General features: G+C 35.1%; 1 protein-coding gene across 1 annotated transcript; it reads left to right on the plus strand.

The window, feature by feature from the left end:
- Positions 1 to 11,278: 11,278 nt before the first annotated feature.
- On the plus strand, positions 11,279 to 36,285 carry LOC128231059 (dentin sialophosphoprotein-like). The gene is made up of 7 exons (XM_052943482.1): positions 11,279 to 11,607; positions 19,495 to 19,581; positions 20,232 to 20,279; positions 25,966 to 26,073; positions 26,761 to 26,931; positions 28,542 to 28,634; positions 29,315 to 36,285. The coding sequence occupies exons 1-7, from the start codon at positions 11,527 to 11,529 to the stop codon at positions 33,362 to 33,364; spliced, it is 4,638 nt and encodes a 1,545-aa protein (XP_052799442.1). The 5' UTR covers positions 11,279 to 11,526; the 3' UTR covers positions 33,365 to 36,285.
- The last annotated feature ends 35,495 nt before the right edge of the window (positions 36,286 to 71,780 follow it).

Below are 71,780 nucleotides of genomic sequence, written 5' to 3' on the forward strand. Positions count from 1 at the left end.
ATGTTCTCGGTCTTTCCTTTCAAACGTGTAATTCTTAACTTGCAGCATATTGTCATTGATATCTGCGTGTAAAAAAGTTTCACATAAACCTAATATATTTGGCGAATACGATTGACAAAGGTGGTATTTAATTTCCTCAAGTTTCGGAAGCAAATGACATACGTTTAAGTGTGCACACCGAACACCCTTCTTATCAAACATGAACACAGTGTCACCTTGAGAAGAGGCTGCTGGAGTATATGTGTTTCCATTTGTTTCCATATTTGTATTAATACACTGCGAATTATGACTACCGCCCAACACACTCGTGCAATTTAGTTGACAGCATTTTTGGCTTATTATGGTGCTTACGTTGTTATCGGTATCGGTAATAATTTTATCAGATTTAATATCGGTTCCTAGCGAGTTGACGTGACCGTATAACGCAACATTATTTTCGATACAATTTGTGCTAGATCTATTCTCATTTTGCCAGACGTCGTATGTTAACTCAGAATGTATACTTTCGATGTTTTTACACGTTTCAATTTGGTCAACACACATAACTTGCCTAAAAAAACTGCATGAACATATTACCTCATTACATTCCTGGCATATATTAGCTAAATGATGATATCTATTGCAAGAACGAGTTAAATCAATAGAGTGTCTGCCATGCTTATCCTATTGGGAATATCTTCCATTTTTTACCATTCTGAAATGAAAGTTATTCCTAGATTGTCTGGGAAACGTGCCCCACGTCTGCGTTGGAGGTGTGTTAAAGTGTCTCTGTGTTCTGTGTGTCTTCTGGTTACCGTCTCTATCACGAATAATATGAACTCGACTGTTTACAGTCGCAACTAGTGTTCTCGATCCCTGCTCAGTGAGATGAATTCCGTCGCGGGTAAAGTATGGTATCACTGTATCTCCGTTTCCGTAGACGAACGCCTGGTAGCAGTCGATGAGATCGGCTCCTGTTTCCCGGCTTACTTGTCGCACCCTGCTGTTAAACTCCGAAACGTCGGCGTCTCTGCGTGGACAGACGGTACAGAGGTGGACTTTACAACGCTGCTCCTGTAGTTTCTGTGTGACGTTCAAAATTTCGCGGTAAGACGCGTCGGGCTGTTTTCCGTCACTGACGTCATTTCCGCCAACGTGTATGATGACGTCGTTATAGTGACGTGTGTCAATTTCATTCAGCCTCTGAGCCACGTCCTTAATTTTCGCGCCGCTGATCTTGACGAGTTCTACGTTTGTAGATAAACCAGGGGGCTGTATCCCTTTCACAATTGAGCTACCTATTAATAGAGTCTTTGTCCTTTCCGGTATTTTAGTAATTGAACTCTGAGCTGGTCGCTCTGTTGGAACTGTGTTAGGTGAAGTTGGTTTTCCGGCAGTAGAGAGATTTTTGACCGGCATAGTTTTAATCAAGTCTGTTATTTGTTGCAGTCTTTTAGTTAGGCTGTCGAAGTTTTTGACTACATTTTGTCTAATGTCATTTGCTGTGGTATTTACATCATCAATTTGTAACACGTTGTGCTTGTTTTCACAAATAATCTGCTTTTTCACACTTTGGATCTCATCCCGGATCTGGCCAAAATTTATATCCGTCATTTGTATATGGCTTTCAAGGCTATGGTGCAGATTTTTGACGGACTCGGCAATTGATTGGAGTAGGCCGATGTACTTGTCATAATTGGCGTCACAGTGATCGGGGCCATTTTCATTAGAGCTGCCTTCATCATTTTGCGAATCTAAACTGGAGTGATCGGACAGTAATATAACATTACTGGCTGCAGTTGCCGATGGGAGTGAATCACGCACTTGTATAGACAGGTCTTCTGTAGGGGTTTCGGGGACACTGATCGCTTTATACTGATGAAGGAGGGATTTCAATTGTGAGTTAACATCTTCTATAGACGAGTTGCTAACTTCTAAGCAGCTTTCTATTCCTTGAATCAGGTTTGGGAAGTCGGCATCTATGAACTGAGCCACCTGCTTACCGTTCACAAGGCAACTTGACTTCGTGTGGTACATATTTAAGGTATAGATATGAGACTTACCACTGCTAACTTTAAACTTCGTTTCCACAATGTTTCCTTTTTTATCTGTCACTGGAATCTTTTGAAACTGGAACGTGTCGTTTTCAGATGCGTAAAAATGTTCCGCCGACACTTTTAAAAGTTCGTACGCACCAGTATTCAGCATGATCTTTATTCCACCGCCCGTATTTATTATTTCCACATCATTCACTTCGGTCGCCTCCATTTTCTTCCTGATCGCCTTCTTCTTATTTAAATCATAACTCCTTGTTTCCGTTTTTGAAACATGACGGTTAGAGTCTACGTTGTGCGAAAGTTTATTTTTCGCTGTAACTTCCGCAATTTCCATCGTAGATTTATAAAAAGCACACGCATGCAATTGTTATAAAATTTCCTTCAAAATGGTATGCTTTTTCTATAAAATCGAACTTCTTTGACTTAATAATTAATTAATTTCATAAAATTTGTTCAGACGTCGAGAAAAACTTGTTTACACGGAAGTGACGTCATCAAATGTGCCTATTTTATTGTTTTTATATCACATCAAAATAGGAACATTCATGAAATTTATAATCACCACAAACGGGCTGCTAACTACAGAGATGTTTTATTCGCCGTCAGTCCAGATTATAATTTATAAGTAAAACTATCAGATTTTTGAAGTAATGTATGTATGATTCTGTATTGATCTGCATATTTAAAAGTAATCGAACTTATAATGGCAGACTTTCTCTTAAATTATCCCATAGACTATCTTTCAACTCCTCATTAAATATGATTGCTAAATATTTAGTTATTTAGGTGTGCGTTATAATGCAAAATTTATCTATACAACTTAAATAAAAACTAAACACTATACATATTGACTTCACGAATAGAAAATGCTTATATAACTATAAGTTTGTAAACCGCACTCTACTTTCAAACATAAACTAAAATGACCGTGTACTTTATCATCCTAAAATGTCCGTGTACTTTATCAATTTGGTTTTAGTTCATTTTTACCTTTGAAATAACTAGAAGTTAAACAATACACGCTGAAAACTATAAAATATATACAATTTGCTTAATATAAGATTTGTGTATGAATTATTTACGGCTAACATGAAGTAAAGCGATAGATTTGTCAAAAGCCGTGTACTTTGCCTTAGATTTCAACTCTGAGAAATCAGTTGGTCATGATTTTCAGGCAAACTTTAGGATATTAGAGAAAGTTCTTTATTACCGTGGATAGAACTCTTAAATGCGGGGTTTATGGTCTTAATTTCACAAAAATTCTCCAAATATTAAGAAAGTTATCTTTAAAAACCTTACCTGAATCGAGACTTGTTGACATTTGTTGCCGTGCACTTTACCAAATAAGTCACGTGGGTTCTCCACCGTGTGGTAGTACTTCTTCTGATGTCCACACTGTTTTGAATAAATGGAAGCAAGATTTTAATAGTCTTTTAAACAAGAAATATGATGATATTTGTTTTCAAAATGTTTTTACTCAACATGAAAATGGTATTGGTGACCAATTAAATTGTTATATTACTGCTGAAGAAGTAAAAAGAGCCATTTTTAGGGCAAAGTTGGGTAAAGCAAGTGGTTTGATAATATTCCAATAGATATTTTTAGAAATAATTGCTCGGTTTCCTTCTTGCATATTTTGTTTAATGTTTGTTTTAGCACAGGAATTATTCCGACAGATTGGGGGAAAGTTGTTATTGCCCCAATACCTAAATCTAATACAGCAGACCCTCGGGATCCTTTATCTTATAGGGGCATAGCTCTTTCATGTGGAATGTATAAAGTTTATTGTTCAATTTTAAATTGTAGATTGTCAAATTGGGCAGAAAGTAATAATATATTATCCGATGAACAAAATGGCTTCCGGAAACATAGAAATACTATTGATCATGCAGCTACTCTGTGCAATATTATAGATACAAGGAAAAAGCTTAAACAGTCAACCTTTTTGTGCTTTTATCGACTACAAGAAAGCGTATGACTTTATAAATCGTGGTCTCCTTTGGAAAAAACTTTTTGATACTGGCATAAAAGGTAACATGTTTAATGCTGTACGATCCCTGTACCATTCTGTGTCAGTATGCATTAGAGTCAATGGATTATATACAGATGGGTTTGATAGTACTTGCGGCTTGCGACAAGGTTGTTCCTTGTCACCTTTGTTATTTAATTTGTTCCTTAATGATTTATTAGCAAATATTAAGGCTATAATTATGCAAGGGTGTTAACATAGAAAATGAATTGGTTTCTATCATGCTGTATGCAGATGATATTGTTCTTATAGCTGAAAATGAAAATGATTTACAATATATGTTGGAAGTATTATCCAACTGGTGTGCTGCTAACACTATGACAGTAAACCCTCAGAAAAGTAATATAGTCCATTTTAGACCACCATATGTTGACAAAATATCTTATACTTTCACTTGTGGTGACCATACTTTACAAGTCGTCAGCCAATACACCTACTTGGGTCTTCTTTTGGATGAGCATTTAAATTTTGAAAAAACTGCAAAGTCTGTGGCACAAAGTGCTGGAAGAGCACTAGGGCTCCTAATAGCAAAATCGAAAAGCCTTGGTGACATGCCATATAATGTTTTCTCAAAACTATATGAAAGCTCGGTGTGGCCCATTGTTGCTTATGGTGCCTCTATATGGGGTACTAAGTCCTACTCCAGTATAAATGCGGTTCAAAATAGGGCTTTGCGCTTTTATCTAGGTTTGGGAAAATATACTCCAACTGCGGCCCTATATGGTGAGCTTGGTTGGCGACCATCTTTTGTGTAATAGTGGAGATCTGTAGCTAGACAATGGCATAGATTTAGTAATATGAAAAGAACTAGATTGAACTATTAAATATATGAATACTGTAATAAAAAAGCAAGTCCTAGATGCAAAAACTGGCAATATATTTTTGTACAACAGTTGGAAAAAACAGATTTGTCAAATCTACTGTTTACACATTCTCAGCTCGAAAAGAGTTTGTGATTTTGTTGAAAATAATAGTATGGATTTATATATTATTACGTGGAAAAACTGTATAACCAGTGCAACTGGTCCTAGTGGACGTGGCAGAAATAAGTTGAGAACATATCAACTATTAAAATCTCAATTTGAAACTGAGTCCTATGTATCAATTCCAATGCCTATAAAATATAGAACAGCACTTGCTAAGTTTAGGTGCGGGGTAGCACCTCTTCGTCTGGAGACTGGCAGATATGAAAATCTGGCAGTGATCGATAGAATCTGTCCTATATGAAACAAGATGTTGAGTCAGAATTACGTGTGTTAACTAAATGTTCTGCTTACCAACCACTTAGAAATGCACTATATGATAAAGCTAAGGATATCAATGTTGAGTTTGTTAACATGGATGAGGTACAAAAGTGTATATTTTTACTCTCCAATACAGATATTGTTAAATTAAACGCCAAAACTTGTTTTAATATACTTGAATGCCGATTCAATGCTTTGTACAAGTAGTTAAGTGATAATCCTTTTAGATGTATCATAGTCTCTTAGCTTAAATGAGTCATGTAAATAAGATTAATTTTCTTTTTTAGAATAGACTTCATTGTTTATTATCCTTTATCAACAATGTCAAGATATGTTGTTGTATTTTTAGTCTCCTGTAATTCAATTTTATGAATGGATGTGCACTGAACTCTTAAATATTGGTATTTTATGTTTTGTCATGTTGTGTACATATGAGACATGAATAAACTATAAAACTTTGAACCGCGGGCTTAAAAGGAGAGGAAACTGAAATAACCGCGACCATAAAATGGCAGGACAGCTTATGACCTTAACAAATCTTTGTCCTGTATTGTATACATTAGGATACTGGTCAAAATATTCAACGTGAAGAATTGTCATTGAGGCTGCCTTTTTTGCTTAAACCATTTTTCCATTATACCAGTCTCTTTTGGCCTCGAAAAACTAAAATAAAGGTCTGAGTGTGCCTGACAAAATAAACATGTTTTTTGGCTCTACGTCTGTAACAAAATTCATCTAAGTTCAACAACAATAACAGAAATTCATTCTGAACTCCTTGGCCATTTTTATCGAAAACAACCTCGGATGTATATGGACGGTTTACATACTCAGAAATCGGTATGTTAAGTCCGCTGCAAGTAGATCGCGTAGTAATTTAATTTAGGCGATAGACTTAATGACTTAACTTTTGGGAATCTTAATTGTGTTTGCTATAATACACTTCACTGGTAATCAATTTAAACTTAATTCAACAAATACAAGCTAAAACACTACATTTAATTAATGATATATGATTTTAAAAAAACTACTTTTACTGATGAGCCGGCATACTTCAGAGGTTGTTTTCGATAAATATGGCCGAGGAGCTCCGAATGAACAGTAATTGAGTCAAGGATATAGTGATAAGCGTTTGAAGGTAACGTTTTCAACAAGGACAAGGGGGTAAACGTTCCAATCACCAGGGTAACCCATAATCGACGCAGTCCAAGTGTATGGACTTACGTGTTTATTGCATTTGAAAACATACTGAGATTTAGAACACGATTCAGCCATGGAAATGCTTGAAACTTTTAGAATATATGTAAATATTATGACAGGTTGATAAAATGGGAGATCACTTGGATTATTAAAACAGAAATTATCCATGTTTATAAAAAAGGACTTATTACCCTTTTGAGGTTATTCTTCACGTCATTGTGATTGAGAATTGCAAAAGGTATCGCAATTGTATATTTTTTCACGGTTGTTTAAAGCTGCACTCTCCCAGATATGCCTTTTTACAACTTTTTTTTATTTTTTGTCTTGGAAAAAGCAATTTTTTGCGTAAATGTCTGCTGACTAATGATACAAGATTGCTGACAAAAAATCAGATCTTAGATTTTCATATTTCCGTTCGAAAACTTATGTTTTATGGCTTAAACCGTTACTAACGGTTTAAGAAAAATGCATAAAACATCAATTTTTGAAACTAAATATAATAATCTGCGATCTAAGTTTTTGTCAGCAGTCTTATATAGTTGGTTTCCATGGATTTTCGCAAAAATTGGCTCGTTCCAAGACAAAAAATAAAAAAAGCTGTCAAAACGTTCAATCTGTGAGGGTGCAGCTTTAAGAAACAAATATACAAAACATAAATGAAAATAAATATCAAAACTGTTTTAAAATTCTATGATTCATTAAATTCAGTATACTGGTTTTACAAGTATAAACCAATAAATAAATCAGTTTAAAAATTGTTTATGGTTTCATTCATCATTTGGCCGGCAATCTGCTTAGGGCTTGAAACGGAAAATGATGAGTTTGTTCTTATTTCAGTAATGATACGTATGATAAGAAAAAAAAAACCTTTCTTTTAATTGTTCAGAAAAAAACATCGATGTTTTGGTTTGAAATGGGGCTCAGACCCATCCCCATTTCGTCTCCAAACATTTCAAGATAACCATCTGAGCCAAGATAATGAAATCTCTGCATGTATGTGATAAACGGCAATCTTCCGAGAATACTATGAACGTATACAAAGATATAAACAAGAAGTAAACTATAAGAGAGGGTATAACAACATATAAACAAGCTGTATATTTTAAGAGGGTGTATACAAAGATTCAAACAAATTGTATATTATAAGAGAGCGTATACAAAGATATAAACCAATTTTATATAATAAGAGAGCGTATACAAAGATATAAACAAACTGTATACTATAGGAGAGCGTTTACAAAGATATAAACAAACTGTATACTATAAGAGAGCGTATACAAAGATATAAACAAACTGTGTATTATAAAAGAGTGTATACAGGGATATAAACAAACTGTATACTATAAGACTATAAGAGAGCGTATACAAAGATATAAACAAGCTGTATACTATAAGTGAGCGTTTACAAAGAAACAAACAAGCTGTATAGTATATAAGAGCGTATACAAAGATACAAACAAGCTGTATACTATAAGAGAGCGTACACAAAGATACAAACAAGCTGTATACTTTATTAGAGCGTATACAAAGATATAAACAAGCTGTATACTATATGAGAACGTATACAAAGATACAAGCAAGCTGTATACTATAAGAGAGCGTATACAAAGATAGAAACAAGCTGTATACTATAAGAGAGCGTATACAAAGATATAAACAACCTGTATACTGTAAGTGAGCGTATACAAAGACACAAACAAGCTGTATACTTTTTGAGAGCGTATACAAAGATATAACCAAGCTGTATACTATATGAGCGCGTATATAAAGATACAAACAAACTGTATAATATAAAAGAGCGTATACAAAGATATAAACAAGCTGTATACTATATGAGCGCGTATATAAAGATACAAACAAACTGTATAATATAAAAGAGCGTATACAAAGATATAACCAAGCTGTATACTATATGAGCGCGTATATAAAGATACAAACAAACTGTATAATATAAAAGAGCGTATACAAAGATATAAACAAGCATAGGGAATTAAAATGCATTATGTAGGAAGTAAAAGAATAAAGATATAAGTACTACAATAACAATACCATGGGAACGATAGATACATATTGCGTTGTGGGCCAATCAAAGAACATTGTTTATACTGTGTTATCATTGGTATCAAGAAAACCTTATATTAAAAGAGCGCAATAGGTTAATGCATTTTAATGCATTATTGCCTATTTCTTCATTGACTGCAATAATCAAAACCAAACAGAGCTTTTGCTTTAATATGTAAAGATAAAAAATAGAAAACTTTATAAAAAAAAAATCAATTTATAGGTACGCGGCCACCAATTCCTCAACTTAATTGCGGCCAGATATCGTTTATATGTTTTGACTGAATACAAATCGTGTTTTTTGTGGTTTTGATCATTAAAGTCAGATGAATTATAACCTCAAAATTAGTAAACTTATTCAAACAATAGTGGGAAATGGTTCATGCCCTCTAGGCATTTTCGCCTTAGACTTATTTCATCCTTTCATTATGGCCGATTGGAAGATATGAAATTGGTATAAAATGCAAGTTTAAAGCTTTATCATTTCTTCAACGTGTTTATATTTTCGTACAATTCCACTCAACACTTTCCTAGCCAAGTTATTAAAAAACAAAGTTTTAATTTAAGAGAATTATATATTTTCAGCGAATTCTCTCCGCAACCTATAAATCCATTTTCAGCATCAAAATCACATTTAATTATATTAAACAAGCGAAGAAGAAAATAATACCAATTTGCTTTGATTTTATCCCAAATCCAATTTCTTTACCAATAGTTTCCCCCTCAACTAAATTGCCAACGTAAGTGACATTCAGAACTAAAAAATAACTTAAAAATGGATATTTTTGTTTCTATAAACCGTAGAAAACTGCAGGGCGAACGTCAGTGCGCGAAACTGTTGGATGTTGTATTTTTTGTCTTTAGTCGAAAAAGAGGTGTAACTCAACAAGAGGAAGGGCATAACTCAACATTTTTAAAGCCATGGTTTTGAGGTTCGTTTCATTAAAGCACTTTGTCGTAACTTCAATAATGTTGATTTTGTATAAACGTCACAAATTGCAACAAGTGGAATTCTGTTATTTCTAAGATAGTAAGACCTTCATTAAAAAAGGCCCCTTCGTCTACATGTCAACATTCCATTGGCAACATGTGTGCTATGTTTCATTTGAAACTCCTGGACGGTTTTTGAGCTATGGCCAAAGTAAACAATTCTGTACACCAACGACAACGTCAAAGTCGACAGCGAAACAAGGGCTATAACAATATACTTTTTTCATCTTCTTGAAACTCAAATATGAGGATAAAATCATCTGGTAGCAAAAAAAACAGTTGATTTAGCTTTATTTGCTGACCATGCTCGTAACATAGAAAAGATTCGTATCCAGTTGTTTCTTTGTTGCGTAGCAATTAACTAAAAATGGACCGTCTGTGGTCATGGGTAATTTGTAAATGTTGACTGGAGTTAATATGTTTGTTGACAAATTAAAAAACGGTTATTATTACAAATATTACAAATGCAGCTAAAACAAAAAAGAAATAATGCAGGAATAAATAAATTTATAAAGCTGTTCATGCTGTCATGAGAAGGTTTGAATCCTTATTATTACCTTTTATTTGTTCTAAAGGGTTGAATCGACTACAGATTGAAATCAAGACACGATTCATTCAGAACACCTTGGCCATTTTCCATCGAAAACAACCTTGGATGTATATATGGACTGTTGACATAGTCAGAAATATCTACGTTTAACGATGCTGCAAGTACAATGTAGATCGCGTAGTAATTTCAATTTAGCAGTTAAACTTAATTACTTAACTCTTGGAAATCTTAATTATTTATGCAATAATACACTTTACTGGCAATCAATTTAAACTTAGTAATACCAAATTAACTTTTAAACAATACCATTAATTAATACTATTATTGATATATTTATAAACTACTTCTACTGTTGTACCGGATTTCATCCGAGGTTGGTTTCGATGGAAAATGGCTGAGATGTTGTAAATGTCTATAAGCTAGAGCCACAAACAGTTGTTCAAAGCAGCAGCCTTTTCATTGAAACTTCAAACTCCCATTTAAATACTGCGATTAACCAGCCTATTAAGGCCTTACAAAAAATGTATGTTATCGGTTTGCCGATCAACCCTAATTGTAAGCACCCAACCCTATTTTTCTGCTGACATTTTTTCTGACCGTTTTTTTTTGGTTCTCCTTCTATTACCAACATAAAGGAATGACTTAAAAGTAAGTCAACGAGTACAAAAAGTGTAATTTTGACATTTTCTTTCATTTCGATGATGATCATTAAAACGCTGTTCTTAAAATTCTCTTTAGTTATCTTGCAAAGCATTTTTCTTTCTTTTTTTGTAATCGACTCATTAAATTTTACTTTGTTTTAACTAAATGTCATATGTTAGCTTCATTGTTCATAGCGGAGCATCTACAGACAACAAAATGGTAGAGGGGTGAATATTAAGTTTGACTTTGACCTCGAGTTGAAGTGTGTACACGCTATTTATATTATTTTTTAATATTTTTAAATCGTGGACCAAATTATCTTACTTTTTGATTATGGTCGACGATGAAAATTGTATTTCCTTTTAATTATAAGACGGGCAATTAGGTTGGGCGAAGCGAATTTCAGGCGCAAACACCTACCCCAAGGCATCGGTCTTTGTAATCCCAAATTTTGAATAGAACTGTTGGCTGCTACACAAGTACTTTCTTTTTTCATTGGGTTAAAGAAACCAGTCAATCCAATTAATAACTTCCGGTACTTCGCCATTTCACTCAGAGTTTTCAGGAAGTATCGTAAAATCTTCAATTATTGAAAGCTCCCGTATCTGTCAATGTTTATATTAATGTATTTTAGTGAATACATGATAGTAGCTGCTGGTTCACATTTATAATCCTTCAATACTCTGAATGTTTGGTTAAAAGAAATCGGCTGGGGTTTTCCTGCCTGTTCGAAAAAAAAACAGGAAAACTAATTTAATTGAACTACCATCGTTAAAAATGAGTGGATCAGGGCGAAAGCGAACGACGGACCGACATTACTCGGCAGAAGACCAGGCATTAGATCAAATTTCCAAAGAGGTAATATATCATCTTGTGTCTTGAGACGGGTGCATGCGATTTATATCAAGGCTTTCACATCCCTTTCGCTTATTAGAGTATGATGTTTCTTGAAACTCAAAACCTTTATCTCTGAGTTCTGGTCTTGTTGGTAATTTTAGTACATACTGTAACACTGTTACTTATTTTAATTGGAAAATAAATATGCCAAGTCCTTAAACTTAAATAGCATTCATGGAGTAAAATTAGGGGCTGGTTGTTACGCCAAATACACATCTTGTATGATAAAGGCAAAACTGTATTTGAATAACGTAAAAGATATTTAAATAAGTTGTTATTAACTGTCGATTGAGAAATATTTGGAAATGTTTAATTGCTAGGCTAATTTGACTTTTCCAGCTTAAAGAAGAAGCTGACATACTTGTTAATGTATCTTGATCTTCAGAGTCTACGTCTTGATTGTATTTAATAAAAAGAGCATAGTTTTTTTTTGTGTGTCTTTATCAAACACTAAACTTATTTGTGAAACTATTCAATTACATGTACTATATAAAATACATCTTAAGAAACAGATTTGTGGGGTTTTTTTTATGCAAACGATATTCACCTTTGATGGCAGAATATGAGACACTGCCTGTTTCAGGATTATGATATAAAATTGGTATTCATTTACCAAGGTGATCTACACCAGATGCAGGTTATATGACCATAATGGTGATCATTCTATTTAATCAAGGACCGCAACCACATTTCACCATTGTGAAATTTTTTTCATAAAAAGGAAAATTTATTTTTCTCTGTTTTTGAAATATTGGAGAAGCAGTCGACGCCCCAGCTTCAACTATGCTCTGACTCCATGGTTGACAAGCTCCTTTCAAGCTGTACTTTCCATAAACCATTTTAACAAAAATGCCTGAATAAAATTAAGCTAAAACACTGTTTTCTTCCTCATTTATACATTCAGCGGCCAATTCTTTCCTGACTTTGCACCTGTTCTACATAGCAAAAACCAGTATACATAAATGAACATTGTCGTATATGATTCTCTGGGCTTTCATTAAAGCTGCACTCTCACAGATATACTCAATAATGTAAGATTGCTGACAAAAAATCAGATATCATATTCATATTTCCGTTAGAAAATTAATGTTTTATGGCTTGTAACGGTTTAAGAATAATGCATAAAACATAAATTTTTGAAATTGAAAATAAAAATCTGCGATCTAACTTTTTGTTAGCAGTGTAATTTTACTTGTTTCCATGGATTGTCGCAAAAATTGGCTCATTCCTAGACAAGAAATAAAACATTTGTCAAACCGTTCAATTTGTGAGAGTGCAGCTTTAAGAATTTGAAACTGGAATTCCTTGCTATCTATTTTGGAAGATTTTTTTGAAATGTGGAGACTCTTCCTGCCAGAAAATACTTTCCCACTTTGTCCAACAATTATAGTAAATAAATTAAGCTTTGTTGATTTTACCTGCCAACTACACTAAATTGTATTCAAATACTTTATTTTACTTAATTTTTTATTGAAAATGTCGCCGTAAAAGTAACTGACACAGCATATTGATGTTATAAAAATCCAATCCAAATCCTCTTCCCCACTGGAATTTTTCTCCTAAATTATGGAAGATTTTTAACTGACACAGCATATTGGTGTTATAAAAATCCAATCCAAATCCTCTTCCCCACTGGAATTTTTCTCCTAAATTATGAAAGATTTTTGCACCTACAAGGACTTAATTTTGGAAGTTTAAGTCCATTTTTAGAGAATGTAACGTTCCGCTGTAGGCGGAAGTGCATTCATAGTGTAACATTCCGCTGTTGGCGAAAGGGTGTTCATTTTGATGTACTTGGTTGGTAATATGCAAATTGGCATGACTAGTTTTCCCCGTGGAGGTTCAGGACCTATATATATAAGACCAGTAGACCCCTTCAGGGTTGAGCATGCTTTTCTCTGAAGGGGTCTGTTGTGTCTTTGGACTCGCACGTTACAAGAGTAATATAACACATGTACACTTTCAAACCAAATATGGACTGAAGACAGTGAACTTCAATAGATACTCGTGATCTAGATTATTTTAAATTTATTTCAAAATATAATTATGAATTTAATAAATATAAAACTTTGTTTCATTGGGTTCCTGAAGAAAAGAGCCTGCTTCTATCATTCACAAATTTCACATATATCATTCAAATCTATGCATTTGATTCACCATTATCAAGAGCATCCAAGAGCTGTGTTCTATTAATTTTATGATTTAAACTTCTTCTTAAATATAATTTTATATGCTATTATAATTTGCTCTTGCTTTAGCAGAATTCATTGATAAGGCCTGCAAAATAAATCTGCATACTCTCTTACAGCCATCTTTTGTTAAACAACATTTAGCAATTTTAACATATATCATCCTTAGAATATGGTTTGGGCTTGTGCTTTTAAAACCACTTTGACATAACTGGGCACAATATAGGCTACACTTGATACATGTACATGTAGATGTGTTTACTTGAACGATTGAAACAAAAAAAGCATAGGATTTGTGTACAGATAATCAAACTTGTATATATCAATATTTTGCAGGGATGTGATTTGTCCGCGGATTCGTGGAATTCCGCGGATCTAATGGCCCCAGAGCCCCCCCCCCCCTCAAAAAAATAAAAAAAAAAATTTTTTTACCTGAAAAAATATATTTGGTTGCTTTCAGTTGTTTAAGCTAATATACCAGTTGGCTTCAAATTTGTAGTCAGGAGAGCCCTCAAAAGAGCTTCTAAAAAGCCATATTTTCTTCTACAGCAGTGCGCTTTTGACCCCCAAGAGCACCCCATATAACCCATGGCTGAAAATGTTTCAGCCCTCCAGCTGCCAGGTCAATCACATCCCTGGTTTTGGTGTTTAAACTTGGGATTTTGTTGCCATATAGCTATTGATTTAAAAGCCCCATTATGAAGGCTTATTTTTTATCCGTACACAAGATGCATCTATATTTATATAGGTATATATATTTATAACCTGTATTGTGTCCCTTTGTGTAACAGCATTGGTTCTACCGTCTACCAAGAGCAGGTTTTTTAATTATTTAAAGTACTTTATATTTTTATATTTAATTTGATGGAATGCAAACAAAATTCTGATAAAATTTGCTTTTTTGGAGTGATATACTGTAAGTTTTTAAGCCCCTTTTACTGTAGAACTCCTTGTATACATTATACTTGTAGGCAAAACCTGTAGAAAGATTAGCACTGGGAAGCCCTCTGGTAATCTACTTCAGATCATATTGACCAAGCTCAAAGCAAGCCTGTGACTGATAAGCCATTAGGTGTAGCAAATACAGATAGAATAATAATTACCAATATAATTACCAGTAATGATTGGTTGTGTGCCATTGATAAAATCTGTTGTTCTAGAACTGATTATGACTATCAGCTGGTGTTAATGATTAAATTACTGCGAAGTAATAATGTATGACTTGTGTTTGTATGTGTATTTATAATTTGTATGTATGCAGTGCTTTAGCTAGGCCTTAATAAGTGTGGGGGGGGCAGTGAGCCTGCTGCCCTTTTCCGACACCCTGCTGCCTTTTTGTTTGAAACAAGCTTTGATGATTATGAACTATATAGTTTTGATTTTTATTGAGAATAATTATTTCCAAGTCAGTCAATTTTTAAGAAATAAGTATAAGTTTTAAGATATATTGTACGATGATTACAAAATTAAGGAATATGCCAGGCTTTTTTCTGTATGATTTTTCAGCTGGGGGTGGTTGAGCGGCCCTAGTGGTCGACATAATGGGGGTCTCTGGTTATTATATGGGGTCACCTAAAAATGGTTAACTTCTTAAAGCTTATTTTTACGGTCTCAGACTGTGGTCGAAATTATCACAAGCCTGCAAGCCATACACTGGTAAAATGCATTCTGGGCTTGCTCAAATTCTGGGTTTTAAATAGCAGAGATTTTTTTAAAAAATTGATGCCAAGCAATAATATAACAATTCCAGCTTGTTCATACAAAAGTCTAATTTCGATGACTGCTTTGAGATGCACAGTAATGATTAAGAAGTCCCCAGCTTGGAAATTGAGTTGGAGACGTGTGTTTTCTGTGTCAGTGAAAAATCTGTTACACTTAAGTGGTGCCAGGTGCGCTTAGTCAATGGATTTTTAAATGAAATAAAATATTCATTGTTACTTAATATTCTCTTGTGAATGGCACTCCAGTTTGCTTCAAAATTCAAGCTTTGAGATCCCTCAAAGAGCTTCTAAAAGCCAGTTTTGCTACAGCAGTCCCCTTACCAAAATTGTTTCAGCCCATAAGCTGCCTGGCCAATCACATCCCTGACAGTTGAATGTTATTGTCATCAAAGGAAAAAACCAAAGTATCTCTAGTGTAGGGATTTAGTCAGGTTATATAAAGTCAGGGTGCTGCAGAAAAGGAGCAGGGTGCTAAGGGAGAAAAAGGCACATTAAGTCGGGCGGTGAAGAATTCTGTTTTATGAATTTGACCGTAAATGCTAGGAATTGTGTATAATTGAAGTAAATATTTGGTTCCAACTGCCAATTATGTAAAGTTTGTAATTTATAAGCACATTTTAAGTTTTAGTACAATCAAATAATTATTTAAGCATTTTATTCTATTAAGGAAGGGGAGTGAACATACCGGTCTCCAGGAGGGCAGAAGGGTGCTTCCAAAAAGGACAGGGTGCAGCACCCATCCATAACTCTTTAACTAAACCCCTTCACTGGTGCAATAACAGCATATGGAAATAGCAACAGATCTTGAGTCCCTAAATAACATTGACAATATCTTGGTTTTTAAACCACCCACCTCATTCCCAGGTAGCTGTATGTTATATTGATATGACAATGTTTTGCTAAGGATGCAAAACACTTCCATTAGTTTTAAGTATGAGAATAACATAACAGAAACTTGGCTGAGCATTTGGAAGAGACTATGATTCTTCAATTAGGCCAAACAAAAATTGAGTTTTGGTTCCTGTACCATGCTGAAACAGGGCTTCCATTAAAAGAAGTTTGGAAGGTACATAAGTCCCTAAAAAATGGGCTAAAACTTCCCAAAATGAGTCCTTGGAAGTATAAAAACTCATGATTTAAGAGAAAACTTCCAACTGAGAAAGCTTGGAAGTTGGAAGTTCAAAATATCTAAACCTTATGTGTCAATGTTATTTTTATGGCCAAATTTTCAATATGTTTTGTAGAAAATTGAATTAATTAAGTACAATGTTGTGAAGTGTATAAGTTAGAGTTACAATTATTTTTTTTTTTAACATAATAATATTCATGGTCAGACAAACGTTGAAATATTCTTAAGAGTCGGGGAGACGTGAACTTCTAGACAAAGAGAAAAACTTCCAAAAATGATGGCAAGATAGTTCATACCTATTTCCAATTGCAAATTCTTAATGGAAGGCCTGCTGTGTCAGAGTGAAAAAAACAACATGCTAGGTACATTTGTATGTAGGGAAAGCATTTTAGTTTGGAAAATTGTTTTATTTTGTACAAAGTATGTATCATTGGTTTGTTTATATTCATATTATGATACTCATTCTTCCATTAATGTTGCCAAGAAAGTAACACAATTTAAGAAATCTGTATTGCCTGTACAAATAATGAATAACATGGTTTATATAGAAAATAATTGTTTGTTTCAGTGTAAGATCATAATATATTTCACCGAGTAAGCACCAAAAGTTATATTTCATGAGTGGCATAGCCACGAGTGAAATATTCGCTTTTGGTGTTCACAAGGTTAATTACATTGCTATCTTACACTGAAAAACAATTTTATTCTTTTATTATTTGCCTAAAATTGGAATTTAAAAACATTTTATTAGAAAAACAGGCTAATTGGTATGTGCTCGTAAAATCATTTTTGAAATGATATTATGTCCCAGCCCTGTGCTCGCTGATGTTTGATTTAAATGAAAGTTCAACAGGCTGAAATTTCAGAACAGTGAAAAATATCAAATTGATATTTTTACTGTTTGAAACAGAGAAATATCATTTTTATTTCACTGATAAATTCCTATAAACCACTGGAAAGCATATAATAAATTTCCAATACTAAAAATAAAAAGAGCAACATAAAATAATATTTACGATCGGGACGAAAAAAGGATGGGTTGACTAACTGGAACCACAGCATTGCCTTTGTTTGGCCTTAAAACACTATCAGATGATCTTTGTTGCCTGCATCTGTGCCTGGGAATCATGGACTGGTTCTCAGTTAATGTGAAATGAGCATTATCATACAAGGTTGTTCCTCGGTATTTAAAATTCCCTGCATTGACGTTATCTGTCACCGTAGGTTTCTTTGTCTGTCAAAAAAAATACAGGCCCTGATTTCTCGATACTTCTTGAGCTTCACATACTTAAGTAGCTTATTTTGTTCAGCAAGATTTCAATAAACTTTTTTTTATACTTCCAAAATTATAGACGTGCAAAAATTATGAGCTTAGCTTGATCATGTTTTAACAGACTAAAGTCGTTTTGAGAAGTGGGCCCCTGTTTCTTTATCACAAGGTCTTCGGTGTGTATGAATTAATTTACTACATTTTTGTTTTGATCCGCTACATTCCGTATACTGATCTTACAAGCACAGTAACAGCGAATGAACATAACTTGTTACCTAATTATACATAGAACAACTTGATTCCCCAAATATCATACCGGTAGTTATAAATGATATGAAAGAAGACGTTTTGTATAATTTCAATGATAGTAATGTGAATTTAAATCATTTTAGTACCATAAGTTGTATAATAAATATAGTTTAAAATTTTACAACTGCTCAGCCTACAGTACGCAATGGTTTGCCAATAATGAGAAAATAGCAAGGCTACATCGAACTTTCATTGATAAGTGATAATTAAGGCTGTTTCATTAATATCCTGTTTAAGTTAACATGACTGATCCATTATCCAAAAGTTGATGCTATTTTTAGCCCAGTATTCAATGGGAACATCTGTGTTTGTCATAATACTGTTAATGATTTGTCAGACTCTATGACCTTGACTGGTTTACAGCTGAACTGATCTGCCAGACACTATAACCTTGACTGGTTCACATCTGAACAGCAGCTGACTGGGGGGTTATTTCAGGACAAGCTTGTTTCCTGCTCTCCCCGTTTTTATCTTATGGTAACTGGTGAATAGCAGTTAAACCTTTCTATGAGGAAAAGGGAATGCTAATCTAATTTCTCATTCCTCGCTGGTAGAATAAAGTAATTTGAGGCTGATTTATTTATCCAAATGTACTTTTGTGATTGAATTTTTCCCTAATTTTCAAAGAGCCTGTACTGATAACTGCAACTCATGGGAACAGAAACACTTGAGATCCTGTTAGCAGAATGAAATTTTCTGGGCTTTGAAGGCCTTAACAAAAAATCAGCAAATCAATGGCCATTTTTCAAAAAAAATAATCTCATTTAATGTTTTATGTTTAATAAAGTAAGTTTAATTCTAGACCATGGAATTTCAGCTGTGAACATACTTGATTTCCCAAATTTCAAGTTATGTTGGCGGGGCGGGGCCTTTTGAGGAGAGAAATACAGCGTTTTGGTAAAAAGGGTTAAAATAGTACTGTAGCATGGTTCATATAATGTTCAACTTGTTTCCAAACCTTTTTTACAACAAACCTATCATTATATTCATTACTGTCACTAAATTGCTATAATTTTTTTAAGTGGTTTTTTTCCCAGGTAGGGGAAATGTATATTATTTTTCAGGAGGGGAATTGGTCATGATTTTAGCCCCAAAATGTCCTGTAAAAACAACAACACTGCAAGTGTAAAAAAGATCATATTAAGCCATGTTAAGATTTCAAATAGCAGCTCCTGCTGTTCAAATTAATGTAAAAAGACAAAACCTAAACTAACACTGTTGTACTTTCAGGCTGAAGAGCGTATACAAGCAAGACGTCAGGCCCGGGCCGAGGCACGGGAAATGCGCATGAAAGAAATTGAACGCCAACAAAAAGAGGTATTGTCTTTGGCAAAGAAGATGATAGATTTTTTAATTCTGCTTGAAAGGTTTTATTGGGGAACAAAGATAACTTTTATTTTTCTTCACCATTTTAAATAAAACAAAGGGCAGTCTATGGCCCTAATGAGTCCCGCCTTCTTTTTATTGCTAGAGTTTGAATAGGTGATTAGTTTCCTCAAACAAACCTGTTTCCAAAATAATGTTTTATCACTGCTCCATCAGGCGATGGTTTTGTGAAAATGTTTTAAGAAATTCTACTCTAAATCAAACTCTGGTAAAAGACAGAACACTGGTTTCCCTAAGCTGCATAGACTGCGCTTTGTTTCATTAAAGATTTTGCATAGTTCAAAAGCGAGCTATATAATGCCAAAATATATATGTTGAATTTCTCCATACATATATTTAGATTGTGTCGAACATCAAGAATGAACTCCCCCTGGACTGTACATCAAATTACCTTTCTTTAAAATATTGATGCTGTCTGAAGCACATTTTATTTTCAGGCCAAACCTTTTTTGCCATATTTAATGTTAGTGGTTCAGTGGTCAATGATTTTTGCAAACAGGATTTTGAACATAGGTATTTATTTTTGGTTTGGTGCACAATTAATTATGTGTTATCAAGAACTGTTCCTTTTCTGCTTTCAGGAAGAGGATAAACAAAAAGCCCAATCACAAGGCACAGACTCTGTGAAGGTTAGTTTAAACTATTATATTACAATGATTGTGAAGAAAGGCACAGACTCTGTGAAGGTTAGTTTAAACTAGGGATGCAAACGAATATTCGAATATTCGATCGAACGTTTGATATTCGAATGTCAAAATCGGTATTCGAATATTCAATGTTTTTTGTTTGATAACAAATAAACCTTTTGCCTACAACTGTGTTGTTGTATTTATTCACTTGTCTTTTTACAACGACTGATCCCTTATGCCAGGGGCGTGAACGCTATGACACTATACACGTGTCACATGTTAATAAGGGACATATCGTCGGCGACTATATAAACAGTACCCGTAAATTTACGAAAAATGGCTATTAGACAAGTGACATCAAACAATTATTTTCGGTAAATTTTAATGACCATGCCAATAAAAGATATACGGAAACAGCAGCCAAAGTGGTGTCATGGCTGCCAATTAAGCTGTGCAATATAGCTCAAATCGCCGTAATAATATGAATGACATGTGCTAGTTATGTGCTCTAAACTATCTTCCATGTTTCAATATGTCGCTCGTGCGATGAAATGTAACTGTATAGTATAGCGTTTTAGGATAATGTTGTACAATAAATGAGTCAAAATTCAGGGTCATTTTCGTTTTATTACTGAACTAATCCCCGATTAGGTTTGGATTTACATAGATATATTAAGTAGAGATCAATCCCAGAACGAGCCTCTCGTCCTACGGAAAGACCCTCCGTTGGTGATCACGACATTCGACCGTGAATTTACGATCATGTTTTTTTTTGCAAATATGAATGCTGTGGAATTGAAATTAATTTGGCTTTTTATTTGTTCAAAATATTTTGCTTTTTGTTGGATTTATCAGGGTCCGTCGCGTGTACCGGCTATGGCAAAAGCCCCGGCTATAAATGTAGAGAATAATAATAGTAGTTAACTACATTTCTTAAATATTAATTTTGTTAATCGAATATTCAAATATTCGATCGAAAGAATAACCGAATATTCGAATATCAATTTTCCCATTCGTTTGCATCCCTAGTTTAAACTATTATATTACAATGATTGTGAAGAAAGGCACAGACTCTGTGAAGGTTAGTTTAAACTATTATATTACAATGATTGTGAAGAAAGGCACAGACCGTGAAGGTTAGATTAAACTATTATATTACAATGATTGTGAAGAAAGGCACAGATCTGTGAAGGTTATGCACCAGTCAATTGTAACCACGGCCCCCCCAGGTCTGGGGGTATACCGGGGATAGCCGGGTAAAAGGGCTGTGTTTTTACTTTCCAGGTGGCCCCGCAGGGCCTGGTGACCGCGGTGGTTTTGTCATAGCGGAGATTGGGCTTTATATAGAGTCTCTGGGGTGCGGGGGCATTTGGTCGGGGTTTAACCAACAGTTTTTCCCCGCAGGGCGGGGATTTTACCCGGGGTTGGCTGGACCGAAAGTCAAAGTCCCGGCTATTCCCCTGACCTGTGGGGGCCGTGGTTACAATTGACTGGTGCATTAGTTTAAACTATTATATTCCAATGATTGTGAAGAAAGGCACAGACTCTGTCAAGGTTAATTTAACCTATTTGTTTTACACTGATTGTGAAGAAAGTTATATTTACTCTTAAATTATGTGTCACTCTTGTTGGTACGATGTTGCACGAGAGTCTTGTTTTATGAGGGAAACCAGAGTAACCGATGTAAACAAACTTGTGGGGCTTGGTGAACACAAACCAAACTCACATACACCCAGCTGGGTATCCAATTCGGGACATGTTGGGGAGAAACTAGTGTGCTAACCACTGTGCCGTACGGAAAACCCTTGATTTTGAAATATGTCAGTCGAAAAGAAAAAAATTCTCAAGTATTTTCAAAATGAATCACTAAATGCTGTATATTGTAAATACGAATACAACCGACACTACACTCACTCCGCCCATTCCTAATCATAAAGATTTTAACTCCTGTCATTTAACTATTACTTAATAGACTGAATTTATTTTACATAAAATTATATATATATATATATATATAAAGAACAGTTTATTCAGAGAAGGTAAAGACTGTTAATGATTTTAGTTTTTCAATAGAACTTAAAGATGAATTCTTACTCCCCAATAAAATTTACCACAATTATATCAAATGTTTAAATATACCAAAAATGAGAAAGAAATGTCTAAAACAATGGTTCTTATGAAGGATACCGATTTTTATTTGAAAGAAAGGTGCAGAAAAAACGTTTTTTCTACCTTTATGAGACTGTAGTAGACCACAGTAAATCTTTCCGCATTGACACCAATCATTTAATATTTTTGCGCTTTCAGCTATTAAATACACAACTTCAATCTTGTTATCAGTAATTAATGTTTTCAATACATGCATTATTTAATAAGTAGTTAAAGGTTTATCACTCAAATTTGATGTTTGTTATACATGTGTATGTATTGATTTTGAATAAGAGTGTTACTTTAAAAGTAAGCTAGATCATAGATAATTATAGTGAATAAATATTTCTTTAATGATCAAAACATTTTCAACAAAAACATACTAAAATATGTAAGCTTATGTAGTTAAATAAACACTATAAACTGAATGAAATTAATTTGCGGTGATCTTTTTTATCCTCTTCATATTTATAAGGAAATCAAATACAAAATAAATGCTATTGGATATGAGATGTTGAGGGAAGTAATTGAACATTGTTAAGATTTCTTGAATGGTCAGGTTATCGTTTTACTTTCGATGCTTGTTACAAACGGTTCCACGAACATTTAAAAGAGAGAAAATACAAACAAATACTCATTTTCAGGAGAGAATAATTAAGATAATGAATGGAAACATGTACTTGTTATGATGGGAGTTAATTAAGAAATAAAAAGTGAAACACCGAAAATGAAAGTTAGAAAAGAATTAACTTTGGAAAAACCAACAATTAACACAACAAGAATGACATTCTTTGAATTCACTTAGGTATTTTTGGTACGATAATATGAAAAAATGATGCCTCATATTTCCGAACAGTTGAGATCTGTTCTTATGTGCGATATCTTATATGACTGCATTGAATGCCCCAAATCAGCTGATTCTGAGACAACAAATAAAAAAGTTGTCAAATCCGGCAATTTGTGAAAGGGCGGCTTTAAAATGACATGTTGTCATCAAGCTTCAAAATTCAATTTACGGTATTGATGGCTTTATGAGATGAAAGGATATTTGTACATGAAGATAACATTAAATACATGGGATACCATTATACAGGGGATACCTTAAATACAAGGGATACCTTTATACAGGAGATACCTTAAATACAAGGGATACCTCTGTACAGGGGATACCTTAAGTACAAGGGATACCTTTATACAGGGGATACCTTAAAAACAAGGGTTACCTTAAGGCTTTATACAGGGAATACCTTAAGTACAAGGGATACCTTTATACAGGGGATACCTTAAAAACAAGGGTTACCTTTATACAGGGGAAACCTTAAATTCACAGGATACCTTTGTACAGGGGATACCTTAAAACTGAATGATTGACTTGCTTGTTATGAAACTCTTTTGTTATTTATTAATTTTAAAATGAAGAGAAATGAAGAAATGGAAGAATTGATGAGGAGTTTATCACTAACATGTAACTATCAGGTATGCAAAAAATTATTGTGTTTGATTTTTTTTCTCCATTATAAAGATTGACAAAATAAACTTCTCTAACTTTTACTTAAAGTCCCAGTCTCGCAAATAATATTATTTCAATATTAGCTTATTTGCATACTTTTTTTTATTTTTTCAAAAAAGAAACAAGTTTATTGTGATAATCTTTATTACAGACTGATTGTTCAGAACTTTGTTGAAGCTGCACTCTCACAGGTTGAACATTTTGACAACTTTTTTATTTTTGTCTTGGAACGAGCCAATCTTTGCGAAAATCCATGTCAACCTGTTAAATAAGACTGCTGACAAAAAATTAGATCGCAGATTTTTATATTTCAGTTCAAAAACTGATCTTTTATGCATTTTTTTTAAACCGTTAGTAACGGAAATTTGTTAGTAACGGTTTAGGCTATAAAACATTCATTTTTGAAACGGAAATATGAAAATCTACAATCTGATTTTTCGTCAGCAGTCTTATATTATTGGTTTGCAGATATTGCAAAAATTTGCTTTTTCCAAGACAAAAAATAAAAAGTTGTAAAAATAGTAAATCTGTGAGAGTGCAGCTTTAAGTAAACAACGATGTTAACTTTATTCTTGTTAACTTCACTGCTCTGGATATTTAATGGATTCACTCATCAACTGCTGTATTTCTAACCAGATCTTAGACAAATGTTTCAGCTGTGTTTGATTAAATTTAAATATGTGAGAACAACATCAAATATTATATAATGTTTTAAAGTTAACAACAAAGTCGTTAATCACATTGTTAACATTAACAAAGGTCTGAACAATGACGGCCCATTGTATATCTTTCATAAATCTCAAATCTCTAATACAATTTATACCAAAACAAAAAATAATGTGTTTAGCTTGATATTGTTATAGGGCTTTAAGATTGTTCGAGAAATTGAAGCCAGCTTTTAGAAAACAAAATAAAAAATACTCCCAACTTATTATGTTTATTTAGAATTTGTGCACTAAAGTAAAGTTTCAGACTCTTTGAAATGACATTTTGCTTTTGAAAACTGTTAATTTAATTCCCCCACCAGTATAATCTACATCCTTTTCAGGTTAACCACTGTAAAAGTTTTGTATAATGTGTGGTAGCAAATCCGACACTGCCCTCTTTTACAAGGCCTATTTTCTGTATTTCATGTGTGAATAGTTACCCTGACAACATCTTTAGGGTGTAGTTTATTCAGCCATAAATGACATAATATTGTTTTAGCTTAATTTGTCTTTCTGTCCGTCTGTTTGTCATATCAGCTCCATATCTCTTGAACGGCTTGAAGGATTTTAAAATAACTAGCTATATTGAGGCAACATACAAAAAATATTTTTTACCAATGTTATATGTCCTGGAACTAAATGAGACAGCCATAGGGGAAGAAATCTGTGTTTAATAACAAAATTAAATGTCGCGTTCAGTACTGTGATTTGTCCATGGATTCATCAATTTCCCTTGACGTAAATGCTCCAGGGACGAATAAAACTGATTAAAAACTTAACTGGTTGCATATGGTTGTTACTTTAATTGTTGATTAGTAAAGTGAAGTATTGACAGTCAAGTTTTCTTAAATTCAGGAGATCTCTGAAAGAGGCTTCTTAAAAGCCAGTTACGTGCTTCAAACCCTTAGACCCCAATTTGGGCCTAAAGTGCCCCCCAAAACCCATTGCTGTCATGGTTTCAGCCCTTCAGCTGCCAGGTCAATCACATCCCTGTAGTTAAACCTGATCTTGCCTGTTTCAGACTTTTTAAACCTGATCTTGCCTGTTTCAGACTTTTTAAACCTGATCTTGCCTGTTTCAGACTTCCTAAACCTGATATTGCCTGTTTCAGGCTTTTTAAACCTGATATTGCCTGTTTCAGACTTTTGAAACCTGATATTGCCTGTTTCAGACCTTTGGAACCTGATATTGCCTGTTTCAGACTTTTTAAACCTTATATTGCCTGTTTCAGACTTTTTAAACCTGATATTGCCTGTTTCAGACTTTTGAAACCTGATATTGCATGTTTCAGACTTTTTAAATCTAATCTTTCCTTTTTCAGGCTTTATCGAGCTTCTCCGGCTCACGGCGAGGCAGCAATGATTCCACCGAGTCCGACATGTCGTCCAAGGACAGCAACGATCCCAAGGACCAGCTCCGAAAATCTAAGGTAACACTTATCAAAATCATAAGGCCTGAAGTAGATCATCAGATCCTAAGTAGGTGCTTACCATACCTTTTTATTGTCAGCTGGAAAAAAAATATTCTCTAACTATTACATCTTGAAAGATACCATTATTTATAATGGAAGTTTTATTTGTACCAGTAGTTTGATGATACTGTTTAATTACAATTTGTAATACGTAAAATTTGAGGGGAAAAAAAAATATTTATAATTTTTTGTCTTTTTATGTGTGTTTTGATGTGTAGTTTAAACCCTAAAAGCTTCATACAGAAGATTACTTAGACACCCATTCTCCCATTATGGCAATTGCATTATTTTATTAAGCCTAAAAAGGCTACCTACCCTACATGTTTTTGGAAAGGATGTAACCCTTATAAAACCATTTTAAGGGCTTAATTGTCTGCATATTTTCCCCTTTGTTTTATGTAAGATTAATTATGTTGACAGGGTGATAGAAATTTTGGGTTTCTCTTCAAAGTACTGTAAGTTACAACAGAAAACAACGTAAGTCAGAATATCAGAACACTGATGTGCATGTCCCCTTCTTGTATGTATGAAATTAAGAAATTTAATTGAATACGTAAAGAGGCAAGAAAATATATCTCTTCAAAAAGTCTGTTAATTTTCCCCAAATTCAAAAAGTCTGTTAATTTTCCCCATATTCTGTTACAGATACAACTGAGAGAGCTTGAAGACAAATACAAGGCGGCCATGTTGACAAACGCGCAGCTGGACAACATCAAGACAAGCAATATTTTCCAGATAGAACTGCTGAAAGAACAGTTAGAGGAACAAGAAGAACAGATGCTTGAAGTGCAGAGAGAGTACAAAGATAAATCAAGGGTAAGCAAGGGTATAAGTAAGCCTTGGTCCTTTTAATGCCATATGGCCCAAAGTGGTTTGTTATATTTCTTATATTATACCGAACACTTTTTTACCTTTTAATAATTTTAAAGGACTTTTGATGTGTTTTATTGAGTCGGACTGGCCAAAAACATGATATGGACTGCCGAGGTCATAAAAACTGGATTTTTAATTAAAAAACATTGATATACGGACCGATTAACTTTATCCACCTAAAGAAGGTACACATTAATGTAAGGTATAATATAATGATATATTTAAGGGATTTTGATACGCCTTTATGTCATTTTGACGATTGAAGTTGTTTTAAAGAGATGCATGAGTCCATTAAACAAACTACTTCTGTGTTATAACGAGATACATAACTTGTTGGAACTTGTCACTTGACACTTTGTCATGACAATAGGTTACTAGGTCATTTTAAATGAGATATGAGATATGTTAGTCATTTTAACAATGAATGAAATAATAAAATGTATGTCAGCTATGCTTCAGTACTCAAGTACACTTTTTGGCCATTTATATGTGGGCTTTTTATGACTTCAACCATAATTAACTACAGTTTTTCAAAACAGATGTTCTTTAATTGGGGTTTTTATCCCCCCTTCGAAGAAGTGGGGGTATAATGCTTTGAACATGTCACTCGGTCCGTCTTGTCAGTAGACCAAGACTTGTCCGAGTGATAACTGGGCAACTCCTGGACATATGGTCATCAAACTTGACATGAAGGTTGGGTCTGACCATTAGATGACCCCTATTGATATAAGGGGTCATCGGGTCAAAGGTCAAGGTCATAGTGACCTTCAATGGTTAAAGGTTTTCAAAGCTTGTCCGAGTGATAACTCAACAATGCCTAGACCTATGGTCATCAAATTTGACCTGGAGGCTGGGCTTTACCAGTAGATGACTCCTATCCGTTTTAGGGGTCATTGGGTCAAAGGTCACAGTGACCTTGAATAATGAAAGGTTGCCCGAGTGATAACTGGACAATGACTGCACCCATGGCCATGAAACTTGACAATTGGGTTGAGGGTGAGCAGTTGATGACTCCTATGGATTTTGAGGTCATAGAGTCAAAGGTCAAGGTCATAACTCATATTCATCATTAAAATTTTATCATATTTTCTTATTCCCAGAAGATACATTTTATCTGCAAATATCCATCATTATCTGAACAGGATTAAAAACTACCTACTTTCCTCGTACTTTAAATGGTCATAATTTTAAAACTGCCTCAAAGGCATCCAATGTCAATGACAAATCCGCTATCATTTTGATCCATGCAAATTTCATTCAATTGTCCAAATACTCCCAACAACATGGCGCTCAGGGGTGGGGGGGCATAATGTTTTACAAGCATCTCATGTGTTAAGATTTTTTTCAACATTTGGGAAAAACCCCTTTCTTTTTGGAATTGGTAACAAAACTGAATATCAGCTCTTTATTAAAATACCAGAGAAAAATATCCTGATATATTTATTTAATAGGCAAAATTGAGATTCTTCAGTGAGGCCTAAGAGTGTTGAGAACCTGCCTTTCCACCTACACTTTAGTTATTGTTGTCAAATATTATGTTTTTTGGTTTACAGGACTATGATTTCTTAAAAAGGGATTTTGACGCCCTAAAGCTAGATAATGAAGGAATACGACATCAAATGGATGTTAAAGATAGATTATTAAAGGTAAGAAAAGATATATGTCAATCAAATGATGAAATAAAAAAAATATGTAACTAATTCATCTTGAAAGATACCATTATTTATAATGGAAGTATTATTTGTACCAGTAGTTTGATGATACTGCTTAATTGAAATTTGAAATACATAAAATTTGAGGGAGAAATTTTATACATCTTTCTCAATGTAGATTGACTTATGCAAATTTTAAACAAATATAGGGCAGTATAAAAAAAATGTTTTTGGAACAATTTGTGCTTTATTCATAATGTGCATAAGGATGGCACCCAATGAAAAACCAGTCAATGCCAAAATAGTACCTGTCAGGGGAGACAACAAACTACAAAAATGAAAATCCCAAACCTGCACTTTTTTTTGGCACAAAGTTGAGGGTTGGTGCAAAATTTAATGAAACTCCATTAATCTTATATGGAATTGAATCTGTCTTCTACTAAGCCTGCAAATACAGGGAAATCATCCATCCAATGCATTAAGCTCCTTTTATGACATAGTGACTTTTGCTTTTTGATAGGCTATCGAAACAGGTGTAAAAAGAAGGAAGAAAATTAGCATATTCCATAAATTTAAAAAAAAGTTGTTGCGCAAAATGCATTTACTGGCTTTTTTATTCGTTGCCATCGTTGGATTCTCGTAGACCCAGTTTACTATTCTGTTGTATAATCCAGGAGAGCGGATTAGTGATAGTGCAGTCCCAGGAGGGAGAGTTTTCACTCACTAAGTGTTCAGACATGTCGGAAGTTCCTGTCTCCGAGCTGGGAACCGCAATAATTTCTGAGGAAGCTGCAGATCTGTTGAAGAGAGCAGGGGAAGGAACTCTAGGTAACCAGTCTGTTAAATCTGGGTCAAGTGGAGTTGTCTCCCTTGGTTCCGAAAAAAAGGTAGTGGAATCTGTTAGTGGTGTTGATGGTAGGCTCGATGATGACACTGTTATGGTGAAACCTGATCACAAAGAAGACATTGAAGAAACTGTTAAAATTGTTGATACACAGGCAAGTACTGGTAAAACAGAGGTCAATGATCATGATGAAGTTGATGCTAAAGTAGTGCAATTAGATGATTCTGTTGTTGATGATTCAAGGGATAATGTCACTCTGAATGATGCTGAAATTAAAGCAAAAGAAAAAAATGATGATGATGATGATGATGATGATGATGATGATGATGATGATGATGAATTTCATGATACCTTTACTGATCTCTGTGAGAATGAAAGTGAGGCTGTGTGTGAGAAAGATGAACTTAAACTTGAAAGTGAGAATCAGGGAAAGGAAGGAGATATTGAACATGAGATCATTGGTGAAAAAGATGGGCTTGAACTTGAAAGTGAGAATGAGATAAAGAAAGAAGATATTGTTGATGAAAATGTTGGTGAGATAGGTGAACTTAAACTTAAAAGAGAGAATCAAGGAAAAGAAGGAGATATTGTTCATGAGATCATTGGTGAGAAAGATGGGCTTGTACTTCAAAGTGAGAATGAGATAAAGAAAGAAGACATTGTTGATGAAAATGTTGGTGGGATAGGTGAACTTAAACTTAAAAGAGAGAATCAAGGTAAAGAAGGAGATATTGTTCATGAGATCATTGGTGAGAAAGATGGGCTTGTACTTCAAAGTGAGAATGAGATAAAGAAAGAAGACATTGTTGATGAAAACATTGGTGAGAAACATGAAAATGAGATAATGGTTGAAGAGATTGCAAATGATGATAATAGAAATATTGATGATCAAAAAAGTGTTACTGATACTGTGGTAGATGAGTGTGAGGCTGACAGAAAGGATGATGCAAATGAAAAGGTGAATGACAGAAATGATGAACAAGTTACTGTTGCAGATACTATGTTAGAAAGAAGTGATAGTGAAGTTAGAGAGATGGAAGATAGTGAGGCAGATGCCAATGCCAAAGAAGAGACTGCATTAGCTGCTAATGATACAAAAATTGGAAATGATTCTTCTGAAAATTCAGATAAATTTGATTTAAGTAACAACACTAAAAATCAACAGGTAATTCTAACATCCGAGGAGCAGAATAACGAAAGTGTTGACATATTGGATGCTGTTGAAGGATGTGGCAATAATGCCAATTTTTCAGTTGAACCAGATAAGGACATTCCTAATTTGGAAGAAACAAAGACAACCTTAAGACCAGAAATAAAGGCAATTAACAGAATCTCAAGCAGAAGCAGTTACATTAGTCTTGAAAGTGATGTTACATACAACAGTGAATCAGAAATTTTAGATGATGGGGATGACTTTGGGGATGACCTTGCATTTAGAAACTCTGTATGTGGTGATGAGTTTCAATCTAAAGGAGATAGTCACGACCAACCAAATTCTGAAAGTTTGGCTGAAACTCCTGATGGCATCAATAAATTGAGTTCTGAGAAAATTGGTAACAGGGTGGATAGTCAATTGACTGAAGACATTGCTTTCAACCTTGATACATCTGAGAAGAAAATTACAATGGCAGATGAAACAATAGAAGGGATCAAAAAGAATGAAATGATTGTAGACACTTCTGTTTTGTCTCAATATTTGATAGATGATACTGAAGTAGAACAACTAAATAACAAAAAACTTCAAAGTCATCGAGTGGAATTGCTAAAACAAGAAGCCTTTGACGATGTGTTCTTGTCTGTACCTGAAAAAATAGAAGGACTGGAGAAGGTCTGTGATTCACCAACTGATGGACAAATTGACGCATTTGCAAGAAACTATGTTAAAGATATTCTTAACACTGCAGTGGTAAAATATAATGGTGAAATTTTGGATGAAAAAATTGTCCTGAGAAGACCCTCTTCAAAGTCTGACAAAACAATTGATATAATTGTTGAAAAGAGAAGATACTCTGAAGAGCTTGTAAAAAATGTAACCCCATACTTCACTCGCAGCTTGTCATGCGGAAGTGTTGAGGTTTTGAAATCAGGGAAGATAACTTCTTCAAGGCAGGAGAAGGAAAGTCTTAATTACTGCTCGTTCAAAGTTGACACTGATGCAGAGCTTGTGCTTGCATCAATAGAAGAAGAGAAAAATCCTGTTCAAGGTAAATTATCACTTGCGGAAACTTCATTGCCATCAATTTCAGGATATGGAATATACTACACAGGAACTGGGGACCATTCTGGACTTAACTCTGAAGATGATAGTAGTAATGATGAAGAATTGATTCAGGACATGGCAAGTGCTGGTGCACTTGTCCCGGAGTTTATTCCTATGAGTATTGATACTAATGACATACATCAAAAGTCTGATGAAATTAAAAGACTTTCTAAACAAGAAGAAAGTGGCGAGAACAAAGCACAGATTGAAGTGAGCTGTAGAGAAATAGTGGAAAATGTTATTGATAGTGAAACAGATGGGTTTCCACGCCAATCAGAAACCAAAGCTGAAGAAAGTTCTATTATTTCTACTGATGCCTGTGCTGATAATGATAAAGAACAAAGTGTGAACACTTCTGAAACAGTAGAAATCATTCTGACTGAAGAAGAAATTGCAATGGAAGAAAAACATACCCTTGCAAAACTCAGCGACACTACAACGGACACAATTGTTCTGTCTGATAATGCTAGTGCTGAAGAAGCTGTAAAGTTGGATGAAGATCTTTGCATTGAAGCACCTTCAAAAGAACATGAGACAGAGAGTCCAACAGGGGAAAGAGAAGAAGCTGGTGAACAAAATACTCCAGCGAAAGAATCTCAGGATGAAAGTATGGACAGTAAGCAAAATAAGCCCAGCAATTCCATGACAGATGTTGACAATGCAGGAAATAAAAATGAGATGGCAGAAGCCAAGGAATTAGAAAGCAGGGGAACACAAGATAATCATAAAAGTGATGACATTTCTGATGCAGATTTAAAGACAGTTGATAATGATTTAAAAGTTGAAGCAGATGTTACAGAATGTCATGAATTAAACACCGGTAATGGTGTTGATTTTAGCCATAAAGATGACAGTCAGTTTACTGCCAGTAGTGCTGATGAGAAACAAGATGACACTGATGTTCCACAGGAGGCATTGACTGGTGAAGAAAACATTGATCAGAAAGATTGTGTGGATGAAAAGTCAATAGAGTCAGTAAGTGCTGATGTAGATGTAGAACATAAAGACCATAATAAAGGTTTAGATAGAGAAAGTTCTCAAGAGGAAGCTGGTGAAATGGAATATGACATGGATGATATTGATGAAGTTATGGCAAACATAGAGGAGCCTGAAACTAAAGATACACCTAAGGGGTTGCATGATGAAGTCTGGGTTAAAGGCACTGAAATCGATACAGATGATACACCATTAAAAGACATAGAAGCAAAGCCAACAAAAGTAGAGACTTCAGGTGGTTCAGCATCAAATTTACCAACAGCTGGTACACCGGTAAGCAAAAAATCAAAGAAGATGACCGGAAGTCAGAAAAAAGCAAAATCTTCCAAAGAATCAACAAAAGCAAGCAAGGAACAAGGAAAATCTGCTGAAAAGGAAAGGAAAGTGTCTGCAGAGGGGAAAGGCTCAAGAGTGTCAGCAGATTTTCCCTCATCTGATGGGAGTGAGTTAGGAGCGGAAGGGGAGAGCGGAGATAAAAAGAAAGATAAGAAAAAGGCAGGAAAGAAAGAGGGAAAGGAAACTCCAGGAAAGAAAGAGGGGAAAGAAACTCCAGGAAAGAAAGAGGGGAAAGAAACTCCAGGAAAGAAAGAGGGGAAAGACAAGGAAGAGTGTACTGTGAGTTAAGGTTTAATGAAAGCATGGGTATGAGATGGACAGGGTGGGGAAAACAGGGAAAAAACTTCAAAAATAAACAATGTTGGCTTAAATGTTATAAAAGTTCAATTTCTCTTTGTGAGTGAATAAAAGTTTGCATTTTTAAACTCTGAAAGTTTTTGATGTGTTGAATTATTGAATAAATTTCATTGATTGAAAGATATTTAACTAAAACAAAAATTGATCAAAAAAGGAAGTTTGAAAATTATCTGAATGGTTAAAAGTATGCTTTATATAGCATTTTTAATAGAGGACTTTGAAATGGAAAATAAAAAAATATTTCAAGAACAACAAAATGTGATAGAATTCTTGCATAACTTCAAATCATTGAACTGTTTTAGCCATACTTGCCTGTGTATTAGTGGTATAATCTAAACTGTTATGAACATTGTGAAAAATCCTTGAACTGTAATCTGTCCAAGTGTGATATTCATTGTCATTGAATATACGCAGAAGTAGGTATTGCAGTGTGTTGTGTTTTTTTCGACTGAAAATGGGGCCGAAATTCACAATCCTAAAAAAAAGTAATTAATCTTTAAAAAAAATCTTCCAATTCATGATTTTGAAGTGGGCTTTGCTTTATTAGAAAAATGCTATATGATATTCACAATTTTAGGCAAGTTGTCCCTTTTTTCACAATTCGAAGGGCCTGGCCCCAAACACAAAAAGTGTGGAAAAAAACACTGTGTTATTAGTAGGATGTCCTACATGTATGTAGTTTCCTTGTTGTAACATCAAAGAGATGTACAGCTGCTTATTTTTATTTAATTTCCAGTAAAAGTTGGTATATCAAAATGAAAAATAATTATTTACAAACAAAATGAAAAATCTTTTAAAATAAAAATCTCAAGAAAATGTTTATTTTATAAAAAAAAACACGGAAAAAATCCTGATTTAAAAATGAGAAAATAGCTGAATCTGATATATGTTTTGTTTAATATAAAAAGCTGTTTAATATAAAATGGTTATTATTTTACAAGTTACATTGAATTTATTGCCTTATGTTGTCAAGCCAGAGAAGTGTATGATTTTGATTTATTCTTCATTAATGCTCTGTTTTGTAGTCTGTATGTTTCTTTGTTGATGTTTTTGTTCGATGTCCACATGTTGCATTTTGAGTGCTATTTTTTTTAAATTATTGCATTTTGCATAATGATTTTGTCCATACCATGCTTGTTATTGGATTGAATTGCCTGATATTTTGGAATGAAATAGCTATTGTTTCAGGGTTTTGAATGATCATGCTTAGATTTTGGACAATTTGTTAAATGCCGTTTTTGTTTCTGTACTTAAAGGGGTTAGACACCAGATGGTCCAAAAATTGGCAAATACAGTATTTCCTCAAAACAAGCTTAGAATTGTCAATGGGAGCAAGTAGGAGGCCGATAATACATCACTTTACATGGTTTTGATAACAAATGCAACAATCATGGTGCTGTCGCATCTGTGTTTCCCTGTTTAGAATAACGCATACTGGTCTCGAGTTTAAATCTGATGATGAGTCAGGATAATTATATTTAAACTTACTGGGATTTACATGGTAGAAAACCCAAGTAAACTTTGACTTGAAAAAATACACAAAAACTGCTAAAGATGTATGTGTCATAAGCGATGTGATACATCAGTAAGTAAGAGTCAATGTGTTGTACACAACAATACCAATTTTATGCAAGTTTTTGAGATTATTTTTTTGGCAGTTGTATCATCTGGTGTCTAGCCTCTTTAATGTACTTAAACATCTGAGAAACATGGCAGACACAGGGATTACTTGCCTTGCGACAGGATCAGTGTTGTCGTCCATCATGTTTTTTCCGTCATCAATAACTTTTGATTGGCTTGGTTAAGTGTCATCAAACTTGGTATGCACGTTGGTCAATATCTGTAGACGAACCTTATTGAGTTTTGGAGTTCAAAGGTCAAGGTCATGTAGACTTTTACTAGGAAAATGATAGGCTCTCTTAACAGGCGGCACATTTATTTGGTTGAAATCTATTTATATGAATTGCAGTTTAAAGCAATTAATAAAACAATATTTGATTATCATATGGATTATATTGGTGCATTTATTTTAAACTTTTATTTTGATAAACACCATTTTTACCCTCATATAACATATTACTTTCTTCCAAATATTTTAGTTTGATTTATGCATTGTAAATATTGTAAAAATCAAATTATACTGAAACTGGATTGTATATAATTCAAAATCAATCAAGATGACAGTAAGGTACCTGGAAAATATTCTCTCTTTTTTCTAGATTTTTTATTTTTAATTCTGTTGAATATTCTAGATGTTAAGTGTCCCGTGTTGATTCCAAAAATATGTTTTCCAAAGTTTAAAGAAGAAAAGATAATTTTTATGAATGTTCTTTATATTTTGTTAAAGTATTCCTGTTGAATAATTGGTGGGTTTTTTTGGGCCTTTTTGGGGGGCCAAAATTTGGTCCGATTCCACTCCTGAAAAAAAAATATATATTTCCTGTTTCAAGGTTAAAAAAAATCCCCTTTTTTTATAAACATTGTAGCAAAATAGTATCATTTACGAATGTTACCATTGGATTAATTAATAAAAGATTTGAAAACAACTTAAAATTAAAAGAATCATGTTCGAATTATTCACCGATTTCCCAAAATGACGCTATTTACCCCCTATCAAAGAGCCCCTCAACCATTCACATTTGAGTGGAAAACCAACACCGATAGTTCAACTTATTTTTTGATATTTTATTTTTATAATGTATAAATATCTGGTCATTTTGTGCCATAACAGGTACTTATAAATATAACCAAGAGGATTCCATTCCATTGTTAAGTTTTAGAAATTCTTCATGACTATATTCTGTTATAAATACCTTTCATTGATATACAAATAAAACACATATCACTTTCAATCTTGATTATTTGTTTACTAAAATATAGATTTTTCTAGCGATTTATTTTCATCGAGTAGATACATAGCAAATTCTTGAAGTTTTGATGTGGTTAAATCTTGGAAAGTAAGTGTTTGAATTTTTTTCTTTTTTTTCTGCTAAACTGTATGGGTGTAATTGTCTTATATTTCATATTTGGATGAATCGAGAAGTTAACCATATTGCTAAAAAATCTTCTGGTTGAAATATGTTTACATGACATGTTTCATTAACAATCGATAAAAATCGATTAATTTTTTATTTTTTTTAAATGCACTCGAAAAAATGCGCCTCGATTCATCTTGTTTATCAAACTTTTCTCTGGCTTGACTAACTAAGGGTTTTGTATTTATCAATATTTTGATATCATTTGTAAACGCTTGAAAACAGTTCTTATATATGCAAAAATGTGTGTTTAGATTTAAATCAAGGCTATCTTTTAGTGATGGCAGCTTGTGTGTTTGTAACTAATTTGTGACTAATTTGATGTAAGCGCTGTTTGGTTACTGGTTAACGAATATTTCGTCATTTTAGGATAATATCATATAAATATTGATGAATACAATGGAAAATTGTGCAACCAATCATAAATCTTAACTTGCAAAATAACTAACAGTTCACAAAACTTCAGAAAAATTACACCATCTTCAATATACAATTGAGGATCTTTTCTACATACACTGCTTTGAAACCTTTCAGAATTTATTACACTTTCCTGATAAGTTTGTCTAGTCACGATTTGAATTTTGAAATTTTACCTGGTTTCACAATTTAACAATAAATGGCAAACTTTTTGGTGCATGTGCTGTAATCAAAGTTTTTATTCTATCCTGTGAATGTTTTTGTTAATCTTTCATGGAAATTTTAGGATTTGTAAATTTCCAGTATATCTTTAGAGCTTGCATGTGTACTCATCGAACCAGCATGGATTTTGCCTGCTTTAAAGGGGCACAATATAGGTTAAAGGAGGCACAATATAGGTTAAAGGAGGCACAATATAGGTTAAAGGGTGTACTATAGGTTAAAGGGGCACAATATAGGTTAAAGGGTGCACAATATAGGTTAAAGGGTGCACAATATAGGTTAAAGGAGGCACAATATAGGTTAAAGGGGGCACAATATAGGTTAAAGGGTGCACTATAGGTTAAAGGGGCACAATATAGGTTAGAGGGTGAATTATAGGTTAAAGGGACACACAACCAGTTAAAGGGGCACAAAACCAGTTAAAGGGGTACAATATAGGTTAAAGAGGCACAAAATAGGTTAAAGGGAAATAGGTTAAAGGGGCACAATATAGGTCAAAGGGGAACAAAAAAAGTTAAAGGGGCACAAAACCATTTAAAGGGGTACAACATAGGTTAAAGGGGCACAAAATAGGTTAAAGGGCCACAAGATAGGTTAAAGGGGCACAACATAGGCTAAAGGACCGCAAGATAGGTTAAAGGGGCACAACATAGGCTAAAGGGCTGCAAGATAGGTTAAAGGGGCACAACATAGGCTAAAGGGCCGCAAGATAGGTTAAAGGGGCACAACATAGGTTAAAGGGCCGCAAGATAGGTTAAAGGGGCACAACATAGGCTAAAGGGCCGCAAGATAGGTTAAAGGGGCACAACATAGGCTAAAGGGCCGCAAGATAGGTTAAAGGGGTGCAACATAGGCTAAAGGGCCGCAAGATAGGTTAAAGGGCCGCAACATAGGCTAAAGGGCCGCAAGATAGGTTAAAGGGCCGCAAGATAGGCTAAAGGGCCGCAAGATAGGTTAAAGGGCCGCAAGATAGGCTAAAGGGGCGAACATAGGTTAAAGGGCCGCAAGATAGGTTAAAGGGGCGCAACATAGGTTAAAGGGCCGCAAGATAGGTTAAAGGGGCACAACATAGGTTAAAGGGGCACAACATAGGCTAAAGGGCCGCAAGATAGGTTAAAGGGGCACAACATAGGCTAAAGGGCCGCAAGATAGGTTAAAGGGCCGCAACATAGGCTAAAGGGCCGCAAGATAGGTTAAAGGGCCGCAAGATAGGCTAAAGGGGCGCAAGATAGGTTAAAGGGCCGCAAGATAGGCTAAAGGGGCGAACATAGGTTAAAGGGCCGCAAGATAGGTTAAAGGGGCGCAACATAGGTTAAAGGGCCGCAAGATAGGTTAAAGGGGCACAACATAGGTTAAAGGGGCACAACATAGGTAAAAGGGCCGCAAGATAGGTTAAAGGGGCACAACATAGGCTAAAGGGCCGCAAGATAGGTTAAAGGGGCGCAAGATAGGCTAAAGGGGCGCAACATAGGTTAAAGGGCCGCAAGACAGGTTAAAGGGGCGCAACATAGGTTAAAGGGCCGCAAGATAGGTTAAAGGGGCACAACATAGGTTAAAGGGGCACAACATAGGTAAAATGGCCGCAAGATAGGTTAAAGGGGCACAACATAGGTTAAAGGGCCGCAAGATAGGTTAAAGGGGCGCAACATAGGCTAAAGGGCCGCAAGATAGGTTAAAGGGCCGCAAGATAGGCTGAAGGGCCGCAAGATAGGTTAAAGGGCCGCAAGATAGGCTAAAGGGGCGCAAGATAGGCTAAAGGGGCGCAAGATAGGTTAAAGGGGCGCAACATAGGTTAAAGGGCCGCAAGATAGGTTAAAGGGTCGCAACATAGGTTAAAGGGCCGCAAGATAGGTTAAAGGGGCACAACATAGGTTAAAGGGGCACAACATAGGTAAAAGGGCCGCAAGATAGGTTAAAGGGGCACAACATAGGTTAAAGGGCCGCAAGATAGGTTAAAGGGGCACAACATAGGTTAAAGGGCCACAAGATAGGCTAAAGGGCCGCAAGATAGGTTAAAGGGCCGCAAGATAGGCTAAAGGGGCACAACATAGGCTAAAGGGCCGCAAGATAGGTTAAAGGGGCACAACATAGGTTAAAGGGCCGCAAGATAGGATAAAGGGCCGCAAGATAGGTTAAAGGGGCACAACATAGGCTAAAGGGCCGCAAGATAGGTTAAAGGGGCACAACATAGGCTAAAGGGCCGCAAGATAGGTTAAAGGGGCACAACATAGGTTAAAGGGCCGCAAGATAGGTTAAAGGGGCACAACATAGGTTAATGCAAACAATGAATAATTCATTCATTATAATATTCGTCTCAATTGACTTGATCAAAACAAAAGGAATGATACGGGGTGTATGTACTGATAAAAAATATTAGCCTTTAGAAAAGAAAATCAATTAATACTAAGCTACGCAATAACAAATTCCCAAGTTAAAAAATAACTCTATCGCTAATATTTAAACAAAAATATCGCATCAACCTATATTGTGCCCCTTTTAAGCCATCAAAACCAATGTCTGTCTGGGGAGTACATATTCAAGCTGAAAGCTGCAATTTTCCATAGGCTTAGGGCCCTTCTGGGTTGAGTTGTTTTGTCTAGATTTCTTTTATTAATTTGTTATTGGATAAATTTAAGGAATTATTTAATTAACTAATTGCATAGGGGCCTCACAAAGTATGACAAAATTATCATGGAATTTTTCTCGCTTGTCTGACACATTTAAAAATGAGAACTTATATAATGAAAAACATACACTGCTTGCATTTGATATAGAGGAAATATTACTATCAACCATGTGTTTCCAGTCCGGATAGAACAAACTGATCTGAAGGCACGCGCGTAAGCTGGTAACGAGGCTTGCCCAGAAACTGGCATCACATTGTGCTTAAATCGGATTTTTCAATCCGGACAGGAAAAACATGATTGATATCTTTTCTTGCATACCTAGAATTATTAATTCGGGAAAAATTGACGTAGAAAACACATTTTTGTACATTTCAGCCGAAAGCGCATGCTTTTAAGTCTTGCATACTTGAACATTTGATTGCGATTTATTGAATTGACATAATGTACAGGAGTGTAAGACGGGGTTTTCCAGCACTGGTCACATGACTGGAAAAGGAAACGTCTGGCATGCAAGAAATCATTTCCAATGGGATTTGTTTTTAAGATATCATATATTATGTTCTTTATAGAGACAAGATAAATAAAATCGGTTTGGGCTGACAATTGAGACTGAAAAGTTTTGTAGATTTACGAAGTACAAATGCATTTCCACACTTGTCTTAAACGTTTTAAAGGCAAAGATCAATTTGGGTGATTAGTTTGAAAGAACATTATGAATCACTTCTGATATTGCTGATTTGTACCTTTTTTGATTGATTATCAATCCCAATTGGTCATGGGAACAACACTAGATGCTTATCTAATATTATGATTTGCTCGGCTTCAATATTCTTTTTATCTAGCATTAGAAGTTCATTTACATTAATTTTAACCCATTGGGGCTAGTTTGTAGTTGCTACCTTCAGGGGATTCTAAAGTTTTGGATTTAGAGCATTTAACTTCAGAATATTATAAAAAAAAATTTACTCAAATATTTGCATAAAGTCTGTTACCTTGAAATAAATATAACTGACGATGGAAACAATTTCAAAAGGGATCTTAGCCCTTTTAACTTTCTTTTGGCATGAATCCCTCATACTCGAACAGCCCTGCGGCAATTTTTTAGGATTGACAATTATCAGCTGTTAGATGCCCTGTAACATATTCCATGAGGTGCAAGATCATCATTAATTGTGTGTTAATAGGGACTTAAGACACCAGATGATTCAATTCAAAGAAAAAATGAAAATTGTCAAAAACTTGCATAAAATTGACATTGTTGTGTACAACACAATGAAGCTTACTTACTGATGTATCACATCGCTTATGACACATGCATACTTCGCAGTTTTTGCGCATTTTTACAATTCAAAATTTACTATCATTATGTGCTATTTTTAAATGAGAAAGCAACACGCTTGTTGCGTTTATTATTTTAATCATGTAAATTGATGTATCATCGGCCTCATTTTAGCTCGTATTGACAATGCTAGGCTTGTTTTGTGGAAATAATGAATTTGCAATTTTTGGAACCATCTGGTGTCATGTCCCTTTAAAGAAATTCATAGCTATTATATTATGCTTTAAATATCTTGCTCGGCATTTGAAAGTAAAAGAGTGGAGATTTTGTGATACCCTTGTTTTTTTTGTGCAAAAACTTAAATTTGCCACACCTTTTTTCAAAACATTCTAATGAAACTTGGCACACTTGTTGCCAGAAAAAAATGAACATGTATTGCAACGTCCATAATCCTGGCTTAGTCTTGTTTGACTGAGTGTTTGCGCTCACTATGCTTAAATAAAATTATACTTGTATTACGCATCTTTGTAGAAAATGCATGCTTTGGTTTTATGCAGATAAAAAGTTTTGTAATACATGGAATGGAGATTTTTTATCTTTGTAATGTTTGAATGTAGTGGCTTTAATTTAATTTTGCTGTTTTTAGTAATTTGTTTAGAGTTCTAATTGTGCTCTCTTAGAACATGTTCTTTTAATGATTCTGTGCTCATGTCCTTGAATGTCTGTGCATTCATGTAACAACTTTAAATTTTCCCTTTTTTCAGATGATAAATTAAAGAAAATTATAGCTGAACAGAAAAGTTTACAAGAAGAGGTCAGTATTCTTTAATGGAATTAAGAAAAAAAAAATGTTTACATTTAATGAAGTCATTTAAGTAATTTTACACCAAATATAGAAATATATTAATATTATAAAAATTGATTTGAAACGCTTCCTTTAAATAGTTTCAAGGTTAAAGGAACAATTTTAATCAGAATTTTTTTGAAATTAAAACATTTGTGCCTGAACTATTTTTACTGATTCAGATTAAATGGGTTTTTAAGATTATAAGAGGTAAGTTTGAGAATGCTGGCTTTAAAGAAAAAATAGGGATGGGATTTGTTAGCAGATTTCTGCAGATATAATGTCTGCAGGGACCAGGGATTATTTTTTTTAACTGATAAAAAAATTTAACATGTTGATTTTAGCTTTTCCTTCATTGTTGTCAGTAATAACACTCCAGTTTGATTCAAATTTAAAGTCAAGAGAGCCCTCAAGGAGAGCCCTAGGGGTTAGAAGTGGTCTAGTGGTATAGGTACCAGGTGTACTTCTCATTACCCTTCAAATTGGACACCAAAACTGGATACTGCCGAGGAAATAGACTCAAGAGACTATAAGCTATCAACTTTCGTCACAACCTAGCTAAAATAAATTAGTATAACCTAAGAAGGGCCCTCAAAAGACTTTCAAAGCGCTGCCCAAACCTATGACAAAAATGGCAACAGTTGCCAGGTCAATCTTGTACCTGAAACTTGAAAATTTGCTGATTTTAAGTTTCATTTGAAATATTTCAGATAAACGCATTAAACACTCGTTTGGGTGAAGAGAGGTCGAAAAAGGACTCTTCGGCGACCAAAGTCAACGCAATGAATGGGCCGGAAATGCAGTTATATGAGGTTCAAAGTAAGTTATCACGCCTCTGGGAAAATTTAAAGCGAGTTATATTGGGTTCAAAGTAAGTTACCAAGCCACTGGGAAAATTTAAAGCGAGTTATATGAGGTTCAAAGTAAGTTATTAAGCCACTGGGAAAATTAAAAGCGAATAAAATATAATGAAATTAATTTTTCGAAATCTTTCCAAATTTTGGGTAAATGGTATGGCACAAAGAGGAAAAATTATGTATTACAGAAATGGGCTTTGAGAAGATTAAATGTGAATCGAAATAAATTATTCGATATTTGGGTTAACGATATTGAACATAGAGGCAAAATAATGTTTTACGATAATATCCTAACAATGATTGCAAACTTATTACAGTAAATAACATAAAGAAGAAGGCAAAAAGTATTCATGTTTTCCCAAAGAATATCATTTTTTATATATAGAAATTTCATGTAGGTTTTTTTATCAACATGAATGGTTTTATGAGTAGTATTGACATGTTGTGTCAGACTTGGTGTTTATCTTTTTTTTATGGAAAAAAATACTTCAAACATAAAAATGATACATGTTTCAGAAAAAGTTCTTTTAAAATAAGCACATTTTAAATTTAGTGTTCATTTAAGAAACTATCATATTAAGTTTGCTTTCGTTTGTATGTTCATCTAGTATGAACCCCAGAAGATACGAGAACAAATGAACACAAGAAAAAATATGATCAAGATTTTATATTTGCATTTTTAAAAAATTATTCATCACGATTAAAATCGGTAAAATCTTCTACAGCTGAGTACTAATTGTAAAAGAAAGGTTATCTACAGCATATACTTGTATAAAAGAATAGATGATAATTATTTGTATTATGTATATGTATAAGATTGTTAAATGAATTCAACCTAATCCAATCAGACGGCATTATTGACATCATAAGCTCTAGCGAGTCATATAATATAAACATCAAATTTTCACTTCACTAAATACCAGGCGATGTTCAATATGTTTGTTAGCATGATTGACTTAATTTCTTTATAACTTATAATGAGGTAACTCATTTTAAAAAAAAGTCCTGGTTGCGCTTGATATGATTTATAAGTATGCCCCCCTTCGAAGAAGAGGGGTATATTGCTTTGCACAGGCATGTCGGTATGTCGGTCGGTCGGTCGGTAGGTCCGTCGGTAGACCAAAGCTTGTCCGAGTGATAACTCAACAATTCCTGGACGTATGGTCATCAAACTTCACATGTAGGTTGGGCCTGACCAGTAGATGACCCCTATTGATTTTGGGGGTCATCGGGTCAAAGGTCAAGGTCACAGTGACCTTTAATGGTAAAATAATTTTAAAGCTTGTCCGAGTGATAACTCAACAATGCCTGCACCAATGGCCCTCAAACTTGACATGGAGGTTGGGCCTGACCAGTAGATGAACCCTATTGTTTTGGGGGGTCATCAGGCCAAAGGTCAAGGTCACAGTGACCTTGAATGGTAAAAGGTCGTCCAAGTGATAACTTGACAATGCCTGCACCCATGGCCCTCAAACTTGACTTGGAGGCTGGGCCAGACCAGTAGCTGACCCCTATTGTTTTTGGGGCTCATCGGGTCAAAGGTCAAGTTCACAGTGACCTTGAATGGTAAAAGGTTGTCCGAGTGATAACTCAACAATGCTGGCACCCATGGCCCTCATAATTGAATTTGAGGTTGGGCCTGACCAGGAGATCACCCCTATTGTTTTTTGGGGTCATCGGGCCAAAGGTCAAGGTCACAGTGACCTGGAATGGTAAAAGGTTGTCCGAGTGATAATTCGACAATGCCTGCACCCATGGCCCTCATAATTGAATTGGAGGTTGGGCCTGACCAGTAGAAAACCCCTATTGTTTTTGGGGGTCAACGGGCCAAAGGTCAAGGTCACAGTCACCTTGAATGGTTAAAGGTTTTCCTTGTGATAACTTGACAATGCCTGCACCCATGGCCTTCAAACTTGACTTGGAATTGGGCCTGACCAGTACATGACCCCTTTTGTTTTTGGGGGTCATCTGGCCAAAGGTCAAGGTCACAGTCACCTTGAATGGTAAAAGGTTGTCCGAGTGATAACTCGACAATGCCTGCACCCATGGCCCTCAAACTTGACTTGGAGAATTGGCCTGACCAGGAGATGACCCCTATGGTTTTTTGGGGGTCATCTGGCCAAAGGTCAAGTTCACAGTGACCTGGAATGGCAAAAGGTTGTCCGAGTGATAACTCGACAATGCCTGCACCCATGGCCCTCAAACTTGACATTGAGGTTGGGCCTGGCCAGAAGATGGTCCCTATTGATTTTAGGGGTCATTGGGCTAAAGGTCAAGGTCACAGTGACCTGGAATGGTAAAAGGTTATCCGAGTGATAACTCGACAATGCCTGCACCCATGGCCCTCAAGCTTGACTTGGAGGTTGGGCCTGGCCAGAAGATGGTCCCTATTGATTTTAGGGGTCATTGGGCCAAAGGTCAAGGTCACAGTGACCTTGAATGATAAAAGGTTGTCTGAGTGATAACTCAACAATGCCTGCACCCATGGCCCTCAAACTTGACATTGAGGTTGGGCCTGACCAATAGATGACCCCTATTGATTTTAGGGGTCAAAGGTCAAGGTCACAGTGACCTTGAAAGCGACCTTTACCATTCCTGGACCTATGGTCATCAAACTTGACATGAAGGTTGGGCCTGCCCAGTAGATGACCCCTATCGACTTTGGGGGTCATCAGGCCAAGGTCAAAGTCACAGTAACCTTTAATGCAAAAAAGTTAACAAATCTTCTCCCACTGATATCTCAACAATGCCTGAACCTATGATCATTAAACTTGACATGGATGTTAAGCCTGACCAGTAGATCACCCTTATTGATTTTAGGATTCATAGAGCCAAAGGTCAAGGTCACAGTGATCTTGAATGGTAAAAGGTTGTCAGAGTGATAACTCAACAATGCCTGAACCCATGGCCTTCAAACTTGACTTGGAGTTGCATCTGACTTGTAGATGACCCCTTATGATTTAAGGGGTCATTGGGTCAAAGGTCAAGGTCACAGTGACCTTGAAAGAAAAAAACTTGTCTGTGTTATAACTTGACAATGCCTGCACCCATGGCCCTTGAACTTGACATTTGATCTGGTGACCAGCTGATGACTCTCTATTTTGAGTTCATAGAGTCAAAGGTCATGGTCATAACACACTCTATCCTCACACTTAAATGGTCATAATCTGAAAACTGCCTTAATGGCAACAAATCAGCTGTCATTTAAGTCCATGCATATTTCATTCAATTGTCCATATAATCCTGACAATATGGCGCTCAGGGGGGGCATAATGTTTGACAAACATCTCTTGTTATGAACTATTATAACGTGTGTCAAAAACTGGTTTTTGCTCAAAATTTTGACACAAATTATCACTGTTACATTTTCAGGGGAGGCCAGTAAACAGATACACGAATACAAGCTCAAGTTACAAAAAGCAGAACAGGAGATAACAAACCTGGATGGCTCTGTAAGTTGACATAGTCGTACAAATATTTATAGCAAACTCCACACAACGATTACTTCAAATGACTGCTGTAGCGTTATTTAAGTTACAGGTAGTAGGTGACCTGATTTGGGATATACGTGGTAAAGGAAACCATATCAGGTAAGAGCAGAGCTCGAATCTGAATATAGTTTCCTTCGCCCCGTATATTCCATATAGGGTCACCTACTAACCCTGTAATGTACATATCACACTGACAACTTGTTGAAATTGATAAATGCTTCATTTGTTTATTTGAATCAGCGCCATTTTGGTATGATATTTTATTAGTGACCCAATATGGAAAAAATATGGGGCGATCCCATGACCAGTCCTGGATAGTCCTTGGAGGCGTGATATATCAAGTAACAATGATTAGATGACACTCAATTTAAGCTGAATTTTTCTGCTACCGTAAATGACGTAAATGGGTATTAGACGCACTTTTTTCCCTCAGATTTTGATGCAAAAAAATGCCTGCGTATAATATCCAGTAACAATTTTTTTAACTTTTTATCTGAGGTCGATTTCAACCCAGAGTTTGTTTAGATTTATGTAGAAAGGGATGTTACTCGCATCATATCAATCAAGTATATTAGAGTTAAAACGGCAGTTGAAGATCGGGATACGGTATATCGTAAGACATTTATAATTTAAACTAAAATATTTTTCGATTAAAGTTATTCAATATTATTTTGTATAATCAATTGATATATCAAGTAACAATGATTAGATGACGCTCAATTTAAGCTAAATTTTTCTGCTACCGGGGGTATTTAAAATAATTTTTATTTGTAAACTTGAAAATATTGTCATTTTAAAAATAAAAGTCATGCATAAATGCATTTTCTAAGTAATTAATAAAGATATATAATTATATACCTGTACATTAACTTTATTTCAACCAACATAAATACTTATAAAAAAATCCCAAAATTATTAAAATTCCTAATTCCAACAGTACAGATCATTTTCCAAAATCTCAGGGATTTATTTTATTAAAATATAGTCATAACGAATTGTTCAACTTCAGTTGATAGATCATAACAGAACAAAACATGTTTAAGCTTTTAATCAGCTATTTATCAGCTGCATCGCACGATTATGGGCCTTCAGACATATATTTGCTTTTATTATTTTTAATAAGTATTTGAATTGAGTGACATTTCTGGAAATAATGCTGAAAATGTCATGATGATATCACTAATATTGGGAAAGATATGTGTTTACAAGTGAGACCATGTATTGCACATTTTGAAAACTAAATTTGTTATCACAAACATGATATTAAGTAACCTACAAATATTGTTTCTGAACCTTGACAACGTCATTGTACATCTACGAGTATGCGGAATGGACTTTTGAAAAATGATGGAAATTGAAATGTTTCAGAAAGAAATGTTCGAGCAAAAAGTAAAACGGTTTTTAATTACTATTACTTCAAACAAAATATACTGTATCTAGGCCTAGAATAAATATTTAAATGTTTTCCCTTCCATGACAGACCTGAAAAAATTTACTTGTTCCAAGTATGTTATGGCTAAAAGTGTGGAAATCTTTATTTTATTTTGCAAAACCAAGCCTTTGTACATTCTATTTGATTTTTTGTGGGAATTAAAAAAAAATGTTGTTACTATATTGTGTAAATATACATAAACAAAACTAATATATCGACTGACCCAAGGACTCTAAAGTTACCATGGGTCGTGGAAGGGAAAACAAAGAATATTTTAAGTCTGGCCCTTCTTTTTCAGATCGTATCATGATTCTAGCCTTATTTCTGGATTTCTATGGGACTCTAATCTCTCTTTTCCATTTTTTCCCTACTACGGTATTTTGGTTTGAGCAAAAAAAAAATACCATCCCTATTATGAATTGTACTTTTTTTCTCTTATAAAGAGTAGTTTCAATTGCATACTGTTATATATTAAAATCTTCTGTCTGGAATTGTGTTTCTTTGCTTCGTCTGTCATTGGACAAAGGCCACCGAAATACCACAATATATTATGAGTCTTTTCCAACTGTCAACATTTTTAGCCAACCTTTATTGCGTCATTTGCGTAAAACAAATAAAAGCATGTTGTAGTATAGCCATTCTTTCATTCAATACAAAAATATGAAATGTTAAAATATATGACATAATTAACTGTTAAAACTCCGCTATTTGTTTGTTTCTGATTTTGAGCATTTAAAAGAAAATGAAACTCATCATTTAGGCGATTTCTTACATGTGCCCTACAGGAATTTAGTGGCTAATAATAAGAATTTAAACAGAAAGCAATTTGCCATATTTTCCAAATCACACTGTTGAAATTTCAATTATAATAGGCTCAAGAAATGACTTAAAATTAGTGTGAGATCATGATTTTTGTATTTTTCAGGTGAATTATTTGTTTTCATTTCAAATTCTGTAAATTTTAAAGTCAAGGCTCAATAAATACTGGCCGCTTTTAAAAAGGTGTAAAATGCTTATATTGTTAGTTTTTACCAGTAATCTGTATGTTGGTACCATTCAGGTGAATCGCCTGGAGACGCAGGTGAAACGATTCAAGTACGATGCAGAAGAGGCGGAGAAATTGGAAGAGGAACTTAAGGCTGATCGACGTAGATTGCAAAGAGAGGTAGGTGGAAATTTCAAAAACAATTGTCCAACGTTGGGTAAATGAGCCATTTGTTGATTAAATATGTAAAAAGTGATAAAAGACTGTGTCAAAGATCAGATCGCAATTTTTCATATTTACGTAGGAAAATGGATGATTTATGGCTAAAGGCGTTACTAAGAAAAATGAAATTTTCGGCCATTTCTAATTAATTGAGACCTGCTCTATTGTAAATTATTTTATATGACTTAATTGGAGGCATTAATGCCAAGCTGAGATATTTTTTTCAAAATATGTCAAAACTGTCAGTCTGTGTGAGTGCAGCTTTAATCAATGTTTTTAATAGGTGGATGTTTTTTGCTACCTTTGTTTGATTATCTTTGCATAGAAATGTAAAATTTGTTTTGCTTTCTTTATTCCAGTTGCGGGAGTGCCAAAACCAGATAGAAGAATTACAAAATCAGAATAAACATCTGAATAAAAGACTAGAGAAAATTAGACAAAGCCGAAGTGCATTAGGAGTGGCATCATGATCACTGTTATTCATATCACAAGTGTAACCCGTTTTTCTATTGGTCAGAATCATATCTGACATGGTCTGTGATTTGCCAGCTTAATATGCAGAGCATACTTCTGATTGGATAGTTGCTTTTGTCATCTTGGCTCTGATTGGCCGAGATGGTGAAGAAGCTCAGAGGCTTGCAAACTTAGCAAGAGGACAGCATATTTGGCAAGAAAATGACATGATGCAAGCTTACTTATGAGTTAAGAATTCATTTGGTGATGTAAGAAATTATCCAATTACTATTATTATTATAATTATTAGCTTTGTTAGAAAATTTTCTCCAAGAGAAAATATATAGCTGCAGCTTGGATATATTATAAAATGACAAATAGCACATTTATCCCATATATGCTTTTACATGAAGGTTTACATGACTGTGTAATGACTATTTATAGACACGTCTCATTTTCTCGATGTTCCCTATTTATACATTGTGTAGTACGCCTGATAAAGGAAGTACGATTATCTATTGGTACATACGGAATGATTCTTAAAGGGACTAGACACCAGACGATACAATTGCAAGAAAAAAAGAAAATTGTCAAAAACTTGCATCAAATTGAAATTTACATCGTTGTGTGCGACGCATTGAATCTTACTTACTGATGTATCACATCGCTTACGAAACATGCATCTTTTGCGTGCATTTTTCCAATTTGAAATTTACTAAGTCTGTCTTCTATGTAAATCCCAGTAAGTTTAAAAATAGCGTTGGTATATTTATCTGTACTCATAAACAGATGTGGTTTAAAATGGGAAGCCTTTATGAGTTATTTTAAATGGGGAAACACAGATGAGAACAGCAACATGATTTGTTGTGTTCATTATTTTAACCATATAAAGTGATGTATTATCGGCCTCCTACTAGGTCGCATTTACAATCCTAGGCTTATTTTGAGGAAATATTGTATTTGCCGATTTTTGGACCATCGGGTGTCTAGCCCCTTTAAGAAGTTGTACACTGTTCTCTGAAAATGTGTAACAATATGAAGAGATTGTGAAATCATACATTTATTCATTGGCATGAAATTTCATGGTTTTCCCAACAAGGGCATTTTCGGGGAACATAAATCTATTGATAGGATATTTTATTTTTGCTATGTCATATTAGACTTACAATACTTTATTTAAATTGTCTGACCGTCTCAATATGATGGTTAGTTGTTTTGCCTCAAGGTGTATATGCAAAAGAGAGTTATATTCGTACGGAAAATACTCGTATTGATATTACTTAATTTTCAATGAAGTAAAATTGAAAATAATTAGGCATTTACATTTTTTAGGTGTCAAAACAAACCTTATATTGTAATACCGGTAATCAGATAAAAAAAATGTCATTTACATAAAATTTTATTTGTACTGTATATTTTTGCTATTAAATACAGAAAATAATATAGTTACGCAGATTACTGAATGCTTTTGGATTTGATTGACACAAATAAAATCTTAAAAATCTTATTGAAAGTGAAACATTTATCACATAAAGAACTGATTGTTCAGAACATTGTTAAAGTTGACAACATTGTTAACTGGATCATTGTTAACTTTTAAATCTTTAATACTGTAAAAGTTTCATGGACACACACATGGTTTGCAGAACTTAACAAACATATTGAGACAACTCATTCTGCTATGCTTGTTTCAGAACATCATAAAATATTTCCCCTTTAAAAGTTAACAACGATGCAAAAATCAGCATTGTTAACTTTGACAAAGTTGTGAACATTGGTCCATTGTATGTTTAAACTACCTTCTACATTTTTCTATCGGTAACATGGCTCTTACATCTTTCTCCCCAACTGCTGCTTCCATGTTTGTTATATATTCCAGTGCTTTTAACAAAATACTAAACAGCATTTGCCTACCTATAGTTCAAATACTACTTCATTATACTTTTCATACTTTTTACAAACTATTCTTTAGCCAGGAGGCCGCAGTCCAATTATGGATGTTAAACTGGGCTGGTATTCATAAAATATCATAAAGGCATTAACTTAGGTTGATTTCCGAAAAATAAAACCAATGACAGTCCAGTATTTCGGATATTATTAAATTAGTTCTGTCATACGACTAGTGATATACTTGTGTAGGAAAATGACTTAAAGTTAGGAACAGACTCACAAGCTGTTTTAGATCACCAACTCTGATATTCTTTACAATGTTTTAGGCTTAATATAAACAAACTTTCACAATTTTAAATTGCATCTGATGAAGCATTTTAGACTCCAGTTTAAACTGTGTTTAAGCTATATTGGAGTTTACTACTATTGTATTAATTTTTGAACCAATATTAGCCAGGATAGCTAGGGTTAGTTTAATCGGACAAAAAGATGTACTGGATTATGAGATAATTTGAGAGGGCCGTTCAATGAATTATCGATTTCATATTTGAAATTGATTAACATAAAATGAAAGGAAATGGTGTAAACATATAATCTCAAGGGTTCACATGGGTTTACGAAATTAAATATTTGGTGTATAAGTGGTTGAATGTTTAAAATTTCCAAAAAGTCTCATTTTAATGTGTTTGGTAAAAATAAGAGTTTTGTCATAATGTAAATGATAAGCGATTTTCGTAAATTGTAATAATTTTCACCAATATCAGAGGCCAACAATTTATATTTGACAATATTTGATCATCGTTTAATCCCTTCTGAGAGCAGTATACAGATTCATACAAGGAGTTGTCAACTACGGCAGTTTCATTGCAACGTTACATGTTTTTTTATTTGGTGAAAGTGTTTTACAATTTATGATCTATTAACTTTAGATCAGAAGAAAAAAGAAATTTATAATCAGATAAAATGACCATTATTTTGATAAAGTAACTGTGTATCGAAGCTGTTCTAGACAAATGTGTTTCATTAGGGAATTTACAAGTTTTGTGTTTTTTGAAAATATATTTTTCTATCTTAAGTTTTTTGTTTGGAAAAAGACCATTGTGCCATGAACTGTGTTCCTGCATTTAGTGCTTCATTTTAAGTTGGGTGAGAGTGGTCTAGTGGTATAGGTGTCCGCCTCCCACCCAAGAGGTTGTGGGTTCAATCCCCATCCGGGTGAAAGTGGTCTAGTGGTATAGGTGTCCGCCTCTCACCCAAGAGGTTGTGGGTTCCATCCCCACCAGGATGAGAGTGATTTAGTATTATAGGTGGCCGCCTTACACCAATGAGCTTGTGAATTCCATCCTGACTAGGATGAGAATGATCTAGTCTCTCGATCCGCACCAGTGGTACTTTCTCATGGTCTTTCTAAATGGACACTCGAGTACTGGTTTCAACCCAGGAAATCGACTCCAGCGTGATTATTAAACCTTTCAGCTTTCGTCACAATCAAGCTTAAATCATTAACTATAAAATTAGTAGATGCACATAGGATTCTATTGTTCTAGATATATTATTAAGTTCAGGAATGACAGAAAACGAAAAATAATTTGTTTAATCATGTCTTATGTGTTCGCTATTATACCTTTTGACCACTGGCATTTCAAGAATCGGATACTCAAATATGTGAATTTTAGATATATTCTTTCTGGTATCATTTTAACAGGTTTCATGTTCAGAAAAAAATATGTAAATTATACTGAAAATAACATTACATAAACTCACTTTCCCAGCCATGAAAGATTGCCAAGTGGGTCATCTCATGTTTGATTCCCGTTGAAAATAAGAACAAATACAAACTGCGATAATTTTCTCAGTAATGTATTTTGGCTCATTTATTTTACATATAAATTATTAGCATGCAGTACCCTATCATATGATACCAAACTACATGGGGTCAAATTTATCATGATTGGTAATGGCATTTAAAGGGACTAGACACCAGTTAATACAATTGCAAGAAAAAAAAGAAAATTGTCAAAACTTACATAAAATTGACATCGCTGTATACAACGCATGGAATCTTACTTACTGATGTATCACATCGCTTACGAAACATGCATCTTTCGCATTTTTGGTGCTTTTTTCCAATTCGAGATTTACTTGGGTTGTCTACCACGTAGATCCCAGTAAGTTTAAAAATAGCTGTACTCATAAACAGATGTGATTTAAACTGGGAAACCATTATGTGCTATTTGCAATGGTGAACACACAGATGAAACAGCAACATGATTGTTGCGTTTATTATTTGAACCATGTAAAGTGATGTATTAATGGCCTCCTACTAGGTAGCATTAATAATTTTACGCTTGTTTTGCCGATTTTTGGACAATCTGGTGTCTAGCCCATTTAAATGGAAAAATAGCTTATTTGTTGGTGGAATACCTTATACCTTTGTTTGTGCTTCCATATATGCATTGCTGCCTTTACTTCCATTAACTTTTATTTCATGCAAGATTATTTGACAACACAATATTTTTTTTTAAAAAGTGCTTGGTCTGTTGTCATGATTAAAAATTCATATCATAACAACTCTGCGATCTATTTTTCTTCTGTTCACGTGTATGTTATGTGTAAGGTTTTGAATGTATTTAAATAGTGAATCTATTTATGTATACACATGTGCTACTGCTATCTTTAAAAGGGACTCGTTCACTTTAATAGGGTCAAATAATAATTTTGTGTGAAATGCTATTGAGAACAATTGAAGCATGTGCTACTGCTATCATTTGTCCACTTCAATAAGATCAGAAATTTAAAATAATAATTTTGTGTGAAATGCTATTGAGAACAATTGAAGCATGTGCTACTACTATCAATTGTCCACTTCAATAAGATCAGAAATTAAAAATAATAATTTTGTGTGAAATTCGTTTTTACAATGAGAAAAAAAACATAATGAAAAGTTTAAATTAGTTCTCTCTTTTCAATAAAACACGTAATTTAAAAAATGATAAAAAAATTATCTTATTTGTGAGAGCATTAACTTGATGCTTCATGATTAGGTGATACTATTGATAAATGAATTATTATAGACTTTTTACAAAAATCTGCTCAATTAAGTTTCTGCTAGTTGCTGTTAAATGTTCATAAAAGTAAATGAAAGAATTCAATGGGTTTAACGAAAAAGAAATTTCCACAATAAAATTTTTGACTGAGTCCCTTTAATATCCTTCTTAAACTTTCAGTTACTAGTTTCCCTGTTAACGACATAGCTCAAAATTATGCAATATTAGGTAACGTTTTATCAATCGTGTATAAAAACCAGCATATCATTCCTTTTATGTATAATGGCCTCTTAAATTAACTGCTCCATAGTTGTCTGCTAAGGATAGTTTTCCTATATATTTATTATCTATCAATTATGTTTGTTTTTACTGAATGTATCCGTGTTAAATTTTGTTAAAACATGAATTTTTCAATTCAGATATATAACAATGAATTCATTTGTTCAACAAGATTCTTGAAAGATGCTGTTCATTATTTCATTGTCAAATAAGCATTATTAACTTTGTACACAAAACTTTACATTATCAGGATGTTAAGCTAGAGCTTGTTATGTTTTGTAAGTTATGCACACAAGTTTTACATACGGTAGCCACTGGATGCAAATATGGTTACGAGCAAATTAACCATGCGTCGAATGGTTTATAGCCATTGTCGAATGGTTTATAGCCATTGTTGAATGGTTTATAGCCATTGTTGAATGGTTTATAGCCATTGTCGAATGGTTTATAGCCATTGTCCTATTGTCTGTCTAACGTTGTCTGTCCATGGATCTTTAGTGGTTAAAATTAGCACAATCCTCAAGCCCAAAGCACATCAGGGCTTATACAAAAATCTTGGGTTTTGTTAAATGCTCATATTTTGGGGCTTTTATGTTATAATCTTATTACTATATGAACATATAGTATTGGGACTTTTTAAAGAAATCTTAATTTGATTTTCAATGACTGGGTTTAAAGGCACGATATAGGTTAATACAAAAAAAACATCTATTTTTAATGCATAGTCATGTTTAACTTATTTGACATTGAAAATTAAAACAAAAAAACATGATTTAGGTACAGATAGCAGTAGTAGCGGTATTTGGCGCTTTTTTAACTGGGCAATTTGTTGCAAGGTTACTATTAATTAAAAAACCTAATTTATAAAGGCTAATATTGTTTTATCTGTTAAACATAAAATTCATTAAAATCAATAAAAAAAATGTTGCATTAACCTACGGAATACTAATATTTATAATGCTCTAATATTTTGCAAATAATTGAGCCCCACAATGTTAGACAGACAACTGGCTTTTGGTTAATTGCGAAACTCATATAAAGCAGATCATTGGTTTTTATTTTCGGATAAAAAAAAATAACAATAAATTGTTTTTATTCTTCCTGTACAAGTACAGTCTGGTTTAAATATGATATTGGCATTCAACTGCAATGTTGTTGCAGTTACTTCTTGAAAACCTATACTGATATATTAATGACATTATTTAATATGCCAGAAATATTTAAACAGTTAAACAAATATACTAAAATGAGATGAAGATGATGACAGTGTATGACAGTTGTAGACAAATTATGTAAATCTTCGTTATTTCTTATAAAACGATACAAATTGCGTTTTTTTCTACCATGAAATGGCACGTAAAAAGTCACTGATGTGGTTTTGGCCAGCAAATAAATTGAAACATATTTATTGCCCTTGTTGTTTTCCATTTCTTGTAGTATGCATTTACCAAAATAAATGGGCCTAGCTGCCCAGTGTGTCTGCGACACTTGACGTTTGTTAGTTAAATGAGTAACAGTCGCAGTGAACTTGGACATAAAATCTAGTCCAATTAAAATGTTTTTATGCTTGGGTCTATGGTCCTCAATCTTTGTAAAGAGGTTGTTCATGACCTGCATATGACCCCTGATGATTTTGAGGTCAGAAGGTCAAAAGTTGCTGTGACCTTGAACACTTCTCCGATTGATAGCTAGAATATTTTAGTGTCTACGTACCTCAGTCTTAATGTAAGGAGTTGTGCCATGACCTGCGTATGACCCCTAATGATATTGAGTTCAGTAGGTCAAAGGTTGCGGTGACCTTGAACGCAGAAAGCTTGTCCAATTAATAGCTAGAGTATTTTAGTGCTTACGGTCCTCAATCTTGGTAAGGAGATGGGTCATGACCTTCATATGGCCCCTTTTGAATTTGAGGTCAGTAGATCAAAGGTTGCGATGACCTTGAACTCAAAGCTCTGTCTAATCATCACCAAATTTGGTTAGAATGGGTTTTGGCATAATATCATGGTCAAGTTCAATAACCAGCCATATCGCTTTAATCACTGGAAAGTAATCGCCCTTAGATTATAGAAATTACCTTGAATCGGTCTTGTCCGATCTTAAGATGCCTTCGTCCAAGGATTACCAAATTTGATTAAAATGTGTATGGGCATAATATCTCGGGAGTAGCTTGATAACCAGGCATATCACTTTATTCACCGAAAATGTATCGCCCTTTAATATTATGACATTACCTAAAGTCTTGGTCTTGTCCGATCAAATTTTTTTGAATCCTTTATCCAATTATCACTAAATTTGGTCAGAATGTGTATGGGCATACTATATCGGGCGATACTATTTCCCGGTCTCTCCTCGTAAAATCCGGTCTCATAATTCCCAGTTCATAACGTATGGCCCCAGGCAACGGATTGCGTTGCTGATTTTTATAACTCGATTTTGACAATCTTATTTGTTTTTATATGTAACAAAATGGTATTAAATATATATATAAACATTATGTCTTAATTTATGCAAGTTGATATAGGTCTACACTATTTTTAAGTTAAAGCTACTAGATGAAGAGTGTTTATTTGAAGTTGCGCCATTCTTAAGTAATCAACATATTATGTCTCCATTTTTCGTTTATAATTTTGTGCTATTCGCTAACGTTGAATACATTTGAATGCCTTCGTCATTATTGACTTTAGCCGAATATATTTTATTTGTCAACTTGAAGTTTGCAATAAAACTCTAGCTGTTTAAGAAATCTGATGCCATACTATATCGGATAAGTTTGATTTAGCCATATCACCTGAGTCATTCGAGAGGTATCCCACTTTAGTTCTAGAAATAACCTTATATTTGTCTTGTGCGTTCAATTACTGGAAAAGTCTTTGCCCAATCATCACCAATTTTGGTTCGAATATTTAAAGGGAAACATCCAGGACACATGCGTGAAATAGCGATATCGCTCATGTCACTCACGACTTATCGCCCTTAAGTAAGATTCGATAACCAGTCATGTCGCCTTAGTCACTCCAGAGTTAGGCCATACCTAATAGTTTATATGTTCAATGTCCGGAGACGAACAGGTTTTGGGCTTCCCGACCGAAAAAAACAATCATTTTAATTTTATCAACGATCTCGCTGAATATTTTAAATTTCCTTTTACTATAATTCGACAGAAGTACACAAGTGTAAGCAACGTGCTTCATACTTTCAGTTTGAACTAGTATTCTTGACACTTGATATCTGAAATTGATTTTGTATTTGAACTCATGTTGCAGTTGAAATATATAGAACAACTGAGAATGGTCCAGGATGGACTAAGGAGGCCCTTCTGTCTATATTTTACACAGGATTTCATTCATTTTGTAATCGTTTTTTGGCAGTACGATTTTGTCAATTGATTTTTCAGGATAGCTAATATATATATTTCCTTATTAAGAGCTAACGCTAAACAAAAAACAACAATTTGGTATGGCCTGATCACCATTGATTTGGCAATAAAATGTATTTATAGTGTCCACTCTCAACTTTGGCTAAACGCAAAACCACTTATCATCAAACGTGGTGCATAGCGTATTCATGCATACCGGAAGTGTGTTTCCGGTCATGTGACCAGTGCTGGAAAACCCCGTCTTACATAGCCTATGTAAGATGAGTCACGCGCCACTTCTTATTTCTTTTATTGTATGGTTTATGAAAAGTATATTATGCCATTTTCAATAAAGCGCTATCAAAAAAAATAAGTATACAATACTTTTAATTAAAATTATAAAATAAATAATCGTAAAAGCGCGATTTTTAAAGGAACTATTTGACGTCGATAGTGATTTAAAATTACTGCGCTTTATGACGTCAGTACACAACATCATACGCGCTTTTTGGTGATTTGTACAAAAGTGCATTTTCTACGTCAAGTTTTCCACAAGTTCATTATTTCAGGTATGCAAGAAAAAAATATCTATCATGTGTTTTCGGTACGAATAAAAAAATCCGACCCGAGGGCACACGCGTAAGCCTGTAACGAGGCTTGCCGAGTTATAACGTCGTGAAGCGAGATATGCCCATGAGTAGTCGACATTTGACTAAATTCACTTTATCCGCTCCCTAACTTGAGCATTTCTGTCCCAATATTTACTAAACATTGCTGCAATGTCCCATTGTCGTAATATTTCGACTGAAGTCTACCAACAACTAGATGTCATTATTTACTCGGGGGTTATGACCCTTGATCCATCAAAATTTGTCCAAATTACATTTTTTATCCAATCTTTAGAAGATGAAGTGACACAGTTAACTGGGAAACTACCTCATTTGTTTTGATAAGCTAACAGATCGCATTAATTATTCCATATGATTTTGTATGGCCATATTTACTTTGCAACGCCATACAATCAGGACCATGATTCGATTATATACCTTGACCGAACAATGTTAGGCTTGCACGAATGACTCATACTTGAAATTATTTACTTGCAATTATCTATGCTTATGCGAGGAAAAGATGCAGTCATCGATTTAATGTGATACTTTACTATTCTAAAGCTGCACTCTCACAGATTTACCTTTTTTACAACTTTTGTTACTTTTTGTATTGGAATGAACCAATTTTTGCGTAAATATCTAACTACCAGTGATACACGACTGCTGACAAAAGTTCAGATCGCATATTTTCATATTTCTGTTAAAAAAATAAAAGCTTTAAGAGAAATGCATAAAAAATCAATTTTTGAACATAAATATAAAAAAAACTGCGATCTTTTTTTTTTGTCAGCAGTCTTTTATTACTGGTTTCGATGCACTTTCGCAAAAATTGGCTCGTTCCTAGACAAAAATAAAATAAAATGAAAGTTGTCAAAATGTTCAATCTGTGAGAGTGCAGCTTTAACACGTTTAAGCCTATTTCATAAACAGTATTGGAGCTATACCAAAATTTGTTTGTCAATGATGGGCGCTCAAAGGGGCGACATATCAGGCCTGAATTTCTCGAAATTTCTTAAGTTTAACAATCTTAAGTAGCTTATTTCAATTAGCGAAAACTCACTCTGAAATTTGAATTGTGAACATGAAAAATGGCTTATTGTGATTATCATGAAGATAATTCCCATTTAAGTCTAAAACTCTTACGGAAGTAAAAAAAAAAAATACGCAAAATTTTAAAACATTAAAACTAGTGAGCTTAGTTTATTCCTGTTTTAAGGGACTTCAGAAGTTTCGAGAAATTGGGGCCCGATTCGCGGAACTTAAGTTTTCTTTTAAAAGCGATATATGTCACTTTTTAGCTGTTTGTGTTTTCAAAGTTTGGGTCGAAATTTCGTTTTTAATGTTGTTATCAAACTTGGGACAAATGTGTCTGTTCAGCTAGGCACTAGTAAGCGTGGGATTGTTATTTGATTTTAATAGTTAAAGTTAGAAAAAGTCATATATGAGTTTGCTTTATATCTTTATTAAATAAATGTAACAACAAATCAAGGGACTTCTCGCAGACATGTCACAGGAGAGAGAACGCCCTGGGACGCTGCTTCCGGTCCTTATTCCGTTTCCGTTTTTCTTTTTTGGGCGTGGCAGTCATCGAGTACTTGTCTTCAACGTCACGCAGGCGGTTGTCCTGTGGGGGCGAGGTTATACAGCGGTAAATGTTAAGTCCGTCACAATATAGTGTGAAACAACGGCACATTATTTAAAGACCATTAGTCTAATGATGATACTGAAATTAAAATCTAGTTCACGTGTAATATAAATTAGCACATATTTCATACTACTAGCATATCTTAAGGTTTGCCCAAGATTTTCAGCCAATCAGGAACGATGGATTTTGAAAATGTTTAGTTTCTTATTCGTCAAGAATCGTAAGTAATTGTTAAAGATGATAAGAAAATTGCTTTGACTGCGCGTGCGCATAAAGCCACGCCCAGTATTTGCATGTTGGTGAAATACTATTTACTATTCACAACGTCTTTGTTATGGGTAGGGGTATGGCGTCAAAAGTCACAATATCTAAGTTATTTTCATATAACAATATCAAAGCCTTTTCCACGGATGTGATATGATTTGGAGATTACATTTTATATTTGACATAGATTTGATCTTGTCGAAATTAAATAATCCGCCAAATCGAAAATATGACGTCAGTTGTTTGTGTGACGTACGTATGACGCTTGTTCAGTGGTTGCGCGTTCCGAGCAACAAAATGAAGCTACTCATTTGAGCTCTTATTGGAAGTTTAAAAATAAAGAAGATTACAATTTTTTTAAAAATGGACTTATGTATGATTCAAGATCCATTTTCCTGCAGACAACTTCCGCTACGAATATGCAATCCCGCCCTTACATTAAAACAGACATTGCCAGGCGAAAAACAGAGACAGGCATTTCGACGATTCACTCAGAATTAAAATTGAAAGTCAAGTGATCTATAGAGTAGATATCATTAATATGAACACGTGTTTTGTATGAACAAGGCTATTTACCAACAGAAAGAGTCTGTTTACACCGTCGTTAAATTACCGTAGTTCTGTTAGGCTTCCCTCCCCAACGCACACAATACAAATTGAAGTTGACGAACGATGACGTCATACATCGACGTCATAAACGCAATGTATGCAATGCATGGTGACACGTATTTCTGATCATTGTTTTTTTTTGTAATTTAATTTTGCATTGACCTTATTTTCGTTATTCGATTACCATGTACAATCGAGTTAGATTTTGTTTGAACATTAACACAGTCGGCGGAAGTTACAACATCAATCATAATGATTACATTTTCAATCCTACCTCATCTTTCCTGATGATCTCTTCCGGTATCATGTTATACTCGCGGTCATCCATCGTCTGTGGCAGCTCCGTGGCCAGAAGCGGTGCCGGATCCTCTGCAACAATTTCCGGTTCTTCAATGAAGTCATTTTCATCGACTTCATCAGTGGGCATGACGTTACCATCGCCGTTCATTCCTTCGTGAGCTAACGCGTTTTCGTATTCCTCCTGAAAATCATACTTATATTGGTTGTATGTAGCCATCTCCTTGTGCAGGTGCTTATTGGGTTCACCTTTGGTTTTCTTCTTTTCCCGTCGCTTGTTTAGCTCTTTCAGGTTTGGGCGGTCGCCATAGGTGGGTTCCACCTCAACGCGGCTAAAATCGAACGTCGCCCCTTCCGGTAAGAATGGCGTATGTTCCTGGGATTCGCGCACGCAAACTGTATCTTCTTGGATGGGCTCAATGTCATTTTTCCAAATCGTGGTGGAATTTTCCAAGGATTTCCCAAATTCTGGCCCGATTTCATGACCCTGCCAATTGCTCGGCATTGGGTATCCCTCCCTGCGACGCTGACACAATTCTGGTAAAACTTCATAATCCCCGTCTCCAGACGCCTGACCCTCTTCTGCTGTATGCCAATCACGCTGTGGAGACATCCGGTAGGCGTTTTCTGCCATGGTTCCATGGCCATTGTCGTCTGCTAGAGTTCCCCAACATGAAAGCTCTTCTGCGAAGATGACACGGCGCTTCGCGCCCGCGGCCGTCTGTGTGACTGCAGGTTGATATTTCGTCTCCGACTTCTTATAAGGGATGGGCTGGTGACAGTGCTTGTTATTTGCTAAAAAATTGAAAAAAAATGCGAATTTAATCATTGAGGATAAGTGTTTGTTTCAGTATAAGATATATATTTCACTGAGTGAGCACAAAAAAGCTATTAATACAAATGTTCACTGGGTGAAATATTTTGCGATCTAACATTAAACAAACATGCCTAAAACGGATATTAAATGACCTTTATTTACAGTTTTCTAAGAGAGCGTGCAGGTTTTTATGCGAACTTAACGTCATTTAGGAAATGAAGTGTCCCAGGCCATTTCGCGCTGGCGTTGGATTTGGACGTGAAAATGGGCTAAATAATTAAATCAGTGAAAAATATCAATTTAAAACAGTGAAATATCAGTTTTATTTCACCGATAAATAACTTGATTGCATATTAGACTGATACACTTTGGCCAAATCTATTAAAACTAAAAGTATTAGTTTTGTTGTATTCGAACATCCGGCCCCAAACTCACAAAGATACTTAGGTCAAATCTTAATACCGATCTCAACTCATTTTCAAACTTAATGAAAATCTTATCTTTTTTAACCTGCTTAAAAGTGCATTCTTTCGTAAAACATGTTGTTTAAACTTTGGTCAAAATTAAAAAAAAAGTAGCAGGAAAAGGGAAATTGTGTAAAAAAAATTAATAATTACTCAAGTTCATGTTTTTGCTTTAGAATAAATTTTCTTTGAAATATTGTCAAAATAATTTCATCAAAACATTATATGAGATAAAAAGAGAAAAACAAATACGATTTTTTGTTCTATAGTAAAATAAGTCGTTTATGAAATTAAACTTTTTTTCAGGTCCTCTTTTTTGCGGGAAACAAAAAATAAATCTGTTTGGTTTTTTTGTAGAATAACAGATTCTGCGTACCATTAACTTCGGTATCTAAATTCGGACCAGGTTCCACCGGTGTGATGCATTCTTCAGAAGAAGCTAGGGCCGCAGGGGCCTCAGGGACCGCAGGGGCAGCAGGGGCCGCAGGGGCCTCGGGCTCGGCAACGTCTATTTTACCGTCGACCAGATAGCGAAGTCGGTCAGTCCTCGTTGTCTTAGGAACCCCGAACGCCTGCGAGATCTTCTCCCGAGACATGGGCGGGTGTGACCTTAGCACCTGAATGTATTTTTATATTAAATCTATTTTTTAACAATTGTGAAACAAGTTATTGTTACATTATATATTTATCACTCTTGTAGGCAAGATGTAACGCGAGAGTGTGGTCCCAATTTCTCGAGCCTTCTTCAGCTTCACAGGCTAAAACAGTTTATTTCAATATGCAAAATAAATACATACCTAAATTGAATTTTGAATAATAAATAAATGGTTTGCTGTGATTATCATAAAATAATTCTTTTCTCAAGTATAAAAATATTAAATATAAGTAAAAATAAACCTTTAAGAAAAATGAACATTTTGGAAGCTTTATCAAATATTTAAGATTTGTTATACTAGAATAGTGAACTATCTAATATGCCTGAATTGAAGGCACCGATATCGAAATCAGCCAATTCTGAGACAATTTTTATAAAAAGTGTTAAAACAGACAATCTGTGAGAGTGCAACTTTAAGATAATCGTTTGACAACTTTCAAGTGTTATACAATTGGACAGTTTCCGAACAGGATAGGCAAAGACACAATTTGAAGCAAGTTTTTTTTTAAGTGATTTTTTTTTATTTCAACTCCAAAGTTCTAAGCGATTTAATTTTTTGTTACCAAAATGATAGCTTTCTGAAAAAAATAATGAATGATTTTAAAAGAGGGTAGTTGTTTCTGTGTAAGATCGCACATGTATATATTTTATCAAGCGAGTACCAAAATTTATTTATGTTTGGAATGCATGATGTAAATTATACTGCGCTCTTAAACTGAAACAAACACTTGTTTTCCTATATAAAATGACAGGTTAATGTAGAATTCAAGAAAACCGCGTCTATATTAATATGCAGACGTCATACCGGAAATGACGTCATAAAAATTGTGTCATTACCACAACGCGCAGTGAAAGCTATCAGATTAAGACTTTCACTGTCTGAAACAGTGAAATATGATTTTTATTTCAATGATCAATCATTATTTACCACCGGAAACAATCTTATAAAAACACCTTACCTTTCGCCGGAGAAGGTCCTTGATTTCCGCCACAGTGTACCCTTCATCCAGAAGGTCATCAAACCCGTCGTAGCCCTGCCGCTCGTTATGTCTACACACGTCGCAAGCATCCCTGTCGTGTACCTTAAGCGTCGCCTGAACCGCTACGGCCGGGGCCTGGTCGTGTACCTTTAGCGTCGCCTGACCCGCTACGGCCGGGGCCTGGTCGTGTACCTTAAGCGTCGCCTGAACCACTACGGCCGGGGCCTGTTCGTGTACCTTAAGCGGCGCCTGAACCGCTACGGCCGGGGCTTTGTTGACATCGAAAAGAGGCTCGATCTTTTGAGCGGGGAATGCAGCAGCGGTCATTTGTTGGCCGTAAATGTCTGTTTCGAACTTCTGGAATTCTTCCCAAACAATTGCTTCCATTCTTTCTTCTAATGTATTTCCTTTAAACTCCTTGCCGACCTCATTTACCTGTGCTTTTTGTGGCCTTTTCAGCTTTGACCCATTTTGTTGTTGATGTTGTTGTTGTTGTTGTTGAAAATGTCCTTGCTGAGGCTGCTCCTCCTTTTGCTGTTGTTGTAATTGTTGTTGTTGTTGTTTCAGAAGCTGTTTCCACATATTGTGTTGCTCCTGTGTTTGCTGAGTTTTGTGTTTTGCCGTTGGTTCATGAGGGTCTCGGCCCGACTGATGTAGAGGAGAAGCAGTCACCTGCCCGATTATCTCTATTTCCGGTTCAGGTTTGACGGTCCTCTGCGTCGCCTTTTTCTTGTTCGCCGCCTTTTTCTGGGATTTACCTAAAATCAGGAGAAAAGCGATCCTTTTTGTTTACACAATTCAAATGTATTTTAAACTGAGTGTAAGCGTTTAAAACCATTTAAATCGCCTTTATGTTCAGTAAAATTGCGATCGCTCGAGGACGACGTGGACCGAGCTAAAATCTCGAGTGATCCGATGTTTTGAAAGACCCAAGTTTCCATTTTAATATGTTATGTTTATGTCTGACAGTGTGTTTAAACTCGTCAGTTTACTTCGGCACCAATTATGTTTTGTCTTGTGGAAAGTGATCAATGTATGTTATGCAGTTCAGCTTTAAGGGTTTTAATGATACACATCGCCATTAAATCATATAAATACTTCAAATACTAGAATTACATTTAGGTGGTGTGTTCGTTACCTTTTGTTGCTGCCTTTATGGTGACATCCTGTATCCGTGCCTGAGGTTTTGTCGGTGCTGCATGAGCCGCCATATTTTCTCCGTTTTCTACACAAACTTCCGGTTCCAAAGGTGGCGTTGTATCAAGAAGTGTCTTTTCATTGGACGGGCTATACAGCGGCGCCGATGACACAGCGTGTTCATCCTTTTTGGATGCTAGTGACGCTTGACTGGCCTCCTCAGCCCGTTTGTACTCTTCAGTAGCGTACACCTCTGTTCGAAATACGAATCGCTCGTCAGCGAGTTTTACCTTCTTGTTAATCTTATACAAACCGCCATTAGCTCTCGCTTTCTCGACGTTCATGTCATGTTTCCGCTTCCGGTAGGTAGCGTATTCCATCGACGCTTCCGTGTCTAAACGCTGAAGCTCTTCGTCCACGAATTCTTTTAGAGTGACGGGCGGCTTGAACCGCATTGTTTTCCTCATTAGAAAAATGCTCCGGTAGAGGCCGTGTCGAAAACGTGTCAAATGGATGGTGGCGGTTGCTTCCTGTGGTAAGTTCCCAAGATTTGTATGCGTCAATCTGTTGACTGTGAGGTATTGATGCAAGCGTTTGATCATGAAACATATCACCATCCCGTCCGGAAGTGCGCGATAGCTGCGTTTCCACTCCTGGCACCGCTGCCACACGAGAGACGGCGCTATGGTTTCCATGCACTCGAACAGTCTATCTGCCGGTAATTGTATGTTATAATCCCAAACCTTTTCATATTCACCCATTTCTTCTTGGTTTACATTTTTCTTTTTATTGAAAAGTCTTGTGAACATTGATTCTCCCTTTTTACCTTTCATGACTTCTTTTGTCTTGTTCACATCCTTCGTGTCATTTACGTCTTTCACTTTCTGCACTCCTTTCGTTTTCTTCATAGATTTTGCTTTCTTTTCTTCGCTCGCTTCTTTTACTTCTTGCGCTTTCTGCACTTCGTTCGTTTCCTTCACATGTTTCGTTTCCTTCGCTGCTTTCTCCTCCTTCACAGCTTTTGATTCCTTTACTTCATTATTTTCCTTCGATCCTTTCATTTCATTATTTCTCTCCTCTACTGGTTGAGGTTTATTTTCTTGAGTCACTATGCCTTCAGTAAGTTTGTTATTGTCGCTTTTCTCGCTCGTATCAAAACTGTTATTTTCTTGAGCCACATCATTATAAGCCACTGTCAAATTAGTATCAATTTCTTCGCTAACCTGATATTTAATTTTACTCTTGCTCTTGTTTTTCTTCGCTAACTGTTGAAGATCTGAAATTGCGATGGTGTCCCCTACAGACACCGGAGCTCTGTCGCTCTTGCAATAAAGTGTGGACAAGTTTTCCCGATTCCTGCAGTCTGGCTTAGGAGAATGTACGGACGACGTGGTCGGAGAATCGCCACCTCCTTGTCGGCTAACATCGCTAGAGGGACTTTCACGTCGGTGAAAAATATTTCCAAATTTAGCAGCAATTCGACTTCTTAAAGTGCCCTTCGCCCCTGTCTTAAGAGCATCTTTATTTTCACTCATGTTGGTGTTCTCACTTTGCTGATTCCCTTTCTTGATATAGTTGCAGAATAAAGCCGTGATGGTTTGACTCATTCGAACGGAGTCCAAAAGAATTCTGTACACGAATCCTCCTATTTTTACCACATAATGAAAGATATAAATACTTATCGTTGTATCAACAGCGATGAGTTTGTTGTCTGTCACAGAATCTTGAACATTTTCTGAATCATTCATAGCCCGAATACAACATTATTGTAGAAATCATTGATTCGCTATATTTGCTTTGCTGGCGTTGTTTTTCAAACGTTATTTCGCAGTGTTATTATATGACGTCAACATTGACGTCGTGTGATATTGGCGCGTTGCATTTCCGTAAGTCTCTTCTCACAATCTCATTAAAATCATAATTTATCGTGCCGTTCTCTTAATTTTATTCATTTCATTTCGCTAAGTTCGGAGCGTAACATTATGAAGCAAATATTTAGATTCGGGGCCACATTAAAGAAGTAAAAAATTGTACCGTTTTCTTTTAAAGCTGCACTCTCACAGATTGACCGTACTGACATCTTTTTTTATTTGTTAGTGTTGGAATGAACCAATTTTTTTGCGAAAAATGCTGAAACCAGTGATATAAGACTGCTGGCAAAAAATCAGATCGCAGTTTTTCATTTTAACGTTCGAAAAAAGATGTTTTATGCCATTTTACTGTTTTTCCTTAAAGCGTCAGTAACGCTTTTAGCCATAAAAAACATATATTTTTGACCGTAAATATGAAAAAAATGTGATCTGATTTTTCTGTCAGCAGTCTTATTTTGCTGATTTCCAGACATGCACGAACAAATGGCTCATTCCAAGTAAAAAAAATATACAAAGTAGTCATAACGGTAAATCTATAGAGTGCAGGTTGAACTCTTTCACTACCAACGCTAAAATTATCAAATAACGTCGCCTGTGTCAAACGTGTAATTTAGCGCATTTCCAGAACGTCACAAATTAGGAATTGCACATATCAGTATCACATACGCTCAGTAAGCGTTAAATAGTTTCAGTTTCTCTTTAGCGATTATTACTACTGTTCTTTTGAACAAAAGGTAGAGGTTTGCTGTTTTTTTAACTGAATGAAAGGGAAACATATGTAGTACCGGTGTAGTCAGGCGGTCCAACGTGTTTTGTGTTTTCCGAATTTTAAGTGAGGGAAATGTGTGATGCGGAATAGAAGCTTACACGTGTGGCCTCCGGGTAGGCGTATTTAAATTGCGCGAAAAGTGATATAGCTTACTTACCAGGTGAATATACCCTCCCAAAACACCAAAATTTCTTCGAACACCGCCATTTTATTCCGCATCACACATTTCCCTCACTTAAAATTCGGAAAACACAAAATGATGTGACATATAACGTCAGTCGGTTTTGCGACATTTACCGTCAGGTTGCGACATTCAGCGTCAGCCTTGCGACATATTACGTTAAGTGCGACATTGTGCGTTGGTGCGACATTTAACCTTGCTATAATGTTTCATGAAATTGCCTTAACGCGCAACAGAGACTTTGAGTGCATGGTAAGGTCTGGAAATCAGAATAACAAGGTAAGAGTAGCAACAAACAATGCGTTGATAAACGAAATTAAACAGCATTTTACTGCACTAATAACGTTTATATCATCATTCTAACCATTTGAAATACATATTTATCTTAATGTGAATGCGTGCTTTTGCGTGTGGTGCGTGTGTGCGTACGTGTGTTTGAGCGTATACGTACGTTCATGTGTGTGTGTTTGGGGTGGGGGGCGTTATTTTTTGTTTAGTTTATTCTGTTTATACTCCAAAATGTGAGGAGAAGTAGAGCTTATACACATACACATATATATACAATACAAAGTATAGACATAGAAAATAACAACAAAAACAAACAAACACACACGAGTTATGGACACATATAAAGCATTGGGTTATTTACAATAAACACAAACAATACATTGGCTCTGACATTTGACACGAACTGACGCTTAGCGTTTGTTTGAATTATAGTCTGTTTACCATTGTGTTGTGGTTATGCTCAAGGTCCGGGGTTATACCGGGGTTAGCCGGGGAAATGTGCCGTTTTTACCTACCAGTTGGCTCTGCAGTGCCGGGTGAATGCGGAGGTTTTGTCCTCGCGCCGAAAATAGCGGGGAATGGGCCTTACGTAGGGTCCCAGTGGTGCGGGGACATTTGGCGGTGATTTTACCAGCAGTTCGTTCCCGCAGGGCGAAAAATTTCCCGGGGTTGGCTAGACCGGAAGTCAAAGTCCCCGCTATTCCCTGGACCTGTGAGTACCGTGGTTACAATAGTCTGGTTCCAGACTATGGTTACAATTGACTATGTATTACAATGGCATTTATTGTCAATTTATATTATTTCTTTCAAAATTTGACACAGCAATAAAGCACTGGATTCGACATTCATCAGTGATGTCGAGATTGGTGATTTTTCTTAATATCTCAACAAGTTGATGAATCAGATTAATTTTGATAAAATTTATAAGGTTGGACCATAGCTGGGATCGTTCATTTTCAAAATATAGACAAAATAACACCTTATTTTCTTATGCAGAACAATTTCATTTGTTACTGCATCAAAATGATTGCAAGTCAAGTCAAGTCAAGTCAAGAGTTTATTGAGTAATTAAAGGCCACTGGCCCAAAATAAATAACAAACAAAAAAGGCATGAGTTGTGTCAGGGTAATTAATCGATATAAGCAAAGTGTAAATAAAATTCATGATTACTTCCCCTTAACCATTACTGTTCAAAATGATGGTATACATAATAAGCTAGTTTTCGTAATACACCAGTCAATTGTAACCACGCCCCCCCCCCCCCCCCCCCCCCCGGTGGTATGCCGGCGAAATGGGCCGTGTTTTTACCTTTCAGGTGGCCCCACAGTGCCGGGTGAATGCGGTGTTTTTTTCTTAGCGCAAAATGTAGCGGGGAATTTGCCATGCCTAGGCTCCCAGTGGTGCGGGGGCATTTGTCGGGGATTTGACCATCAGTCCTACCCCGAAAGTCAAAGTCCCGGCTATTCCCCGGACCTGGGTGTCCAGGCTAACCATCATTAAAAAAAAGCCTGGACGGCATTTTAGAATGACTGGGGTGGGGGCGTGATAACAATTGACTGGTGCATGTTTATTTCCTTGCAAATAATTTGCATAATAAACCGAACATTGAAAACCACTGCATTTTATAACCTTAGAAGCTTTTCAGAAATCGCCATATCATGCAAAATTCATAATTGGAGTGAAAAGGGGAGAATAGTATGAGGTTTTCGTCATCGTGTACTCGACTTTTCCACGATTTTGTCACATGTTCATCAATGGCTGATTTGCTAGTTCTTTTCCAAACGAATTTGTTTACAAAATTCTGTTAAGTATGAGGTGACTTCGAATTTACCAAGAAAACTATAAAAATATATATCCGGTATAAATCCCTGAGCTTTAATAGGCTGTGATGTAAACGATAAAAGCCTGTTGACAAAGACTTTTTGAAATTTCATATTTGGATCAGCGTAACGTAATTGACATGAGAATGCTATTTTTTCGAATCTATGATATTTTGAATTGGTTGGATTCCAAGACAACTGAGTACAAAGTATGTGCGTGATTCTTTTGGGACCCCTTGGATCCACTTAATGCATTGCCGGTGGATTCTTTCCAAGTGGAGCAACTAGTTCGAAGTAACACCGCCCCAGAGTTCGCTCCCGTGTAGAGCGGCTGAGAGACATTTCGCTGCGTAAATACGTTTTGAGGTGATTGGGTTTAGTCCGTTTTTTCCGATTCCGCAGTTTGTCCCACTGAAAAACGTTTTTCGAAGCTTATGGCAGCTTTCTGTAATGTTTTTCATGATATTTAATTGTTTATAACAAAGTATTCCAAGGTAGTTATATCAATCGGATTCATCAGTTAAATTATCGCCAAGTTTCCATGTCCTACGGCTCCGTTATTTTCATTAAATACTAAAACTTATGGTATGATGAAAACAGACATCTAAAAGTTCGTCGAGACCCCTTTTTACATAAGAAATAATGACCATATCGTCAGCTGACGTAGGGCATGCGCACATCATGTTATGTATCTTAAAGGCCTAGTTTAAGGAATGTTTGGCATGATTATCCCCTGCTGTGCATATCCTGCTAAATGCACTGGTGTCACAGTAGGGACCAATTTCCTGTGTTTTCGTTTATTGGCTGACCATTTAGGGTCCATTTCCATCTTAAAATATCCCAAACTGCACAGCAGGATACTCAGATCGGAGATCTGGTAAGACAATTAGGCAATTATATAAAGATCAATTAACAGAGGTTGTTTAAATACACGGTGTTGTTTTTTGTTGTTGTTGTTGTTGTTTTTTTGTTGTTGTTTTTTGGGGGGGTCACTTATAGAAGGCTTAAACTAGGCCTTTAAAGCTGCTGTTACAGGCGTCAATCTTATGTAGTAAATCATTAATAACGAGAGTATAAAATTGCGGACTACAGCATTGGCCTTGGCGAGTGCCTTGTAGAATCGGGATCAATTTAGACGAAATTGGTTTTGACACAACTGAAACTATTTTCAAAGAAAGATTTTAATATTCTAAGTAGAGAAATATAAACACCGGTTCTGTACAACTTCAGAAGAAGCGAAGATAGCCAAGCCGCCTTGAGAGGGGTTTAACTGTATAGAACCGTCTTTTTCAAGAAGGTTTAAAAAGTATGAACTTTAACGACCCTTGACATATAAGATTCAATGTGTTCATTTATAATTATAGTGCAACTCTTATTAAATAGTTTTGTCAAAACGTCAACAGAAAGAGAAACACCAAACACACCGCGCAATGCATAATATCTTAGAGCGTGTTGAATGTTAACATTCAATTTTGACACCGTCGAAAATTGACCACATAGTCTT

The sequence above is a fragment of the Mya arenaria genome, chromosome 1 (assembly GCF_026914265.1).
Source record: "Mya arenaria isolate MELC-2E11 chromosome 1, ASM2691426v1".
Taxonomy (NCBI): domain Eukaryota; kingdom Metazoa; phylum Mollusca; class Bivalvia; order Myida; family Myidae; genus Mya; species Mya arenaria.

Excerpts from the sequence above, each read along its gene's own strand:
- LOC128231059 (XM_052943482.1), top strand. The coding sequence starts at position 11,527 with ATGAGTGGATCAGGGCGAAAGCGAACGACGGACCGACATTACTCGGCA. Across the intron at positions 19,582-20,231 it reads TTGAACGCCAACAAAAAGAG|GAAGAGGATAAACAAAAAGC; the intron begins GTATTGTCTTTG and ends TTCTGCTTTCAG. Across the intron at positions 26,932-28,541 it reads AGTACAAAGATAAATCAAGG|GACTATGATTTCTTAAAAAG; the intron begins GTAAGCAAGGGT and ends TTTGGTTTACAG.